Genomic DNA, 72,089 nt, shown 5'->3' on the forward strand with positions numbered 1-72,089 from the left:
GTTACAGCATTAAAACACAATCTTAAAAAAAGTTTAAAACAACTCAACAAGTAGCATGCATTGCTTAGAACTTATCAGCAGTATGGAAGGTTTTTGGGATTTAGACACTTTCATGAAGTTGAACTGGAAGACAACATGCAATTTATGCTATGTAAATTATGGTTTTAATGTTGTACGCTGCCCTGGGAGGTTCAGATAAAGGGTGGTGCACTCTGTCCCAAGAGACCAGGGCCTCTTTCCGCAGGACCTGCAAGACGGAGCTGTTCTGCCTGGCCTTTGCTTTGGACTCAGTCTGACCCTTATGTTTCCCTCCCCTTATGGTTTTGATCTATGGGCTATTATTAAAATGGGGCTGCATTTTAAATTGTATTTTTAACCTGTATTTTAAATTGTGCCCCCCCTATTATGTTTTTATTGTAATTTTACTGGTGTTAGCTGCCCTGAGCCCGGCTCTGGCCGGGGAGGGTGGGGTATAAATAAATTGTTGATGTTGTTGTTATTATTATTATTATTAAGAATCTCCTTTCTTGCAACTTGAAGCCATTGAGTCCTCCCCTCCACAGCAGCAGAAAACAAAATTGCTCCCTCTTCCATGTGACAACCCTTGCGATATTTGAAGATGGCTCTCATATCTCGTCTCAGTCTCTTTTCCAGTCTGTGTAAGCATGTGTTGAAAGCTCTATCAGACTCTCCAGACACTGCCCAGAAATGCATTACTGAATAAAGTCTGACTGATTGGGGATGTGGTACATGCCACCCCCCTGGGGAAATTTGAACCTGAATTTCTCCCCACGGTCCACCCTCCCTCTCCCGTGGAATCTCTGCCTGCAACTGCCAACCTCCCTCTTAGCAGCCTGGAAAGTCTGCATCTCCCACTCAGGCTTTTGTGTGCCCATTTCGTTAAGTCCCCTCTATAAAAGTCTTCATCTTCGATCTTTAGCTTGAGATCCAGCAGTTGTTCACATGGAACTACCTTATGCAATTGCCGGCTGCCTCCGCTCCGCTGCCCGTCTCCTTAAACTTCTGAGGCCTTTCTGGTGACATTCACTTGAAGAGCCCTGTGTGTGAAGTTTGAAGTTCAGAGGAAGATGCAATCTTTCTAAGCCACTGGCTCATGAAGTGATAACGAAGGCAAAGAGGGGAAGTTGACTAGATTATCAAAATCCCATCTAGGCGACAGAATATTAACACCCAAATATCTGTAGTTTGTTTAATGTTTGGCGTCGGTCCTCTTTTTTCTCCAAAGAAGTCTTTGCACAGATCATTAGCATCTGCAGTTCAGAAAATAATGGCCTCAGATATCTACTTGTGTTTCTAAGGATGCAACGTGGATGAAAAATAGGTTTGCTTTGGGTCTAATAAGCTGTTGGTCGCTGTAGGCGGTCTCAAAGCATCTTTCAGATGAATTCATTAATATCTCTCTCTCTCTCTCTCTCTCTCACACACACACACACATGCACACATGCACACACGTCTCCTTCAGATGCTATCTGCAATATCCGTGCACAAACACTGATAATATTTGCACTTCCTATGGAGCTGTTTTCCAGAACGTTAATGGAGGCACAGGGCTGCTTCAGGAAAGGCACTGCTGGCAAGACGTCTTGCCAGAGAAGAAATCAAGGACTGGAGGAGAAGGTCCTCAGCAAAGCCACTCGGGGGGTTGTGAGAAAAAAACTTCCTTTGGAGTTTCACTACGGAGCCTTACACCAAACTCCCAGAGTTTATTCAGGAACGCTTTACAGTGTCCAGACAGTCTATGAAAGTAAAATATATTCAGAGTTGAGTGTTGATTTCATGCTCTTTATTTCAGCTCAGGGTAAACAGTGAGCGAGTGATTTCCCGAAAAACCTCTGGCTTTATATATATTATTTACACAAAAGCTCCCGCGTGATTGGCTGATTCAACTTCCCTCCTGGAGCCTGATTGGGCGGCTCCTGCAGGCCAATCTGGTTGCTGATGCACTTCCTCCTGGAGCCTGATTGGGCAGCTCCTGCAGACCAATCAGGTTGCTGTCTTCTAGGATCCTAGGATCCTACCTGCCTATTGTTCTAGGATCCAAGCTTAGTACATAACAGAAACCATTCCCATTGCTGCACACACTAGATAAGAAAAAAAATAGAATCTAGAAATTTCTTTGCAACGGAGTTGGAGACCAGAAGATGCTAGTGCCTCAGGAGAAGGAAGGAAATATGAAGTGGGCTCCATATGGATCCTTCTGTCCCTCTGGGGCATCTGTTTGGCCACTGTGAGAACAGGATGCAGGACTAGATCTGGCCTGATCCTGCTGGGCTCTTCTTAGCATCTTATGGTGGTTGATATTGGGGAAGGTGTTCTTTTAGGTAACTGGGTGCTAAGCTATTTAGGGCTTTATATCCTACCATGAACACCTTGATTTGGGCAAGGTGGGAGCCCACTGGCCGCACTGGCACATATTGTTGGGGTGTGTACTTGTGTGTGTGTTGCATTCACTCATTGTGTTGGATTCTGCCCCCGTGATTCCAGGAATGTTTCAGCTGTGCTCGCTCCCCACCAGCACTTAAGTATTTGCATTCTCAAAAAGATCCAGTGAACGGAACAGAACGGCGACTGTCCTGTTCAGATGGCTGTGCTGCAACTGCTACCACGCCAAGCGAGGTGTTTGGTGTGTTTTTCTACCCCAAGAGTATATCCATCACTCCTGAAGGTCAGGCACAGACTAAAGGTTTGCAAAACATGCAGCATTTATCAACACACATCAATATAACTCAGGCAAGTAGATCGAGCACTTGACCTTCTCGTGAGCTGAGGAATGTCAGTCTTGTTCTGCTCCCAACAAAGAGCACGAGGGACGGGGAGGCTGAGGGGTCAGAGAAACATAGAATTGTCAAGTTGGAAGAGAAGCCAATGGTCATCTTTTCCAACCCCCTGCAGGAATCACGACAAAAGTGTCCATGATGGAGGCAGCACCATGGACAGCTGTCAGTGTTGTAAACAAAAATCTGCCCTTTTCCCTTATGGGGTATCCCAGAGCCCATATAGAGTCCTTATGTAGGTTCCCTATTGGTAGGAGAAAATAACAGAGGCCAACCAGAGAATATTGGGAAGCAAAGCAGCTAGTAAGCTTGATCTTTATTGATCGGTTGCAACAGGGTCCTCATTCACCACATGCAGGAGGGAGAAGGAACCCAGAACAATAGTGTGCAAGCCTTTATATAGACTTTTGAAATTGCCACCCTGTAGATCAAGACCAGAGGAAATCAACCCTGAGTGCTCACTGGAAGGACAGATCCTGAAGCTGAGGCTCCAAGACTTTGGCCACCTCATGAGAAGACTCCCTGGAAAAGACCCTGATGTTGGGAAAGATGGAGGGCACAAGGAGAAGGGGACGACAGAGGATGAGATGGTTGGATGGTGTTCTTGAAACTACCAGCATGAGTTTGATCAAACTGCGGGAGGCAGTGGAGGACAGAAGTGGCTGGCGTGCTCTGGTCCATGGGGTCACGAAGAGTCAGACACGACTAAACGACTAAACAACAACAGATCAAGACCACCACCATAAACATCATACATACATCACAGAAGGGGCGTAGCTCAAGACCACCCCCCAGGTACATCATACCTACATCACAGAAAAGGTGGTCTACAGCAGAAATCTGAGTGCTTTGTTTACCTCCTGTCTGCCAGGTTACCTGTTTAATGGTCACTTGATTGGATTGCCTGGGGAGCCTGGCCAGTCTTTCGTAATGATCAATACTTAGTTCCTGAGCCAGGTTACAGGCTCACACCCTATTCATATCTTAAATGTACCCTTAAGACAGGATTTGTGAAGGAAAAGACATTGGGGAGAGTTTTCCATTTTCCTTTGACCTTGCGGAGAAAACATTCGGTCAGTTTGGAAATCAAAAATGGTTTCAGGTTGGTTTTCTTGTGCTGATCTATGTACGTGCTTGGTTGGTACACTTAGGAACATTTAACATAGCTCTCTCAAAATTGCTATGACACCAGGAAGCAGCAGCCTTCAACAAAGGCTGCAAGTGGAAGGAGACTTCTATAATGGCATAAGAACAGCCCACTGGATCAGGCCCAAGGCCTGTCTGGTCCACCATTCTGCCTGAAAAGTTCCCTGCGGGAAACCAGCAAGCAGGATTTGAGCACAAGAGCAGCTATCTCCCCTCCTGTGGTGTCCAGAAACTGGTCTTCAGAATCATTGCTGCATCTCCTCCTCCATGAATTCATCTAATCTTAATTTAAAGCCATCCAAGGGCAGCAGGTTCCATCCCTTGACTATATGGATGATGATGATGATGATGATGATGAAGAGTTTGGATTTGATATCCCGCCTTTCACTCCCTTTAAGGAGTCTCAAAGCGGCTAACATTCTCCTTTCCCTTCCTCCCCCACAACAAACACTCTGTGAGGTGAGTGGGGCTGAGAGACTTCAGAGAAGTGTGACTGGCCCAAGGTCACCCAGCAGCTGCAGGTGGAGGAGCGGAGACATGAACCCGGTTTCCCAGATTACGAGACTACCGCTCTTAACCACTACACCACGCTGGCTCTCACACCACACTTGCCTATAATATAGGCAAACAGTCAAGCCATGCAGTGCTGGATTACATCACAGGCGAAAGCTACGCCCCGGTCCTGATGGGGCCTTTCGGTTTGTCAGCCTGATGCTGCAAACAGCTTTCTGGAGCTCTCCTCCACGTGTCCACGAAGTCTCTTTCCCCCGAAGTGCCACTGTGCATAATTGCCACGTAACTGCTGCAAATGGCTCCCTGCCTACAGGAAATTTCCGTGAATTGACAGCATTGTTTGCAGGGAACCTGATAAATGAGGCTCGAGAAATGGAAGGCAACTGCTCATAATATGTTCCAATTGCCGCTCCTGCTTTGCCTCCACAAAAGAGGCCTTTTGATAGTCAAGATGGGGGAGGGGCAGGAACGGGAGGCAGAGGCTCCTGGGGGGAACCTGCATTAAGAGAAATAGGCCTGGAATCAGAGGAGAGGGGACTTGACAGGCATCCAGCATTCTGAGATGCAGGGAGATTAACACTGAGACGGGCGCTGGGCCAAAGGCATGCAAAGCCTTTCAGGTGGACTTTGCCTTGCAGAGGCTGAGAAAAGACTCCGAGGGATTGAGAGCCTTCTGCGCGCATCTGGCTGGGCTGCAGGAATGGGGGATTTTGCAATGCTCACAGCAGACGCAATGCTGGGGGCTATTACGTGCGCATTTGCAACAACGTCCGTGACCCCCGCCTCGTGGGGACAAAGGCAGCTTCCATTGAAAATGATGCAACAGTGGAAACCGGGATGGATTGGGAAGGGAGGGTAAGATAAGGTTACCAGATTTTTTTCAAAGAATCCGGGGACACTTTTTTTTTTTGAAAAGAGAAAAAAAGTTATTTTTTAAAAAATCATTTTTTAAAAAATAATAATTAAGAAGTAATATATCCTCTTCTGGGTCTCCTCTGTCACACGGCCTTCCTCTGGACCCTGGCCTGATCTCTTGGAGCGCTATCTGCCATGGAGCAGGCTCAGGTTGGGCCTGGGCTTGGCCACGTGTCCTTGCCCTCCCAGGGCTCTCCTACCTCTCTTCCTCAGCGGCAGTGGCGGCAGCAGTGTGGCAAGGTCAGGGCTCCCCTCTTTTTTCTCCTTCCTCTTTCTCTCTCTTCCTTCTCCTTTCCTCCTCCTCCCTGCATCGGCTCCGGGGTTTTTACTGGCCCTGCAGCACTACTGGGCAGTTGGCCAGGTGGCCGGGCTCTCTTGCTCCTGGCTCAATTTGGGTCATGGGGGGGTCAGCAGTTCCCCCAGTTGACGCGCCGGGCGTCCCCGGTTCCCCCTTGGCAGTGGCAGCGGCAGCACAGTTGGCTCTGGCTGGCTTCAGGAGCTGCTCACTGCCGTGGCACCTGCCATTTTGCCTCGCCAGAAGGCCCCATATGATGTGTCTTGTGCCGTTGAACCAATCACGCAACATTCATTCCCTACTAATAAATCTACAACACTTAAAATATAAATCCGGGGACATTAAATGAAATCCGGGAATGCATTTTGTCCGGGGACAGATTTGTAAATCCAGGGACTGTCCCCAGGAAACAGGGATATCTGGTAACCATTGGGTAAGAACTGGGGGCGGGGAGGGGAGGAAACAGGTAGAAAAGTTGGGGTGAGGATAAAGAAGAGACAATCTGAATCAGAAAATGCCACCAACAAACTCACTGTAATGTTCAGAGAACTAGACAAAGAGCGTGTTAAATAGGTTTGGGGGGGGAGAAGTGGTGCAGAATTGTCTCCCCTCCCCAGTACAGTGATTGGAGAGGAGGGAGGGGTGGGAAGAGGTTCTAGCCTTTGATTGGAAGCTAGAGCTGTCCATGAGCAAACTCCAGATCGCCTCCTCCCCACACTGCCATTTCCCTCATATGCTGCTATTCACATCTCCCCTATCACGCTGAAGATGCACCATCTGGCTTAGAGAAAGCAACCTCTGAAGAATCTGGAAGGAGGAGGCAAGAAAGGAGATTCCGACTCAACATCAGGAAGAACTTTCTGGCGGTAAGAGCTGTTCAGCAGCGGATCGGATTCCCTCGGGAAGTTGTGGATTCTCCTTCCTTGGAGGTTTCTAAGCAGATGTTGGATGGCCATCTGTCCTGGATGCTTTAGTTGGGATTCCAAAACAACAACAACAAACCTATGGTTACGTGAAACATACTCAATCAACACACAAGACGTAACCGGCTGTACTTTTTAATAAATACGGTATACTATTCATTGTATCAAATTGCAGATTTCAACGGAAGTCTCATAAAGTTCAACGGAAAAAGCAGAAGAACCAGTGGATCAGTTCGTTCTATATCCCGTTCATGCATAAGCTCCATACATGTATAAGTGTCTATTCCACCTGTCTGTCCATAGAGTCCAATAATCCACATGAAGGGTTTTTACAGTTCCACAGAATCCTTTCACAGGGTCTGACAAGGATTTCCAGAATATTAGTACTATGCTATAAGATCCACTGTCCTGTAATATTACATATGAGCCTGTTCTACTGATGAAGCTTAGGATGGCGAAACAAGGATAATATTCCAGAAATCCTTGTCTTAGACTCCGTGAAAGGATTCTGTGGAACTGTAACAACCCTTCATGTGGATTATTGAACTCTATGGACAGACAGGTGGAATAGACACTTATACATGTATGTACCTTATGTATCAACTGACTAGAGAATGAACTGATCCACTGGGTCTTCTGCTTTTTCCATTGAACTTTATGAGACTTCCGTCGAAATCTACAATTTGATGCAATATATAGTATACCTTAGTTATTCAAAAGTTCAGCCGGTTACATCTTGTGTGTTTATTTAGTTGAGATTCCTGCATTGCAGGGGGTTGGGCGAGATGACTTTTAGAATCCCTTCCAACTCCACGATTCTGTGATTCTTATGTCAGTGGCTCCAAGGGGCATCTAATGGAGACATTGTCAACACCAACAGAAATCACTGAGGTTCACCTCTTCCTCAAAACATTCCGGTTCTGTTTTTATTTGGTAAAGTGCATGCATGAAATAATTCGCCCGCTTGGCTTTGAGCAACTGTCCCAGAAAACCACAGAGGGAGGCTGCTAAATATACAGGCTCTCAGCAGTCCAGCTTTGCCAGAAAATACGGCCCCATTTCCCTCTGATAATACCCTCTGGACTGGCTAAGAGCAGGGGGTTCAGCAGCAGAGCACCCCCCAAATGGCCAGGAATCGTGAGTATTTGCAATGTGGGAAGGGACCCTGAGTTTGGCTGTGAGCAACAGAGTCACCTTTGAAAGGGGAAGGAGTCAGAGGAGAAAGGGAGGGGGGAGTCCTGGGAGGGTCTTGGAAGCACCCGGGCGATAAAATAAATACAAATCTGCCAGCAGTTTACAGAGCAAACAATAAAAATGCAACAACATTCCATAAAAATTCTTGAAAACGAGATTGAAAATGATAAAGAGAAAATGAAACTATATGTCACGAATAAAACGGAGCAGTATACAAAATAAAAATGAAGAGTCAGAATTCAGAAAAGCTGGGGCAAACATGCCGTTTTTTAAGGGGCATGGAAAGGTCAGTGCTGTCTCCGCCGAAGAAATCTCCCAAGGGAGGGATTTCTGGAAGGTGGGTGTTGTGGCCAAGAAGACCCAGCGCTGCCTGGTCACCAAGTGAGAATCTGCTAAGAAGAAGTTAGGACTGATGTTTTGGAAGAGGAAGAAGGTGGAGTCAAAGAGAGGTAGGGGAGAAAGAGAGGTAGGGGAGGAAGAGGAGGAATGAGGAAGGATAGAGGAGGAGGAGGAGGTAGAGGTAGAGGTAGAGGTGGTGGTGGTGGAGGAGGAGGAGGAGGAAGAAGAAGAAGAAGAAGAAGAAGAAGAAGAGGAGGAGGAGGAGGAGGAGGAGGAGGAGGAGGAGGAGGGAAGAGGAAGAAAGAAAGATGAGGAAGGAGCTGGAAGGAGAACAAAGCAGAAAAGGGGAAGAGCAAGGCATCGTTACCGGCATTCTCATTGAAATATTTTATGTTCCTCCGAGCCCTGTAAATTTAACAATGGGGAAACACCCACACAAGTTAGAGGCAACCCAGGCTATATGGTGGAGCCAATTCCATTCACAAATATTATCCTCTCTCTTGATTAATTACTGCTGTGTGAGAGAGAAATGGCCTCTGCGATCCGATTTCCCACCGCCTTTTCCCGACGCCATTCTGCAAGCGAGGATGCCAGCATCTCTGCTCCCAGGCTTCTCACAGACTCTGCTGATTAGGGACCGCCATATATTTGATGCTGAGAAGAGAGATTGCTCTCTCTGACCTTCAGAAAACAGCTCACCTCCTTTCATGGCTGACTGTAAAAGCGAATCATTATTTCTGGTAAATATGAATGGGGTTTAGTGGCACCCAGACTTCTGGAATCCCGCACTTAAGAGATAAAATGCAATCTAGGGAAAAGTGAAGTGCGCATCTCACAAATTAATGGGTCTGTCAGGAGAAATTTGCAGGGAAAGAACAGCAAAATAATAACCCAAAGCAGATTTCTAACAGTAAAATTGAGTTTTCCCTCCTAAGGCATTTGGAACCTGCCTTTTGGACTGTGGCTACTAATTCCTAAACAAGCAAAACTGCAAACAACCCCAGGAATATATCGCCATCATCACGTTCAGTTTATATGCAACCCATCCTGCCAAGGGAGTCCACGACAGAAAACACATAATTAAAACAATACAATTAAAAGCATCACTTTAAAAGAAGCAGCTTATAAACATTCTAAATACAGCTTAAAAGTGAATCAATGATGTTGGGATTGCCAGGAACACCACCGTTGGGCTGTCAAAAGCTCTGGGGGAAGCAGGAATGCTTTGAAATGCCAATAAGAAGCCAAGGAGAGAATCTGCTCAAGGGCCCACCTGGTCCAGCCTCCTCTTCTCACAGGGGCCAAACAGCTGCTCCAATAGGAGACCAGCAAGCAGGATTGGAGCACCAGAGCAGCCCTCTGCCCTTCTGCAGTTTCCAGCAACTGATATCTAGAGAAGTGAGTCAAAGATGGAAGGGAGTTTCAGGACTTCCGGGTTAGCGCCTCTGGTAATGGCTGAATTCCTCTGATCGGGAGGAATTTACTTCGTGGAAATTAGGGTCTGGCCGCCACAGCGAAGGCGGGGACCCACAAAAAATCACAGGCGGGAGAAGCCTGTGAACGTGGGATTCGGCTGGCACCTTTTGTGCCTCCCCTACTCATGGGGAAACCCGGTTTCGGGGATCCGGAGCGACGTGGGGTGAGTGGTGCGGTGCTTCGAATTGACTGCTTCTTTCACGGAGTGAAGCTGCATTGCTGTTGCCGGAGAGCGCCGACTTTTTCCTGTGGACAATTTGATCTACCCGTGAGTAGAACAGAAAATTGGATTTTTAAACGTCTTAATTTGGCACCGAAACGGGGAGGTTTCAAACAGGAAGTCCGCCTTCCCCTTTTGTAAATAGACTGAAGCAAAGAGGCTGCAAGCTAAAGTCTTGGAAAGCCTTCCGTAAAGGATTAAACTTCCATCGGCTAAAATCATCAAACCCCCCTTGGAAGCAGGAGAAGAGGGGGGAAATTTTGGATCGTGTAAGCCTGCAGGAGAGAGTGAAGAAAGTCAAATTACCACCGCTCTGAACCTGGAAACGGGCTGCTAGTAAGACTGACGTTTTGGAAATGCTCATAGACTGTGAATAGATCGTTTGTTGACAGCTAGTTAAATAAGAGAAATACATTGTTTCCATTGTCTCCTTCTGTGTTTAAAAAGGAGTAAAAGTAACTGAAAATTGAAACTAACTTTATTGCTTGAACTGTGCTTAAAAGGATTGATACAAATAGAAATTGTTTCCCCCTAGAGGAAGCCTTTGAAATTGTTACATGAGCTGAGCTGGGGGAATTTCCAGCTGCAAGATAAAAAACTGTGAGAATCTGGGACTGACCTTGGAGCGTTAAGAATGTTGACAGAAGAAGCCTTAGTGGTTGCATTATGTAAGATAAATGATTCACTGGAACAGCTCCATAAGAAGACGGATGCGATGACTATAAAAATTGATAACTTGGAACAAAAAGTGACTAATTTGGGACAAAAAGTGAATATTAGTACAGAAACTATTCAGGAATCGATACAGGGATCTACTTTGACATGGCAAATTGCGGAGAAGGCGGGGGAGAAAGTTGTGGTTGTTGAACCTAAAGTAGCACAAGTGGAGAGGGAGAGAGCCCCAGCCTTACAGATGCAATTTGATGACTATAAGTTGATGCTTTTTATGATTGAATTTAGAGAAAGTCAGATTTTGAGGATTGGAGCCCCGCTTGGACTGGAGAAGGAAAGTTGGATAGATCCCTTCATGCAGGGATTTACTGACCTTTGGGACCTGGACTTGGGTCAGGAGGAGACTGGAGTTGTGGGAACTGCCAGATTTGGAGGAACTTTGAAATACGTCCTGAAATATCTCTTGAATCTTAGTTTTAACTATGGAGATTTGGCTGACTTGTTGAGAAGGAATAAAAACATTGCTAGGTGGGAATTTCCCCGAGATCTACTCTTCAGCATCAAAGGAAGGAAAATAAGAACAAGATCAGGAGAAGACAAAGCAAAGTGCATGTATAAATATGAAGAAGACTTGCAGAAGGGACTTGGAAAAGAGTTAAGAGCCTCGGACAGAAGATCACCAAGTTGATGGACTATATGGAATTGACGGAAATGACTGGCAGAATCCGAGACCAGGGAGAAGAGACGGTGGAAGAATATTGGAAAAAGTTTAAAGTCTATATATGGAAATAATGTAAAATTAATGAGTGTTAGAAAAATGTTGGAATGGAATTATATGGCTTTAGTAGAAATGTTATAAGGAATTAAGCATAAATAAGTACTATAGTATTAATGGAAAATAAGGTTAAAATATGTTTAGATAACCATATGACAGAAAATAGAGAAAGATGGAAAGGATTGCTGAAATAATTAATAGAAATGGAATACAAAAAGGGAGGTGAGAGGAGGTCGATGAAACAAGGGAATGAAAGAGTGGGTATTGAGATGGTATGATGTGTGTTTTTTGAATTGTTTTTGCTCTCGTTTTGTTTAATGTGTTAATGTTGTGTTGTGTATTGTTTATATATTGTACTGTATTGTTTTTTCTTTCTTTTTCTTTTTCTTTTTTTCTTTTCTTTTCTCCTTTTTGTAAGGTTTAAAAGTAATAAATATTATTTTTTAAAAAAATGATATCTAGACGCATGGCTGCCTCTGAGGATGGAGGGCGAAGCACAGCCCTCCTGGCTCACGGGCATCAATGCCACCCAGAAGACAGGGCCAGCTTGCTTCCTGCAGCTCCGCAGGGGAGGACCGGAACCAGTGCATTCGAATGGCAAGAAGTCAACATTTCAGACTGGAAGGGTTGTTAGAAAGTGGAGCAGACTTCCGAGGCTGGATGGCCACCTGTCCTGCTCGAGTTGAGATTCTTGCACTGCTAGATGACCCCAGGGGGTCCCGTCCAAATCTACAATTCTACGATTCTGTCATTCATTTGAGGTTTGTATGCAACAGCGGTTGGATGGCCGTCTCTCAGGGATACTTGAGTTACGATTCCTGCAATTTCATAAGGTTGGACTAGACGAGTCTTGGGATTCTATCACTCTATCATTCATTGGAAGTCTCTCTCTCTCTCTCTCTCTCTCTCTCTCTCTCTCTCACACACACACACACACACACACGCACACACACACATTTATTTTCCATTTTATAATACTCGTTCACACCATCACACTCCACTTGACATCCCTGGCTCTTTAGAGCCTGTCAACTTCCTTCCCTCCCGCCTCATGGCTTTCAAAATTAACCTTTATATCATTGCATTTTGTTCTAATGACACTCATTACAAAAGAACTCAACATTTAAATAAATGTAGAAAGGTAGAATACTTCTCCTTACAAGTCTTCAGACAACCCTGCTAGTGATGTTAATTGCTTACAATAATCTTTCATATATCGTACAAATTTACTCCAGTCCATTTGGAATACTTGATCTTGCTGGTTCTGGATTTTTCCCGTCAGCTTCGCCAGTTCTGCAAAGTCCATCATTTTCACCTGGCACTCTTCTTTCCTTGGTACTTCTTGTTTCCATTTTTGGGCTAAAAGAATTCTTGCTGCAGTTGTTGCATACATAAACAGTCTTTTATCTTCCCTTGGTATCTCTTAACCCGCTATACCCAGTAAAAAGGCTTCTGGTTTTTTAACAAAAGTATTTTTAAACATTTTCTTTAACTCATTATATATCATCTCCCAGAAAGCCTTTACCTCTCTACAAGTCCACCACATACGGTAGAAGATATCTTCATTTTCTTTACATTTCCAGCACTCACTGGTTCTTGTCTTGTACATTTCGGCAAGTTTAGCTGGTGTTAAATACCATCTATACATCATTTTCATAATATTTTCTTTAAGTGTACTGCATGCAGTGAAATCAATACCTTCCTTCCATAACCTTTCCCATGATTCTAATTGAATATTATATCCAAAATCTTTAGCCCAGTGTATCATTACAGATTTAACCTCTTCATCTTTGGTCTGCCATTCCAGTAATAATTGATAAATTTTCGAAAGTATTTTTTCATGGGAAGTTTTTCAACAGGGCTTGGATGGTCGGGGGGTTAGACTGCAGAGACATCACCTTGCCGACAAAGGTCCGCATAGTTAAAGCCATGGTTTTCCCAGTAGTGATGTATGGAAGTGAGAGCTGGACCATCAAGAAGGCTGATTGCCAAATAATTGATGCTTTTGAATTATGGTGCTGGAGGAGACTCTTGAGAGTCCCATGGACTGCAAGAAGATCAAACCTATCCATTCTGAAGGAAATCAGCCCTGAGTGCTCACTGGAAGGACAGATCGTGAAGCTGAGGCTCCAATACTTTGGCCACCTCATGAGAAGAGAAGACTCCCTGGAAAAGACCCTGATGTTGGGAAAGATGGAGGGCACAAGGAGAAGGGGACGATGGAGGACGAGAGGGTTGGACAGTGTTCTCGAAGCTTCCAGCATGAGTTTGACCAAACTGCAGGAGGCAGTGGAGGACAGAGGTGCCTGGCGTGCTCTGGTCCAGGGGGTCACGAAGAGGCGGACACGACTAAACAATGAAACAACAACAACAACAGACTGGGTGACCCTTGAGGTCCCTCCCTCCTCTGCCATCCCATGATTCTAAGATACTCTTATCTTTTCTCTGCTTGCAGGTGAATCCAGCCCAAGGCCAGCCTTTGGTTCGTGCTGCCCCACGGTGGTGTGGGCTGCACAGTCATCCAGACCGATGGATGGCCTCTTCTTTCATGGGTTTCCAACCCACAGCTGAGCCGCTGCAGCCTGGGCTTGTGTGTGTGTGTGTGTGTGTGTGTGTGTTTGGTACCAGCCTGGCCGTGGGAGGAGGAAGCCTTTGATGCGGGAGGGATTGTTCTGCAATGCTGCTCCCTTTAATGAGCAGGCTGCCTCGAGGATTCCCGCCAGTCGGCAGGCCTCTTTCGGAGCCCCTGCCCACCCCCTCATCCCTCCCCCAGCCTCCTCCGCAAAAAACAGCCCTGGTCCCTGGCCGACAGCAGCAAATCAACTTCAAATAGTGAGGGGAAGTAATAAAGGCTGCTTACAGGTGGCTGGGAGAAAACATCACAGATGGTTTCCAAAGCTCCTCGGGGATCACAGGATTGTTTATCGGGTTGATTTGCATTAACTTAAAAAGGCCTTATTAAATTCAAAGTTTTCGGCTCCACAGAAGCAGGGAAGGAGTGTCAGTCTGCAGAAGGAGCTCTTGTTAAGAAGGTGCCAGGAGCAGATTTCTCAGAGCCAGCCTTCCCCCAGCCAGGCTGCCTTCTCTGGTAGCCAACTGAACCTTTCACCTTGAAGAGCAGCGGAGGCAACTCCATCTTCTTAACGAGGATCTGGACGAGCTGGAGGGGGGCCAGAGGAGGGAGAACCAACGGGATCAGAGGATTGCAGAGTTGGATAGGATCCCAACCCCCTGCAGTGCATCCCTCAGACATCCCTCACGCCTCTGAGAAACAGTTGAAGGAGTTGGGCATGTTTCGTGTTGTTGTTGTTTAGACTCCCGCAGAAAGTGGTGGACTCTCCTTCATTGGACATTTTTTAACGGAGGTTGGATGGACATCTGTCAGCAATTCTTGAGCTGAGATTGCTGCATTGCAGGGGGTTGGACTAGATGACCCTTGGGTCCCTTCCAACTCTATAATTGTATGATTTTATGATCCCAGCACATCAGAGGCATTAACTTTCTCCAATTTACTGCAGCTTCAACACCCATCCTTTTCTTAATGAAAATTATTTTATTTTTTTTAAATGATATTTATTCAAAGTTTCATGAATACAAATATGAAAAAAGAGAAAAAAGAAAGAAAAATACAGAAAAATACAGCAAAAATAAGATAAAAAGAAAAACCCAAAAGAAGAAAAATGCAAATCTCAAATAGCATCTTTTCATTTGCTTATTTCTTGAACCTCCTCACACCTCCCTTTTTGTATACTAATTTAATTCATTATTCCAGCAAATTCTTCCCATATTTCTCAATTTTAATTCAAATAATTTATCTTAACAATCTATCTTATTTATTAATTCAACATATCTTTTCCGTCTTTTAATAAGTTCTGTTATTCAGTTTACCTTAATTTCTTTAACCTTATCTTATCTTAAAAACCTTAAATTTTCAAAATTTCAAAATTTAAACCGTATTCATACATAACTCCTTAAATCTTTTTTTTACTAGAGCCAAATTAGTTCCTTTCCAGCATGTTCCCTGATATTTCACTAATTCCACTAATTCCAAAAATAAAAAGAAATTTTTCTTGATATCTCTAATTTTTATCCAACGTCCCTTCTTCCTGGTCTCGGGTTATGTCAGTCCTTTCTAACCATTACATCCAGTCCATCAATCTGGTGATCTTATGTCCAAGGCCCTTAAGTCTCTTCTAGGCCCCTTCTGCAGATTTTCTTGTTCTTGTTTGTGCTTACGCGTTTCTTTGTCTTTTGTTGGTTTCTTTCGTAGTTTCTCCCCTTTCTCCTTGGGGAGTGGGTCTCCGGAGGATTCCATCCGGTAATAATTTCCATTTTCCTTCATCAGACTAGCCCATTCCCCACAGTCCCACTCCCCGTCATCATCTTTGTAATCCAAAAAATAGTTATCCAGAAGATAGTTGTCCACCTGTTTCATAGTCCCACTAGAGTTAAGAGCTTCCTTGACTCCAAAAACTTCCAGACACTCTCCAAGTTCAATCTTCCAGTGCAATGGCTTTTGCTCCTGCAGGACTTTGGATCTCTCCACTTGTGTTGTTTGAGGTGTAATCGCAGCCTCTTCGTTCCTCATCTGCCCTTGGACTTGCCCTGTCAAACCAAATTCCTGAATTGGTCGCTGTATAGCTTCTTTATCCTTATTTCCTGTTAAATCATATTCACTGGCTACAGCATTCATCAGGTCCAACTTTTCATTCATCAAGTTCATTTTCTCATGCAGCTGCTCCAGCAAAGCATTTGTTATGCCAAGGGCAGATACCAAACCTTCCTTCCAACACATTTCTGTTCAAGGTCAAATTGCTGGTCCCATGATCCCAATCTCACAGCTGTAAGGTCTCCAAGTAAGCTGCAACAACAAACTGACAGGCTCCCTCTAGGGGACACAATTTCTATTTGTATCCATTTTTAAAATGTATCCAACAAAGGAGATTACTTTCGGTTTTCAAATACTTTGTTTCTTTAAAATGCAGAGATGCAGAAAGTAGCGTTGAAGTTAATTTATTTCTCTTCTTTTTTTTTAACTATCTGTCAAAATGCTCCACTTTCAATCAATGGACGTCTCAAACAATTTCTGTCCAGACACCCCGTCCCCAGGTTTGGGACGATGGAAACTTAAATTCCTTTACTCTCCTCCTGCCGGGTTAAACAGTCAAATTCCCCCCCCCCTTTTCTCCTGCTTCCAAGGGGGTTTTATTGGTTGTGGATGCAGGAAATTTCCAACTTTAAAACAGTTTTCCAGGCTATTAGATTGTAAAGTCTTTGCTTCAGTCTATATACAAAAAGCGGAAGGCGGACTTCCTATTTAAACCTTCCCGCTTCGTTGCCTAATTCACAAATTTTGCAGATTTCTTAATCCAATTTTCCGTTTTTACTCACGGGTACTTGATTTAGAGTCCAATTGTCATCAGGAAAAAGTCAGCGCTCTCCGGCGATGGCTGTGCGGCTTCCGTCCGTGGAAATAGCAATCGGATCGCAGCACCGCGCTGCTCACCCCACTTCACTCCGGAGCCCCGAAAAGGGGTTTCCTCTCGAGTAGGGGAGGCGCTCTTGGTGCTCTGCCGAACCCCACGTTCCCAGGCTTCTCCGCCTGGGATTTCTAGCGGGTCCCCGCCTTCGCCGCAACGGGAAGACCCAATTTCCACAGAGCCCGTTCCTCGGTCGGAGGAACTCCGCCATTCATCGTTGGCGCTAACCCAGAAGTCCCCTTAATGAAAATTATTATCTCCATCTGCAAACGAGTGTGCTTTGCTAATAGAACTCAGGATGCAATGCAATGCTGCTGGAAATTCAGAACCAAAATTGCCGAACTGCATCGAATGACTGAACTTCATCTGAACTTCTTGTCATCCAGCCCAACTTTGGGTACAAAATTCTTCCACCTAATTGCTTGTTCACACTTTCTTGCTGGATCTCTAGACAAAGAATTGGGGGCATGGAACAATCCCTGATTAAGGATCTGCGTTCTCTCTAGAGTTGTTTTTTGCAAAGTCTCTTCCTTGTGGCGTGAGAGAACAAACTCAACAAAATTGCTCAGGATTCATGCTGGTGTTTCTGCCACCCCTACAGGCAAAGATGCCCCTTCCACACATCCCATCAGGACACTCTTCTCAACATTTTAGTCATTTATTTCTTGCATGTACACCCCACCTGTTCCTCCAAAGAGCTCAGTATAATTGCAGAGCTGGAACGAACCACCAGGGTCATCGAGTCCAACCAACTGCAAGGCAGAAATCTTTTGCCCAACGCGGGGCTTGCTTGAACCCACAACTCTTTCCGCAGCACAGAGTTAAACTGTGGAACTATTGGTGTTTCGCAACTTTGACCTGTTGCAGGACCTTAGCCAGACCTTAGCAGAGCATACTCAGAGTTCCAGAAAGCAATCGGTTGCTGGCAGGATGGACGAAGCAGGAATAAGACGCTGCTACCAGTAACTTGGTTACTTAGAGGTGTTTATTATTTACAGCAGACTTCCACAAGTTACTATATACATGAACAGAAACGGATCTTAACTAACTCTCTCTTAACCAACGCCAAATGACTCTCAGAACTCAGAACACCACACTGACCAACAAACTATCCAGCCACTAAGGTCATAAGTCATCATGCCTGTGTGAGACCTCAACTAATGGTAGAGCTGTATCCAAGGTCCCATATCTCCAGGCAGAAGAACTTCTTTGCTCAGTCATCCTTGGCTTTCGGCCAACTTCTAATTGCTTTGTGTGAAGCTGCACAGAATGGCACGTAGTCAAAAATTCCAACAGGAACACCTTCCCGCAGGAGACAGGGATGGCCACCAATCTAGATGGCTTTGAAAGAAGATTGGAGAAATTCATGGAGGAGGAGAGGGCTGTTGATGGCTCCTAGCCAGGATGGCTGCACTCTGCCTGCACAGTCGGAGGCAGAACCGCTCCCGATTATGGGATGCTGGAAGCCACAGGAGAGGAGAATTGCTCTTGCGCTCAAATCCCACTTTCTGGTTTCTCACTGGTGCATCTGGTTGGTTGTGGAAATCCATGAGGGGTTTATATTCAAGGATGTGGATTCTTCTGTGATTTTTCTCCTGATCCACAAGCACATGATGGAAGAAACAGGCCATTATTTCCCGTCTCAAAAGTTTTAAGTGAGTTAGCCGCCGAAGTGAGACCTGGACCATAAAGAAGGCTGATTACCGAAGACTTGATGCTTTTGAATTCTGGTGCTGGAGGAGACTCTTGAGAGTCCCATGGACTGCAAGAAGATCAAACCTCTCCATTCTTAAGGAAATCAGCCCTGAGTGTTCACTGGAAGGACAGATCCTGAAGCTGAGGCTCCAATACTTTGGCCACCTCATGAGAAGAGAAGACTCCCTGGAAAAGACCCTGATGATGGGAAAGATGGAGGGCACAAGGAGAAGGGGACATCAGAGGATGAGATGGTTGGACAGTGTCCTCGAAGTTACCAGCATGAGTTTGACCAAACTGCGGGAGGCAGTGGAAGACAGGAGTGCCTGGCGTGCTCTGGTCCATGGGGTCACTAAGAGTCGGACACGACTAAACGACTAAACAACAACAACAACATATTTCCCTTCTGAATTCATTTCTATTCTCCGTTTTCCCTGAATCCAAATTGAACATTCTTTGCAAGCAAGGAGTCATGTCTGTGCTCAAGAGCAGCTAGTGAGCCAGACACAATGGGAAGCCCCACCCAGGACCCTGAAGAGAGATGCTGCTCTGACCCAGAGGAAGGCAGTTCCCAGCCTTGCCAGCAGAAACTGGTGTTCTCCGTGTGAACCTGACAAGCTAACAAGTTAATTATTGCTAGGATACCGTAATGAGGAGAGGAGAGCGCAAGGCCTCCAAACAGAGCTAAGTAGTTTGCTGAGACGAGGAAAGGACACGTTGCAAAAGGAACTAATTAACCTGCACAGACAGAAACGAGCGCAGCTGGGAGGACAAAGGGAAGGGAGACATCGAGGAATTCTTCGAAATGTGTTCCTGACCTGAGGCCGCTCGTAAGAACATAAGAAGCTCTTGGTGGTTCAGGCCGGTGGACACCTAGTTCAGCATCCTCTTCTCACAGGAGCCAGCCCGATGCTTGTGGGAAACCTGCAAGATTCAAGCACAAGGGCAACAATCTCCCCTCCTGCCATTTCCAGCAGCTGAGATTCAGAAGCTATTGGCAAAACCTATTTGGTGTTTCGCAACTTTCTGACTAGTTGCAGGACCTTAGCCAGACCTAGCAGAGCACACGCAGAATCCACGGAAGCAATTGGCGACTTGGCTGCAGGCAGGATAGACGAAGCAGGAACCAGGAACTTCTAGTTAGGCGTTTGTTATATACAGTGGACTATTTACAGGAACAGAAGACGGATCTTTCGCTAGCACTCTCTGACACGACTCACAACTCCTACACTCACTGACACACTGAACCACTGAACACTGAAATACTGAACTAACACATTCCAGTTAGTAGGCCATTAATTATCACTCCTTTGAGAGAGCTTGACCAATCAGGGAGCTGTCTCCATGTCTCTGTTATCACCAGGCAGACTTACTCCTTCACAAGACCTTCTGGCTGTCTGCCAAACCTTAACTGACTCTGTGTGAGTAGCTGCATGTACACAGTTTCCCAACAGAAGCATGGCTGTCTCCAACTGTGGTGGTAGAGCAGGGCCATTGGGGTCCATGACCATCATCTCCTTCTCTATATATTTTTCTAATCCTCTTTCAAGCTCATCTAAGTCCGCTCCACATTCTTTAGGCACAGCTCTAGACTTTCCAGACCACTCTCCCAATGAAAACCTGGTCTTTGCAGCTGAATTGTGTGGGATGTGATATGTAAGTAGCAGTCAAATACAACATTCCTTATTTTCCTAGAGTGGACATGCAGGGGAATGTTTGGTCCAGCCAGGGGAAGACTTCCTGTTTCCTCCTGGCTGGGGCATACTTCCTTTGCATGTGACTAGAGGTGGGTGTGACCTTACCTGTCCAGGTAACAAAAGGGACAAGGCACACAGCACTCCCTCCCTCCCTCTCTCTCTCTCTCTCTCTCTCTCTCTCTCTTTGACTTCCTCCATCATTGGATCAGCTTTTTAGCTAGAAATGCTCTGTTGGTTTCCAACCAACAGAGGCACTGGGATTCTCCCCATATGGGGTAGATCCACATGCATATACTTTGTAACTAAGTCTGCCTTCAGGGATCCAACTGTGAACTGAATGTGAGTAAACTTCTTTTCTATACTTTACACAAGATTGTGGCATGTTTATTCTTTTAAGAGGGAACTTACCAGGAACCTAATAGCGAGAGGGTTAAGCAAGTCTGCAACCAGCTACCCGCTGTGAGTTTAAAAGGGGAATGTCAAACTCTGCTAAGTTATAGTACTTGCTAGCGCAAGTTAGGAAGGATATTAATAAACAATATATCCTCTCCTGGGCAAAGGGGGGGAAAGTTCTCTGACACAGAGCAAGAAAGCTCAGACCTGTGCCTAGAGAGCATGGGGCAAAAGGTAAGTGGGGATAAGCCCTTCTTCACTCTTTTTAAAGCCAAGAAGGCCAACATTTTGCATCCTTTCTTCCTCTGGGAGTCTCTCCTTCCCCTTCATCCTTGGGAGGGCCATCTGCCAGCAACTCCTTAGCTGTGATTCTGGCATTGCAGGGGGTTGGACAACATGACTCTTGGGGGTCCCTGTCAGCTCTGTGATGAAGCAAGAGGTCTGGGAAGGCTCTTAGGCTGGTGTTCTTAGCAGGCTCCCGCACCACCCCACAAAAATTAGCATGAGCCTTTCCCAAACCTGGCCTTTTTGCTTGAGCTGCTGCTGCCAAGCCCTCGGTTGTTATGCGGGTGTTATGTGCGCATGAGCGCACTGCCTTGCTCCGGAGGAATCCATCTGAGATAATGATCAGCCTGGCTCTGCGCTCATAACCAGGAACCCAGGCGCCACCCAGAAATGTTATTTCGAATGCCTGCAAGCGCAAACCACTCACAGAGGTCAAGAAGACAAAAGGGCACTCCCAGGAACTTCTCGCTCTTATTCATCCCTCTGTATGGATTTCCTTTGTAAGTGGAAATGTTGCTGCAGACCAAGTTTATTTTTCTCAGTGACAGCAGAGGTGCAAAGAGGCAAGCTGGGAGGAGTGCAAGTTTGAACCTGTGGCTTAGGGGCGGGTTGGCCCTCCGGCACCTCTCACGGTACAACACAAGAGGTTTCCTCAAGAAATCACCAAGAGTAAAAAACAGATCATCAAATTTGCAGATGCTGCCAAACTGGGAGGGAGAATCAGGAGCCAAGCTGACCCTAACAGATTGGAAAACTGGGCCAAAATTAACAAAAGGAATCTCAGTAGGGACAAATGAAAGTTTCTACACTGTGGCAGGAAGAACCAGCTGCACAAATACAAGTTGGGGGACACCTGGCTTGCTGGTAGTACATGTGAAAAGGATCTAGGGATCTTGGTGGACCACAGGCTTAACAGGAGTCAACAGTGTGATGCAGCAGGGGAAAAAAGCTAATGCTATTCTAGGCTGCATCAACAGAAGTCTAGTGTCCAGATCAAGGGAAGCCATAGTGCTGCTCTGTTCTGCCTTGGTTCAGTGGTGGAGGAAGGGGGTGGGGGTGGCCCACCCCAGGTGCCATCTCTGTGGGGGCGGGTGACAAGGCACCCCACGGAATGCTTGCACCACTGTCTCCAGGCACAGCGGCACAAGTTGCCGCCATCGCGCTGCTGTAGCCACGTGTGGAGGATCCTCTGCTTGTGGTTGCAGTGACGGTGGAGGGATCCCATCACCGTCCCGTCAGCAAACCGCCCGGTGGCGCATGCAGATGCGCCGTACATATGGCGCATGTGTGTGCACCGTACATACGGCACATGTGCGGCTGTGCTTGAGTGCTGTATGAATAGTGGCGGGATCCCACTGCCACTGCTGCAGCCACAAGCAGAGGATCCCGCCACCGGCTGTATGGCAATTGAGCGGCGCTGTCGGCAAACTGCCCGGTGGCGCATTCGCTGCACCGCTACGTACATACGGTACATGCATATGAGTCGTATGTACAGCACCACGCATGCGTCATTGTACAGCGCATGCGCCGAACATAGCAGTGCAGCACATGCAGTGTACCTAGCAGTGCCGCACATGTGCCGTACATACAGTGCACGTGAATGCGCCGCTGGGCAGTTTGCCTTTGCCCCTGCCTTGGTCAGGCCACACCTACAATACTGTGTCCAGTTCTGGACACCACAATTTAAGCAGGATGATGACAAGCTGGAAGGTGGGCAGAGGAGGGTCTGGATCCAGGGTCTGGAAACCAAGCCTGATGAGGAACAGTCAAAGGAGGTGGGTATGTTTAGTCTGGAAAAGAGGGGATATGAGAGTCATCTTCAAATATCTCAAGGGCTGTCCCACAGAAGAGGAACCATCTTGTTTTCTCCTGCTCTTGAGGGGAGGACCAAAACCATGACAAGAAAGGAGACTCCAACTGAACACCGGGAAGAACTTTCTGAGGTTAAGAGCAGAGGTTAAATGGCCATCTGTGGTGAATGCTTTCATAACATTCTGCTTACGTATGAAGAAAATCTGGAATCCTTGGCAGATGGCCCTCCAACCTCTGCTTTAAAACCTCCTAGGAGGGAGAGGCCACCACCTTTTGAGGGAGACCGTTCCACTGTCCAACAGCTCACATCACCAGAAATTTCCTCCTAATGCTTAGTGGAATCTCATTTCTTGGAATTTGGAAATTTCTTAAAAACAACGCCCCCTGGCCCCCATCCCTTCCCACTCTGCACCTCGGCATCCTCTAGAGATGCCTAGGGGTCAGCCGTGGAATTCCTGCCGGGGTGAGGGCAGAGGGCAAAGCCACGCTGTCCTTTCAGGAGTCCTTTCCCTGTGGATTCTTTGCAAGAGTCTTTGTCTCTTGTCCCCAGTCTCATCCCTCTCTCCTTTTGCAACACACCCACCCACATCCCTTTTTGCCTTCCTCACTTCAACAGCCCTGTTTTAATTGGAGAGTCTGGATTCAAAGAGCTGCCTCAGTGGTTCCGTGACTAAGCCTCACTCCGACGTCCTCACTGAAGAGCCTGGGAAGAAGAGCTCGCAATCCGGATGAAAGACGAAGTTGATCATCCCACCGCCGTGCCTTTGTCCCCTTGTTATTCAACATTTCACGGCGGAGAATAGTTAGACGGCGCACGATCCGGAGAAGACGCCTATAAATCAATCAGAGCTGCCATCTCCCCAAAAGGAGTATTTCAAGGTCTAGTTGACATTTTATTCTGCCTTTCATGCGCCTTGCATAATGGATGTATCTATCCGGCAGTTTCCCAACTCATAGCGGGAGTGGAGTGCTCAAACATCTCCCGCGGCATTCTGGGAACAACTCAAAAGGGTGCTTTTTCGGGTGTGGAGGGAGGGGCGCATGCCACCTGGCATGCCGGGGGGGGATGAAGGATACTGGGGGTGGGGTGGGAAGGCAAGGGTGTGCGCGGGGGGGGGGAGCAGGGGCAAGAGAAAATCCCAGTAGAGCGATGTGAGAGTGGAAACAGTGAGGACTAGAACTTTGAAAGGGATATGAAGCACACCAGGAAGTCTGGGACACCACAGGGGTGGAGAGAGCAATGGTGGACTTGGGGCAAGGCGGGCGATTCCACCCCACTGGGCACCGAGCTGAGGAGGAACAAAACTGAGAAGAGCTATAGCTGAGAAGATGCCTTTGGGGCCACCAAATTTTGGCCTCGCATTATGAAAGATTACAAAGGTTCGCCCTGTTGTGGGAAATGTGGAAGGATGTTGCTCTTGAGAACTTTCTTCAAATAAGCAAACAACCATCCATACAATTCGTCATTTCAACAGATGGGAGATGCCAAGGAACTGAGATCAGGAGACTCTCAGCTAAATGAAAAAGGGCTGCATCATGCCCACCAATGACCACTGCTTGGCCATCTGGGTTTGGGTGATGCCAGAGGGGTTTGCTCCAAGAAGACAGGGCAGCCATCCTGCTCTTTGCCAAGCGAAGCCCGGCAAAGGTGGCCGAGTCTTCCTAGACATGGCTGGCCGGCCGACCCATGAGGCAAGGGGAGGCAGTGGCCTCTGGGTGGCAGGCTCTGGCCTCTTCTTCCGCTGTGAGTCTGCCATGTTTGTGTGCCCAGTGGCAGCGGGCAGCAGTTGGAGGGTGCCTGGGTGCTGGTGGTGGGTGGATGCACAGTGGTCAGCATGTAGCAGAGGAAGAGATGGAGTTGGCAGAGGTGGGGGCACTTTCTGTTTTGTCTCCCGCTGTTCGATGCCCTGGGCCAGCCCTGATCCTGCACACCCAGCTGAGGACCACCTCCTTAGTCTGTGACACTTTGATCCACACGCCCAAAGTGGCCCTTCCCCTTCTCTTGCCAAGGGCCTTGGGAAGAAAGGAAGACAAGCAGGATTTAGCCAAGAATGCCCCACACCCCGCCAGCAAGGGGAGCACAGCTCTTTCGCAGAAAACTTTGCCTACACTCCCAGAGCAGCGCCTTTTGTTTTGCAAAAGGAATTCCTAATACAGTGGTGCCTCGCAAGACGAAATTAATTCGTTCCGCAAGTTTTTTCTTCTTGCGAGTTTTTCGTCTTGCAAAGCACGGTTTCCCATAGGAATGCATTGAAAATCAATCAATGCGTTCCTAGGGAAACCGCCTTCAGACCAGGTCCGGGGACAGTCTGTCCCCCAACCTCTTCTGAAGGCTGGGGGGGGGCCAAGGACTTCTCCGCTGTCCCGGGGCGATCTGAAAATGCTGGCGGGCGGCAGCGAACACTTCGCTGCCGCCTGCCAGCATTTTAAAAGCTCCCGGGACAGCTGCGCTGCCGCCCGCCAGCATTTTCAGATTGCCCGGGACAGCGGAGAAGTCTCCGCTGTCCCGGGAAGGCAGGCGGGGGAGCAAAGACTTTTGCCCCCCGCCGGCCTTCAGAAGAGGTCCAGGACCTCTTCTGAAGGCCGGCGGTGGGCCAAAGTCTTTGCTCCCCCCCCCGCCTGCCTTCAAAAGCCATCGGGATAGCGGAGGAACGCGCTGCGCTTCTCCGCTATCCCGGGAAGGCAGGCGGGGGGGAGCAAAGACTTTTGCCCCCTGCTGGCCTTCAGAAGAGGTCCAGGACCTCTTCTGAAGGCTGGCGGAGATTTCCCTATGGGCTTTCTTCTTGCGAAGCAAGCCCATAGGGAAATTCGTTTTGCGAAGCACCTCCAAAACGGAAAACTCTTTCGTCTTGCGAGTTTTTCGTTTTGCGAGGCGTTCGTCTTGCGGGGCACCACTGTAACAGCGCTGGCCTACTTTGCAGGTTGTTGAGTGGATGGATGCGATGTGGTGATGGCTACTCTTCCTTCAGTTTGCATCCAAAGGTGAACCTTGATTTGCCTTTTCCAAAGTGATGCCAGGAGCAAAACACAGCCCACTCTAGAAATTCACACTTCTCGGGATGCAGTTCTCCCATCAACTAATGTGTACAAAAATGCATATACCAAAGTCAAGTGTGCATGATACATTAATAATAACAATAATACTACGGAAAAAATACAAAATGCTTTATATTGCAGAGAACCGATCAGCAAACGTGTATAAAATTGAACTACAGTGGTGCCCCGCAAGACGAACGCCTCGCAAAACGAAAAACTCGCCCGCCAGCATTTTAAAAGCTCCCGGGACAGCGGAGAAGTCCTTGCCCCCCCCCAGCCTTCAGAAGAGGTCGGGGGACACACTGTCCCCAGACCTGGTCTGAAGGCGGTTTCCCTAGGAACGCATTGATTGATTTTCAATGCATTCCTATGGGAAACAGTGCTTCGCAAGACGAAAAACTCGCAAGAAGAAAAAACTTGCGGAACGAATTAATTTCGTCTTGCGAGGCACCACTGTAAAATGCTGATGACTTTTCATGTGACTTTAGTTGAAGCACCTTAAGTTTCATATAAATTGTTCTTATTGCTTCACAGTGATGTGGAGGCATCCCAATTTAGCCAATAGCGTAAGAAGATAAGAAACGTCTGCTGGGTCAGGCCAGTGGCCTATCGAGTCCAGCATCCTCTTCTCACAGTGGCCAACCAGCTGCCCCAATGGGAACCCCACAAGCAGGATACAAGCACAAGCGCAACTCTGCCCTCCTGTATCTTTTTTGCAGATAAAGTTTTTTGCAGATAAAGTCGCTCAGATTCGGGAAGAGGTAGACGCCACCGTGGGAGCAGGGCCGAGGCGAGAGAGTGCCAGAGTCCTGTCTAGTCAAGTTGTGTGGGATCAGTTCCAATCTGTTACCTCCGAGGATATGGACAGGCTGCTTGGACGAGTGAAGCCAACCACCTGTCTCCTGGATCCTTGCCCATCCTGGCTCATAAAAGCTAGCCGGGAAGGGCTGGGTGATGGGCTCTGTGGGGTGGTGAATGCTTCCCTCAGTGAGGGAGCCTTCCCAAACCCGCTGAAAGAGGCGGTTATTAAACCGCTTCTTAAAAAACCATCTTTAGATGCGGCCACGATGGCCAACTATCGCCCAGTCTCAAATCTTCCATTCTTGGGCAAGGTGATTGAGCGAGTGGTTGCTGAACAACTCCAGGCACGCCTGGAAGAAGCGGACCATTTGGATCCCTTCCAGTCGGGATTCAGGCCTCATCATGGGACTGAAACTTCCTTGGTCGCACTGGTTGATGGATCTCCGGCAGGCTAGGGACAAAGGTGAGAGCTGTTTCCTAGTTCTGCTGGATCTCTCAGCAGCCTTTGATACCATCGACCATAACATCCTTCTGGACCGTCTTGAGGGGCTGGGAGCTGGGGGCACTGTTATACGGTGGTTCCGCTCCTTCCTCCTGGGCCGTGTTCAGAAAGTGGTGGTGGGGGATGAGTGTTCAGACCCCTGGGCTCTCACTTGTGGGGTGCCTCAGGGTTCTGTCCTCTCCCCCATGCTTTTCAACATCTATATGCAGCCGCTGGGAGAGATCATCAGGGGGTTTGGGCTGGGTGTTCATCAGTATGCGGATGATACCCAGCTCTACCTCTCTTTCAAATCAGAACCAGTGAAGGCGGTGAAGGTCCTGTGTGAGTGTCTGGAGGCGGTTGGAGGTTGGATGGCAGCTAACAGATTGAGGTTGAATCCTGACAAGACAGAAGTACTGTTCTTGGGGGACAGGAGGCGGGCAGGTGTGGAGGATTCCCTGGTCCTGAATGGGGTAACTGTGCCCCTGAAGGACCAGGTGTGCAGCCTGGGAGTCATTTTGGACTCGCAGCTCTCCATGGAGGCACAGGTTAAATCTGTGTCCAGGGCAGCTGTTTACCAGCTCCATCTGGTACGCAGGCTGAGACCCTATCTGCCTGCAGACTGTCTCGCCAGAGTGGTGCATGCTCTGGTTATCTCCCGCTTGGACTACTGCAATGCGCTCTACGTGGGGCTACCTTTGAAGGTGACCCGGAAACTACAACTAATCCAGAACGCGGCAGCTAGACTGGTGACTGGGAGCGGCCGCCGAGACCACATAACACCGGTTCTGAGAGATCTGCATTGGCTCCCAGTACGTTTCTGAGCACGATTCAAAGTGTTGGTGCTGACCTTTAAAGCCCTAAACGGCCTCGGCCCAGTATACCTAAAGGAGCGTCTCCACCCCCATCGTTCTGCCCGCACACTGAGATCCAGCGCCGAGGGCCTTCTGGCGGTTCCCTCACTGCGACAAGCCAAGTTACAGGGAACCAGGCGGAGGGCCTTCTCGGTAGTGGCGCCCTCCCTGTGGAACGCCCTCCCACCAGATGTCAAAGAGAACAACAACTATCAGACTTTTAGAAGACATCTGAAGGCAGCCCTATTTAGGGAAGCTTTTAATGTTTGATGTATTAGAGGATTTTAATATTTTTTGGAAGCCACCCAGAGTGGCTGGGGAAGCCCAGTCAGATGGGCGGGGTACAAATAATAAATTATTATTATTATTATTATTATTATTATTATTATTATTATTATCTTCCAGCACCTGACATTCGGAAGCAGGGCTGTATCCAGCTGGTCTCCCTGGCTAGCCCTCTCCTACAGGAGTGTGAAAATCCTCTTCTCAAGCCATGCCTGCCTCTTGTGGGAGGGAGTTCCACAGTTTAACAAACTGCTGGGTGAAGAAGTACATTATTTTATCTGTCTGGAACCCACCAACATTCAGATTCCATGAGTTCTAGTGTTATGAATGAGGAAGAAAGACTTTTTATAAACTTCTATCATGTCACCTCTGATTTGCTTTTTCTCTAAAGCGAATAGTCCCAAGCTTTCCTCTTGGGGGAGCCCCTCTACGGCAGCTTTTGCCATTCCATGCCCCCTGCTGAGTTGCAAGAAATTTCTGGGGCGCTGCACACACACCCCAACCTCAGGCTCCCTGCCAAAGAGAAACCCCAGGAAACATGGTCAAGTTGTTTTCTCCCGCAGCGTCTCGAGCTTCTCTGCCCGCCTTCGCCTTCCGCCTTCCACAAACATGATAAATAGAGGCCTCCTGATACCAGTGCGGCTAATTACAGAACATGCAATGACAGGCCGCCAAAGAGAGAGAAGATGCATATTCCCTTTCATTAACTTTTCAAAGCTTACTGATTCTGCGGAATTGTTGCAGCAAATTGAGCAAATTGTAAATGATGTATGAAGTTAAAAATTCATGCCTCCTCCTTGCATGGGGAGAGAGACAACACGGCTCTGCAATCGGGGCAGGCCGGATGGGAAGGAGGGCTCAACCCTGGCTGCACCCAAGGAACTCTCCCCCAAACTCACTCCAACAGAAGAGGCAACGTCTGGTCCAGACTGGCAGGCTGGCATCATCAAGTGAAACACCCGTTTCTGATTCAGCTCTGGGCCAGTGGGGTTAATGGGCATTGCACCTCCCCAGGGGGCTGTGGTTTTGGAAGGGGTGAAGGGGAGCTTTAAGGCAGAATATTTGGCACCCTCCCCAAACTACAGCTCCCAGACTCTTTGGGGACAGCCAGGACAGGTGCGCTAGTATCAGAAAACCAAGGTGAGTTTGCAGCGTTGATTGTTGTTGTTGAATCATTTAGTCGTGTCCGCCTCTTTGTGACCCCCTGGACCAGAGCACGCCAGGCACTCCTGTCTTCCACTGCCTCCCGCAGTTTGGTCAAACTCATGCTGGTAGCTTCAAGAACACTATCCAACCATCTCGTCCTCCATCGTCCCCTTCTCCTTGTGCCCTCCATCTTTCCCAACATCAGGGTCTTTTCCAGGGAGTCTTCTCTTCTCATGAGGTGGCCAAAGCACTGGAGCCTCAGCTTCAGGATCTGTCCATCCAGTGAGCACTCAGGGCTGATTTCCTTCAGAATGGAGAGGTTGGATCTTCTTGCAGTCCATGGGACTCTCAAGAGTCTCCTCCAGCACCAGAATTCAAAAGCATCAATTCTTTGGCGATCAGCTTTCTTTATGGTCCAGCTTTCACTTCCATACATCACTACTGGGAAAACCAGAGCTTGAACTATATGGACCTTTGTTGGCAAGGTGAGCAGCATTGATAACCTGCCCAAAAAGTGTGTGTCTGTTTGTCTGGTGTTGATGCCAACAGCAACAACAGTTTGAATCCATACCCCAACCAGTCCCAATGGTCTTGGGCTGGATAACATTAAAATCAATTTTGTATTTTTACATATAATAATAATTTTAGAATGGTTGGGTTGGAAGTGACCCCATGGACCATCTCGACCAGCCCCTGCCATGAAGGAATCTTGGTTAAAGCATCCCTGACAGATGGCCATCCAACTTCTGTTCAAAAACCTCCAAGGAAGGAGAGCCCACCACTTTTTGAGGAAGTCTCTACCGCTGTCAAATCTCCTTTCTTGGAACTTGAAGCCATTGGTGCGAGTCCTACCCTCTAGAGCAGGAGAATGGAAGTTTGATGGTGCTGGTAAAAGGTGGAACGATTGGGCCACCAAGAGGCAAGATGGTGCCAGCATTTCCTCTCCACAGTCATGCTTGTGCTCTTAGAACAGAAGCAGCAGTCTCTGACCTGCAGGAAGCTGCAAAATGATATAACAAGGAGCAGGGTGGGTTGGGGTGGTAATTTGAAGTGCCAGCAGTTGTTTTTTTTTTTTTCCTATTAAAAAATGCCCCTTCCATGTGTCATGGCAAAACATTCAAGACAGGAATATAAATTATTGGAGCTCTTTTTAAAAAAATGGTTTTTAAAATTGCATTTCCAATATAAAGGTGCTGGGGATGGCGAATATTTAAAGGATTTCTTTTCTCCCTTTCTTTATATAATTGGGAAAGAAAAGCAAGTAGGTGATGCAATAAAGGGACACAAGCCAAGCAATAAAGCAGAGCTGTCTTACCTTCTGTCCACACTTCCCAGGCACAGCTCTGCGCTTCAAAGCGCTGCGTCCGAGTGCTTTTCCTTTTCTTTTTGGCCCTGTGCTTTCACTCTTTCCTGCTGCACCAGAGCAAACAGCAGTCCGTGGAAACCCTCAATTGTTGTTCGTTCCAATTCAGCATTATAGAGCAGGTTTTTTGGGGGGAATACTCCAGGACTAAAGGGGGGAAAGAAAAACTTTGGGATGGAGTGTTTTAAATTGCAGAAATTGTGGGTGAGCCCTAAGAGGAGGTTCTGCTACAGATTTGAGGTTATCCAGCAGGAAGCAAGCATTGCCCCTTCTTTCTTTTTTTTTCTTTTTTCTTTTTTTTGCAAAGTGAATTAATTTTTATTCAAATTTCCAATAACCATTCCAATTATAATTTAACATCCAATTTAACTTATACATCTTTTAGACTTCCATCAGCCTATCTGACAATTTTCATATTTATCACAACTTCTCACATTCCTTAAATTTATGTTGCACTTTAACAATCCTTATTTTATCTTCTCCTTTAAGCGACATTCCTATCTATTCTTTTCACAGAGCTTCCTGAAATCCAACAAGCGTTATTTCCTGATCACACACAGTTTTGATATACTCTGTAAATTTATTCCAGTCCTCGGTGAATCTCTGATCACGTTGGTTTCGAATTTTTCCCGTTAATTTGTCCATTTCTGCATATTCCATCAGTTTCATTCTCCATTCTTCCCTCGTTGGCATTTCTTCCTGTTTCCATTTTTGGGCCAACAAGATTCTGGCTGCTGTAACTGCATATCTAAATAACTTCACATCTTTCTTTTCAACATCATTCCCTAATATGCCTAGTAACAATGCTTCTGGTTTCTTAACAAAGGTATATCTCAACATTTTTTTCATCTCATTATAAATCATTTCCCAAAAGCATTTCACTTTGCAAGCATTGCCCCTTCTGGAGAGGCTGCCCCCCCTGCAGTCTCCGCTGGATCAGGCCGGTGGCCCATCTAGTCCAGCCTCCTCATCCCACAGCGGCCAACCAGATGCCCCGATAGGAAACCCACAAGCAGGGGCTGAGCACAAGAGCAACTCTCCCCTCCTGACGTTTCCAGAAACTGGTAGTCAAAACATTGCTGCCTGTGACCACAGTCCCCTCGGTAGTCCTTTCCTCCTCCTCCTCCATGACCTTCTCCAACCCTCTTTCAAAGCTATCCCAATTGGTGGCCACCTCCGCCTCCTGTGGAAGGGAGTTCCGCAGTTTAATTGTGCGCAGAATGAAGAAGGATTTTCTTTTCTCCGTCCAGAATCTTCCAAAGTTCAGCCCAAGCAATCAATAGGTAATGATAGGAGCCTTCTCAGCATCATTTTCACCGGTAAGCTTCCAGTTCATCAGAGTTGTCAAGAAAGGCATAATGTTCATGCTGAAACACCAGGCATTCCTGAAAGCACATGGAAATGAGTCTCATGGCATTCAATGCACACGAGCATCAGCCATGCTCCACCAACTGCTGCATCTGCACTATTTCCCCCTACATAATCTCAGCGTTGCTTTGCAGGGCTCGCAAATAGCCGTGTAATATTTCTGTACCTTGCTTTTGACTGGAGACCTGATATACAATGCAGTATTTGCCTGGTTGCATCTTATAGAATCACAGAATGGAAGATTTGTAAGGGACCTTGAGGGTGATCCAGTCCAACCCCCTGCAAGGCAGGAATCTCAGCTGAAGCACCCAGGACAGATGGCCATCCAACCTCTGCTTAAAACCCTTCAGGGAAGGAGAGTCCACCATCTCTTGTGGGAGTCTGTTCCACTGCCGAACAGCTCTTACTGTCAGAAAGCTGGTATTTAACTCCTCGCAAATTCGCGAAAATGTATAAAACAGGCTCAAATGTGTGCTGGGAATGTAAGGAAAAAGAGGCACCTTTAATCATATGTGGTGGAAGTGGAAGGCAGTAAAAGGATTTTGGGAAATGATATATAATGAGTTGAAAAAAATGTTTAAAATAACCTTTGCTTTAAAAAACGGAAGCAGCCTTTTTTGGAATTTTGGTGCCAAAATGCCATGGGAGCAGAAAAGACTTTTTATGTATGCAACCACAGCTGTGTGGATGTTATTGGCCCAGAGATGGAAAGAATATAAAGTCTTCACCAGAGAAGAATGGCAGGTGAAGTTGATGGACTAAGTCGAAGTGGCTAAAGTGACTGGAAGAATCAGAAATCAGGTAGATCAAAATTTTAATAAAGAATGGGGGGAATTTAAAACTTATCTTAAAGACCATTGTAAACATTTAAAATTGTTAGTAGAATTGGAATATCACTTGCAGTTTAATGGTGAATTTTGGATATAATGGAGATGTAAAAGATTTGGATCATCATAAAAGATGCAGGAGAAAATGATTAACAATAGGACCCACAAAGGGGAAGATGGAAGACCAGGAGATTCCTTGGAATCTTGTTTTTATGATCTATGTGTGATATATGATTGTAAAATTTTAATCAGAAAAAAGGTTCCACTGTCAAACAGCTCTTAACCAGAGCCAGAGTTACATTTCTTGGTTTCTTCTTGTTTTTGTTATTGTGATTGGTTTGATTTATATTTCATAGGGATGCGGGTGGCACTGTTGGTTAAACCACAGAGCCTAGGACTTGCCGATCAGAAGGTTGGCGGTTCGAATCCCCGTGATGGGGTGAGCTCCCATTGCTCGGTCCCTGCTCCTGCCAACCTAGCAGTTCAAAAGCACGTCAAAGTGCAAGTAGATAAATAGGTACTGCTCCGGCAGGAAGGTAAACGGTGTTTCTGTGTGCTGCTCTGGTTCGCCAGAAGCGGCTCAGTCCTGCTGGCCACATGACCCGGAAGCTGTACACCGGCTCCCTCGGCCCATAAAGCGAGATGAGCGCCGCAACCCCAGAGTCGGTCACAACTGGACCTAATGGTCAGGGGTCCCTTTACCTTTACCTATATTTCATTTTTAAATCTTTCAATAGAAATACTTACTGAAATTGGGAAGCCGAGGAAAAGAGAAGTGAAAAATTGCCCATTTGGGTTTCTCTCGCCTCCTGTTAATTCTGCATTGGGCAGGATGGATCCCTGCCTTTTGTGCCCCCTCCACATGCTGCCAATTAGCTGCCAGTGGACCCATAATTAAAGTGCCTCTCGGGGAGCCGATCAGGCCCCGTTTGGTGCCAGGGAGAGGAAGGAGGCGAGGCGTCTCCAGAGAGAATGCCGTCCAAAGCCCAAAGTCCCCTTCCTGGCTCCTGTGCTTCCAGGAACACCCGGATAGCCTGGGATTTGCTTTCAATATAGCTAAAGCGTCTTGATTGCGGCTCCATCCTTCAGACATGTCTCGAGAAGCTGAAAGCCTAACATTAAAGATTTCCTGATGAATATATTAATTATTGTTCTCCCGAGCCGAGGCGGGCTTGGAGGAGAAGAGCGCGGCAATGTCACACTTGAATTAGAGTCTTTTGCAACTTAATTACACCCCGGTTGACTCTCTCTGGGGCAGGCGCTCCTGGCCGGTGTCAGGACGGAAGGACGCGAGCACTTCAAGCGCAAGAATTAGACCCCAGCAGCCCATCAATCCACTCCATAATCTACCCAAATGCTGGCGGCAGATGCGAAAGCAGAGTCCAAGGGGAAGCAGGAGGGGAACTGCTTATCAAGCGTCAGATGTCTTAAGTATGATGGACGTGTTTTCACTCCGTTGTTGCCTTACAGATTTCCTGCAAGACAGCAGCACGCAAGATGTAATTTGCTTTAAACAAGAATATTCATTTCCCCTCTTTCTTAGCTCCCTGCCCCTCTCCTAACACTCCACAAAGGCACTGTAAAGAGCGTGGAATCATGTAGACCTGGAAGGGAAGCCCAAAGGCCATCCAGTCCATCTCTCTGCAATGCAGGGATCACAGCTGAAGAATCCCCGGCAGGGATTATTTTGGGGGTTGATTTTCAAGGTTTAAATTGGGGCTGGGGAACCTTCAGCTCAGGGGCCAGAGGCAACCCTCCAAGGCTCAGTTTTAATGCAGAATGCGGGAATAACTTTCTGATGGGAGAGCTGTTTAGCTGAGATTCCTGCATTTCAAGGGGTTGGGCTAAATGGCCCCAGTGGCGTAGCAAGGTCAGGTGGTACCCGGTGGAGGGAATTTCTTGTCACCCCCCCCATTGATTTTTATTTATTTTTTTGGCCTGCAAAAATGGTTTGACTTTATTTCATATATTTTTTTTGGGGGGGGAGATTGCATGCCTTGTGGTGAGGAGTCTGCCTGCCGCCGTACAGCTGAGCGAGGAGCCAGCGGGTGGACTTCTTTTATACTTTTACACAAGATTGTGTCATGTCTATTCTTTTTAAGAGGGATATAAGGGAATTACCAGGAATCTTATACTAAGAGGCTAAAACTAGCCTGCAACAAGCTAACTGCTGGGCATTTAAAAGGTGAATGTTAAAACTTTGCTAAGTTATAGAACCTGCTAGCGCAAGTCAGGAAGGATATTATTCAACAAGATATCCTCTCCTGTCTCCCTGAACATTCCCACAAATAGGAGCAAAACTCCACAGAAAACCCAAATTTCTGTTTTTCATGCTGTGTTAAAGAGTGGGTTTTCCTGGCAAGGCAAAGGGGGGGGGAAAGTTCTCTGACACAGGGGCTGGATGATCATCAGGGATGTTATAGATTTCTTGCATCAGCAGGGAACTGGATGAGACGATGCCTTCTGAAGGTCCCTTGACAGTTAGGGATGGTGAAGAAATTTGGTTTGGCTGACATTTTAATGCAAGCCTAGGTAATGCACATTACCTGAAACAAGGCAAGAACTGGCTCCAAAGGCAGCCTGGATGATTCCCCTGAGACCAGCTCCAGTCAACAGTCTGGCTGCAGTCCTTTGGGATAGTCAAGGAGTCCCAGCACTTTTTAAAAGCAGCCCCACATAGAGCATGTTAAAGGTAAAGGTAAAGGGACTCCTGACCATTAGGTCCAGTCGTGGCCGACTCATTGCAGCGCTCATCTCGCTTTATTGGCCGAGGGAGCTGGCATACAGCTTCTGGGTCATGTGGCTAGCAGGACTAAGCCACTTCTGGCGAACCAGTGCAGCGCACGGAAACGCTGTTTACCTTCCCACCGGAGTGGTACCTATTTATCTACTTGCACTTTAATGTGCTTTCATACTGCTATGTTGGCAGGAACAGGGACCGAGCAATGGGAGCTCACCCCGTCGCTGGGATTCGAGCCGCTGACCTTCTGATCGGCAAGTCCTAGGCTCTGTGGTTTAACCCACAGTGCCACCCGCATGTTACAGTGGTCCAAATGGGATGTAACAGACTTGCACTTGTCCCGTGTCTAGAAAGCATGAATCTGAGCAGTTTCCCCTTTGTCCCTGTTTAGGGAAGTTTTAAATGTTTGATCTTTTATTGTGTTTTTAATATCCTGTTGGAAGCTGCCCAGAGTGGCTGGGGAGACCCGGCCAGATGGGCTGGGTATAAGTAATAAATTATTATTATATTTATTATTCTAGATGCTGGTCCAATCAGTTTTGGTCTTGCCCCACTGCATTCCTCCAGAAAACTCACTCTTTCACAATAAATCAGAGCAAATGTCAATCCGGAGAAAACCTGACAGACATTTCCTCCGATTCAGCAGCCAGGATCGGGTTCCCCTGGGGGGGAGAGGTGGGGCAAGGGCACATCTCAATGGCCCTGAGGTGTGTCTCACATTTCTGAATCTTGGGATGTAGTTCTCCATATAAAAACATAGAAAGTGGGGGAGTGTGTGGAAGGTGAGGGGAGAGTGGGCATAATTGGCTTAGTGAAAATTGTGTACAAAAATGTGCTGCATTAGAGGAAGCTGATTGCAGAAAATGTGGCAAGACAAACTGCTTCCATGAAAGAGTGTCTAGGGCTCCACCTCTAGAGACCAACTGGGATTAAGGAACACAGCAAACTCTTCACTGGAATGAAGGAATTTAAGTCTGAAATCCTTCTGCATGTTTTGTTTTTCGCCTCCAAACGACAACAAAAAATGAGTGAGCTGGAAGAGAAGCTTAATGAACTGAAAAACAAGTCAGACAAAAATAATATTTGTGTCTTAGGGCACCCTGGGGACTTGTTGGGTGGAGATGCGACACAATTTCTCCAGAAAACTCTGCCAGAGGGCCTTATCTGTCCCATCATGACCTCTACCCTTAACTCTGGGGGGAACCAGGAAACTGCTCCACAGCTATGGAAAACCAGGCAGTGCCTGAGCATGTGAAGAAGGAGGGGAGTTTTAAGGCGGAAAGAAGTTTGGTGACAAGGACTTTTTCATGCAGCACTTATTTAATCCATGGCACTCGCTACCAGAGGAGGCAGTGGGGGCCACCAACTTGGATGGCTTTGAAGAGGATTGGAGAAATTCATGGAGCAGGAAAGGTCTATCAATAGCTATGATCTGCATCCCTGGTCAGATGCAGCAATGCTCCTGAATGCCAGTTCCTGGAAAGCACAGGAGAGGGGAGTTGATGTAGTGATCAGATCCTGTTCATGGGTTTCTCACTGGCATCTGGTTGGCCACTGGACTAGATGGGCCTGATCCAGGAGGCTCTTCATACATCCTTATGTTCTTATTACCACTCTTAGAAGCGAACCAATTTGATTTGAAAGATCACATGTCTGGGTGTTCTGGAAATTTCATAGGGCTGCTTTGCAAAGGTGAATTATGTCCATGCAAATTTTCTCTTCCCAAGAGGTCCCGTGGAGAAGTAAGAACTCACATCCTGTGGTGTTTTCTCATTGGCACGATGACCAGCCAATGAGAATGCAGAGAATTGAAGATGGGGAAAAATGAGAAACTGAGAAAGATCAGTCTGGGCAGATTCCACTCTATCTATTCGTTCTTCCTTCCTTTAAGAATAGTGGGACAAAACCACACATTGATAAACAATGGGACCTATCCTCGCAGGAGGCAGTGCTGAGCCCCAACCTTGATGGCTTTAAAATGGAATGGCAAAAATTCCTGGAGGAGGAGAGGGCTACTGATGGCTCCTAGCCACAGCCTCTTCCCACCTTGGATCAAATCTGCACTTCCAGGTGCCATAAGAAAGCTGCAGAGATAGCGCAAGATAGTGCGCACCCCGGAAATGATCTCTTTCAGCTTCTGCCTTCTGGAAGAAGGTCCAGGGTTATAAAGACTAGGACTAGCCGCCTGAGAAACACTTTCTATCCAAATCCGATTTTGGTTCTTAACGCAGTGTAAGGTAGTCTCTGTGGGAGTATATTGTATTTAATTATGGGGTATCAGAGTTTTTAGGGGGCTAACCAGGCTGGGATAGCTGGGATAGCAGGCTTGTTGGTTTTTGAATGTCCAATGTAATTTTTTTTCAATTTTGTTGTTCTGTATGGGACAATGACAATAAAGATTATCGTATCGTATGGATGAGGAGAGGAACCGGGAGGGCTTCCAATTTCTTGGATATCTCTACAAAGAAAGCCAAAGAGAGGGAGGGAGAGAGAGAGAGAACGCCTGCTGTCGAAGATGGGAGCAAGCTTGTTTTCTGCTGCTCCAGAGGGGAGGACCTAAATCAATGGAATCAAATTACAAGAAAGGAGAGTCCAATTAAACCTTAGGAAGAACTTTCTGTGGGTAGAAGCAGAATGGACTCCCTTGGAAGGTAGTGGACTCTCCTGCCTTGGAGGTTCTTAAACAGAGGATGTATGGGTTATCTAGTCATGACTCCTTCGTCACAGGGGTTGGACTTTCCAACTTGACAATTCTAAGATCTGTGCAAACCACAGATTTGACAGCCACCAACTCTGCCTTCTTCTCACAGCTGAACCCTGAGGAGCTCCTGTTGCCAGTGTCGCCAGGGACTCTTGTTCTTCTCCTTGCAAGCAAATGAGTGATCTCCTGCCCCACATATTCAATAAGCTCCAGGCCCCAGGCCCCCGCCTATCTGCTCCTGCTCCTGCTCCTGGTAAACAAAGGCATTTGTCAGGGAGCAGGAGTTGGAGTCCTCCTCTTCATCGGCGGACAACGGAGGTGAAGCGAAGAGCTAGCCAGGGTCTTTTACAGTGGACAAATGTCAGAAATGTGGGTTGCCACACCCAGCTGCCACTTCCAGGTGTGATCCCTCCATTGCAGGGGGTTGGACTAGATGACCCTTTGGTCCAATTCAGCTCTCCTCTGCATGCACCATGTACTGTGGCCTGGCTCGTGTGAACCCTGCATGGATGGAGGTGGGGACCTCTAGCCTCTGGAGAAGGAAGCAGACCTGCCGTCTTCCTCGTTTCCTCTCGCTTAGCGGCTTAAAGTATCTGCATAGAGGGAGATGGGTGGATATTGCTTCTGTAGTGCTCATTAGCCTCTAATTTGGACCATTAAATGCAGAGTCTTGTTCTGATCAGTTCTATGGAGAAATTAGAAAATAAAATAAAAAATGATGGAGCCCTTTTGCACAAGATAATCTGTCTTACTGGCAGCTTCCATCAACTTTATTTAATCACGGCTTTTTAACAACTAAAAGATAACGAGGCATGAATGTACCTCCTTCCGCTCTTTTAATTACCTCTATCTTTCTGGATCTCCAAAGGAGATGGCTGCCGATCTTATTGAAGGCCTTTTATTTACTGTAAAGAGAGGCACGTGTGTGAGCTGCAAATTTAAATCAAACTTTAGCAGGCTACCAGCAGACTCCAGATGTTGCCAAGATTTGGGCTGCGCATGACTCTTGGGAGCCTCTCGGGGAGGCTCATTCACTTAGAGAATCACAGAACCATAGAGCTGGAAGGGACCCGAGGGTCATCTAGTCCAACCCCCTGCAAGGAAGGAATTACAGCTTCTCTGAGCTGCTCCTGAGTTCTTGTTCCAGGCTGGTCCTGAAAGGAATCCATTGCTGCGTTTCACATTTCCCCTAACTTGGCCCTCCAGATGTTCTGGGATTACAATTCCCATCATCCCGGACCACTGGTCCTGTTAGCTAGGGATGATGGGAGCTGTAGTCCCGAAACATCTGGAGGGCCAAGTTTGGCCATACCTGCCTTAGACCTACCCAGCAAGCCTGGAGAGGAAAGAAAATGTGACCCAGAGCCCTGCAGATTTGGACAAGGCAGATTTGGATTCCTTACTTCATTTGGATTCCTTTGGATTCATTTGGATTTCGATTCTTACTTCACCAGTTTCCAGCGGTGCTACACCAGAAGGAAAATGTGTCCCCTTTCCTTTGTTTAGAAATCATTTTGCTTTTCCTGAACTATGGAGCCGACAGTTTTTGTAACAACGTAAGAGGTTACCTGATTTTGTTGTTGTTTAGTCGTTTAGTCATGTCCGACTCTTCGTGACCCCCTGGACCAGAGCACGCCAGGCACTCCTGTCTTCCACTGCCTCCTGCAGTTTGGTCAAACTCATGCTGGTAGCTTCGAGAACACTGTCCCACCATCTCGTCCTCTGTCATCCCCTTCTCCTTGTGCCCTCCATCTTTCCCAACATCAGGGTCTTTTCCAGGGAGTCTTCTCTTCTCATGAGGTGGCCAAAGTATTGGAGCCTCAGCTTCAGGATCTGTCCTTCCAGTGAGCACTCAGGGCTGATTTCCTTCAGAATGGAGAGATTGGATCTTCTTGCAGTCCATGGGACTCTCAAGAGTCTCCTCCAGCACCAGAATTCTAAAGCATCCATTCTTCGGCGATCAGCCTTCTTGATGGTCCAGCTCTCACTTCCATACATCACTACTGGGAAAACCATAGCTTTAACTATACGGACCTTTGTTGGCAAGGTGATGTCTCTGCTTTTTAAGATGCTGTCTAGGTTTGTCATTGCTTTCCTCCCAAGAAGCAGACGTCTTTTAATTTCGTGGTTGCTGTCACCATTTGCAGTGATGATAGAAATTTATAAAATCACATGTGTCGTGGAGAAAGTGGATAGAGAAAAGTGTTTCTCTCTCTCTCATTACACGAGAACTCATAGATGTCCAATGAAACTGAATATTGGAAGAGTCAGAAGAGATTTAAAAAAGTCCTTCGCCACACGGCACATAGTTGAGCCATGGAACTCCCTCCCACCAGCGGCAGAGCCAGCCGATCGGGCACCTGGGGCGGCGCACGTGCCCTGCGCCTGGGGCGGGGCCAGCCACCTGATGTCAGTATTTTCATCCCTCCCATTGCAAGGATCACCAGATCGTGTTTGTTTTACTTTCTGTCTCTGAGAAAGGAGGGGGCGGAACTACTCTTCCAGACTTCCGTCCCCAGTACTGTGTTGTTTATTCTTTGATCTGTCTAGAGACAAGATGGCAGAATGAGAGAGCTGATTCTCTTGTACATGTTGTGTTCTTTTATTTTTTTAATCAGTAGAAATAAAATTAGGTATGTAACGAAACCTCCACAGTATGGTTTCCGTTTCTCTGCTGCATTTGAGTGGCTCACAGTAGCAAATGTGGGTTCACTGCACCAGGACCTATTCCTCAGGAATGCTGCTCCGCTGTTCCTGCGTTCCTGTGATCGGAAGGTCAGAGAAGGTGCTCCCGACACCCAGCCCATGCAGGCACTGAAGATGTGGGCTGAAAATGGGTGTATGGTCACCTGTGGAGGTGGGTCCAGCCGCCCGTGGGGCAGGGAGGCCAGGGCAGAACATTCTGTGAGGCCTCTGAGGAGTCCACCTGCCTCCTCCCACTCAGCCACCCTACAGCTGAGGAGACGGTGGGTGGACCGTTTGGGGCAGCACGGAGCCTGAGGGCGCCCAAGCCACTGCGCCACTCCCAGGAGAGACGCATGGCTCAGGTGCACTGCAGGCCCCACAGTGAGTGCTGCCCGGTATTTTGCCACCCCCCTCAGTGGTGACACCCGGGGTGGCCCGCCTCCACTGCCCCCCTTCCTCTGCCCCTGCTACCCACAGGAGACAGTGATGGGTACCAACTTAGATGGGTTTAGAAGAGGATTAGGCAAATTCATGGAGGAGGAAAAGGCTTTTGATGGCTTCTAGCCAAGATGGTGCTGCTCTTCCTCTGCCTCCACGGTTGGAGGCAGCAATGCTTCTGAATACAAGTTTTGGAAACAGCAGGAAGGGAGAGGGCTCTTGTGCCTGAATCCTGCCTGCAGTTTTCCCTTTGTGGCATATTCTCATTGAGAAGAGAAGGCTGGACTAGGCGGACCAATGGCTTCACCCAGCAGATGCTCTTCTTGTGTTCTTATGGGTCAAACTGAAGGGAGGAGATCTAGTCCGGCCTCCTTTCTCACCTTACAGTGGTCATGTTTTGTGGATGCTTGATGTCTTCTACAGCAACTACTCTATCCCAAATTTAAAAATGGAAAGTGTAATGCTGGTGGTCAACAAAAGAGATTCAAAGACGCTCTCAAGGCAAATCTAAAAAAAAGTAGTATAAACACTGACAACTGGGAAACACTGGCCTGCGAGCGCTCCAGTTGGAGAACAGCCTTGACCAAAGGTGTCATGGGCTTTGAAGACACCCGAACTCAGGACGCAAGGGAGAAACGTGCTAAGAGGAAGGCACACTTGGCAAATCCACACCGTGATCAACTCCCGCCCGGAAACCGATGTCGCCACTGTGGAAGGACGTGTGGGTCCAGAATTGGCCTCCACAGTCACTTACAGACTCAGTGTTAAAACCGTGTTCATGGAAGACAATCTTACTCAGCTACGAGGGATCGAAGGAGGAGGAGGAGGTTTCAGAACTAGAATGGGTCATTCTTACCCTACCAAAAAAAAAACAACATTCAGGAGAGAGGAGTGCTGGATTGTCTAAGGGAAATGGACCCCTAGAACCTTCTCCCTTTCTTCTTTCTGTAGGCATTCCTGCTTGTGGGAAAGTGGGTTTTTGGTTTTCCTTGCGCTGCAGAGTCCAATCAGTGTTGCACATCCCTTCCAGATCGTTGTCTATAAACGGCTCCAAATCGTGCACCATGTACTCCAATAAAGAAAGCCATATAATTCAGATCATAGAATCATAGAATCATAGAATCATAGAATCATAGAGTTGGAAGAGACCACAAGGGCCATCGAGTCCAACCCCCTGCCAAGCAGGAAACACCATCAGAGCACTCCTGACATATGGTTGTCAAGCCTCTGCTTAAAGACCTCCAAAGAAGGAGACTCCACCACACTCCTTGGCAGCAAATTCCACTGTCGAACAGCTCTTACTGTCAGGAAGTTCTTCCTAATGCTTAGGTGGAATCTTCTTTCTTGTAGTTTGGATCCATTGCTCCGTGTCCGCTTCTCTGGAGCAGCAGAAAACAACCTTTCTCCCTCCTCTATGTGACATCCTTTTATATATTTGAACATGGCTATCATATCACCCCTTAACCTCCTCTTCTCCAGGCTAAACATGCCCAGCTCCCTTAGCCGTTCCTCATAAGGCATCGTTTCCAGGCCTTTGACCATTTTGGTTGCCCTCCTCTGGACACGTTCCAGTTTGTCAATGTCCTTCTTGAACTGTGGTGCCCAGAACTGGACACAGTACTCCAGGTGAGGTCTGACCAGAGCAGAATACAGTGGCACTATTACTTCCCTTGATCTAGATGCTATACTCCTATTGATGCAGCCCAGAATTGCATTGGCTTTTTTAGCTGCCGCGTCACACTGTTGGCTCATGTCAAGTTTGTGGTCAACCAAGACTCCTAGATCCTTTTCACATGTACTGCTCTCAAGCCAGGTGTCACCCATCTTGTATTTGTGCCTCTCATTTTTTTTGCCCAAGTGCAATACTTTACATTTCTCCCTGTTAAAATTCATCTTGTTTGTTTTGGCCCAGTTCTCTAATCTGTCAAGGTCGTTTTGAAGTGTGATCCTGTCCTCTGGGGTGTTAGCCACCCCTCCCAGTTTGGTGTCATCTGCAAATTTGATCAGGATGCCCCTGACTCCATCATCCAAGTCGTTGATAAAGATGTTGAATAAGACCGGGCCCAAGACAGAACCCTGTGGCACCCCACTAGTCACTCTTCTCCAGGATGAAGAGGAACCATTGATGAGCACCCTTTGGGTTCGGTCAGTCAGCCAGTTACAAATCCACTGAGTGGTAGCATAGTCAAGACCGCATTTTACCAGCTTCTTTACAAGAATATCATGGGGCACCTTGTCAAATGCCTTGCTGAAATCAAGGTAGGCTACATCCACTGCGTTCCCTTCATCTACCAGGCTTGTAATTCTGTCAAAAAACGAGATCAGGTTAGTCTGACATGACTTATTTTTCAGAAATCCATGCTGACTATTGGTGATCACAGCATTCCTTTCTAGGTGCTCACAGACTGTTTGCTTAATGATCTGCTCCAGAATCTTCCCTGGTATTGATGTCAGACTGACTGGGCGGTAATTATTTGGGTCCTCTCTTTTCCCCTTTTTGAAAATAGGGACAACATTTGCCCTCCTCCAGTCTGCCGGGACTTCGCCTGTTCTCCAGGAATTCTCAAAGATGACTGCCAGTGGTTCTGAAATCACATCTGCCAGTTCTTTTAATACTCTTGGATGCAGTTCATCTGGCCCTGGAGACTTGAATACATCTAGACTAGCCAAGTATTCTTGTACTATCTCCTTAGTTATTCTGGGCTGTGTTTCCTCTGCTGAATCATTTGCTCCAAATTCTTCAGGTCGGGCATTGTTTTCTTTATCGGAGAAGACTGAGGCAAAGAAGGCATTGAGGAGTTCAGCCCTTTCTGTGTCCCCTGTTTGCATTTCACCATCTTCTCCTCTGAGTGACCCCACTGTTTCTTTGTTCTTCCTTTTGCTACGAACATACCCATAAAAGCCTTTTTTGTTGCTTTTAACCTCTCTAGCAAGCCTGAGTTCATTCTGTGCTTTAGCTTTTCTGACTTTGTGTCTACACGTGCTGGCTATTTGTTTGAATTCCTCTTTGGTGGTTTCCCCCCTTTTCCATTTTTTGTACACATCCTTTTTTAATCTTAACTCAGTTAAAAGTTCTTTAGATAGCCACCCTGGCTTCTTTAGGCACCTTCCATGTTTCCGTCTCATTGGTATTGCCTGAAGTTGTGCTTTTACTATCTCCCTCTTAACAAACTCCCAGCCATCATGAACTCCCTTTCCTTTTAGTATTACTGTCCATGGGATCTCACCAAGCACTTCCCTAAGTTTTATGAAGTCGGCTTTCTTAAAGTCGAGAAATTGAGTCCTAGTATGCTTGGCTGCTCCTTTCCGCTGTATAGTAAACTTCAGAAGAGCATGATCACTCGCGCCTAATGATCCTTCCACTTCTACCCCACTAACCAGGTCATCAACATTGGTTAGGACCAGATCTAAAATGGCTGTTCCTCTTGTTGCTTCTCCCACTTTCTGGACAATGAAGTTGTCTGCAAGGCCAGTGAGGAATCTGTTTGACCTTATGCTCTTGGCTGAGTTTGACATCCAACAAATATCCGGGTAATTGAAGTCCCCCATTACTACTATCTCCCTTCCTTTTGCATGCTTGGCCATCTGTTCCAGGAAGGCATCATCTATGTCCTCCGTTTGGCTTGGGGATCTATAGTAAACTCCCACAGTGAGGTCACTGTTATTCTTCTCTCCCTTAATTTTGACCCAAATGCTCTCACTTTGGCTTTGAGGTTCTAAATCTTGGATCTCTTCACAGGTATACACATCCCTGACATATAACGCCACTCCTCCTCCTTTCTTGTCTGGTCTGTTTCTCTGAAATAGATTGTATCCCTCCATTATTACATTCCAATCGTGGGACTTATCCCACCAGGTTTCAGTGATTCCTATTATGTCATATTTAGTTTGCTGTACCAAGAGCTCAAGCTCATCTTGTTTATTTCCCATGCTTTGCGCATTAGTGTACAGACATTGAAGTCCATTAATCATTCCCCCGTGTCTCTTATTTAAGGATTTTTTCCTCCCACCACTAGGTCTGCGTGCTGTTTGCTCAGATCAGATGAGAGCAGCCACAATAAAACAGATAATGGCACTGTGAATGTGCTGCCCATAAGCCCTTTATCTACATTAATTAATCGCAATACCACTGAGAAGTCAGTGGGATTGTGAAAGGCATACAGAGACGTGTTGGGGAATCAAAACTTCCCAGACAATGAATGCCACAAAATGAGCTGCTGTTCCCTTGGAAGTCTAAAGAGGCCTGATGGGATCACGATTGTGGAGATTCTGACTAAACATTGGGAAGAACTTTCCAATGATGGTATGAGCTGTTTGACAGACTGAGAGGAGATAGGAGAGCCATCTTCAAATATCTCAAGGGCTGTCACATGAAAGAGGGGAAAAGCTTGTTTTCTCCTGCTTTGGAGGGGAGGACACAACCAATGGCTTCAAGTTACAAGAAAGGAGATTCCGACTAGACAGCAGGGAAAACATTCTGTTAGTGAGAACTGTTAAGACAGTGGTGGACTCTCCTTCCTTGGAGGTTTCTAAACAGAGGTTGGATATTCACCTGCCATAGATGCTTTAGTTGAGATTCCTGAATTGCAGGGGCTGGACTAGATGTCCTTTGAGGTCCCTTCCAACTCTAGAATACTTGTTGTTGTTGTTTAGTCGTGTCCACCTCTTCATGACCCCCTGGACCAGAGCACACCAGGCCCTCCTGTCTTCCACTGCCTCCCACAGTTTGGTCAAACTCATGTTTGTAGCTTCGAGAACACTGTCCCACCATCTTGTCCTCTGTCGTCCCCTTCTCCTTGTGCCCTCCATCTTTCCCAACATCAGGGTCTTTTCCAGGGAATCTTCTCTTCTCATGAGGTGGCCAAAGTCTTGGAGCCTCAGCTTCACGATCTGTCCTTCCAGTGAGCACTCAGGGCTGATTTCCTTCAGAATGGAGAGGTTGGATCTTCTTGCAGTCCACGGGACTCTCAAGAGTCTCCTCCAGCACCATCATTCAAAAGCATCAATTCTATGATTCTATATGATTCTAACTCTAGATCAGTGGTTCTCAACCTTTTTTGGCCATGCCCCACCTAAGCATCTCTAAAATCCTGACCCCCCGCCCCCCGTGACATATAATTCTTATTATTCAAAAAGTGAACTCCTAAAAGGCCATTACCTGTTAATAACTCATTCTCAAATTGCCCCCCTTAAAAACTAATTTGCCCCACAGTGGGGCATGTGCCCCATGTGGGGAACCATAGCTCTAGATGTTCTCTCTGTGCAAGGGACAGCACTTCCATGAGGACACATATTTTTGGGAAGAGGCTGAACAGTTGAGACATTTTCGGCACCAACAAAAAAGTTGTGGAAATTGTGTGCAGCTTTGGTTTGGCTTTAAGCAATCTGGCGTTGCCAGCCAGAAAAGTGAAGCTGAGTATTCTGTTTGGCTTCCTGCAAAAGCGAAGGAGGGTGACATGATTAGAGCAGCAAAAGAGGCAAATGAGGGAGAGTTCTGGAGAGAGGTGAGGAGAAGGCTGAAGTCATCTGGACAAGAGATGAGCAGGACCGAGGGTTTGTCTGTTTCCTCGCCAAAGGGACATGTGTCTTTGCTTGGATAATAGCCTGCAGGTGCAAGGCAGTCCCTGTCCTGTGGGTGCCCAGAAAGCACCACTGACTGGAAGGACCAGTTCCTCAATGAAAGAGGAAACTTTGGAAGAAGCACATCATTTGCCAGTCCTCCTCGCTGCAGAGAGAGAGATGAAACAGACTTTGCTGTCCTTTGCTAGTCTGGCCTCCATCCACCGGCTGCGTCCGCTCAGGCCATGAAGAATTCATCAGAGTCCAGTTAGGTTCAAAGGCATTTTATATGAAATAATCATAATAACAAGCTTTGCAGGCAGGAAGAAAAAATATGGGCTGGAAGACCATCAGGCCGCACAGCAAATGTTCTGTCTCATCCAAGGCAGGAGCTGCACAAGCAACTTCTGAAAAGAGACCTTTTCCCCCTGAACACAGAAAAAAACATGTTGGCAGCAGGTGGGCAGAGGGACGGGGAGGTGGGGGGAGAAGTCTGTGAAGTCAGTGGCTGAGCCCCCCCCCCCCCAATGCAAAGACAGACGACCAGGTTCTTGGACACAGAAAAGGCATTGCAAGGCGGTGGCAAGGGGGGGGGGGTTAGAGGGAGGAAGCAGATGTCTGGCTTCAGGCAAAGAGTCATGTCCTGCTTGCATTGTGAACATAAAATACTAGAGCATCTTCAGGGGAAGGTGAGAGGAAATCTACATTCATGCATATAAACAGGAGCAGAATATGACTTTTTTTAAAAAAAATATTCAGAGAACAAGCACAAATAAAAAAAATGTTCAAGAAGGCAAGTGGTGGAACTTTTTAAGAGAATTGTTTTTTTTAATGCAGTCTCAAAATACAAGTTCAGTAGAATCGTGGGAAAGTGGAGTTGGAAGGGACCTTAAAGGTCTTCTAGTCCAACCCCCTGCAATGCAGGAATCACAGCTCAAGAATCGCTGACAGCCGGCCATCCAAACATTGTTTAAAAGCCTCCCATGGAGGAGAGTCCAGCCCCTTCCAAGGTGGTCCATTTTACTGCTTCACGTGTTCATGTGGTTCCCACACCAGCAGAAAGGGTGAACTGGGCTTCCACAGCCTCTGATCCTGGAGGCAGGAGATGGGCCTTGCGGCTAGGAGCCGGTGGAACTGAGTGCTGTGTGAAGAAGCCTGTTCCTTCTGTGTGTCCCAGATCTCCATGAGATGACCCTGGCTGAGTTGAGGTCAAGAGAATAGCCTGCTGGACCAGGCTGGTGGCCCCTTCAGCCCTGCCTCCTGTGCCCACAGCAGCCACCCAGGTACCTGGGGGAAACTCCCAAGCAAGTTTCAAGCAAAAGAGCCACCCTCTCCACTCTGGCAGTCTCATTCCCATCAACTGCGCTGGGATAACTGGGACATCTTGTTTCCTCCTGCCAGAGCCCAGTGGCCATTTGGGGCACCTTGCACTTGCGCTCTTTCGGGCTGAGATCCCGCCCTGAAAGGAAGCCCCTTTTCCGGGGCTACGGTCTGGTGTGGGTCTCGTAACTGATGCGGGATTCCCCCCCACCCTTTATTGGAAATTTTATTTACAACATAACATAACCCCCCCCCCAAATACAAAAATCCACCCTCATTAAATACAATCATAACATACAATAAGCACAACATACAATACAAACAACCAAATAAAAGACTTCCTTTATCCTGTATCTGGCCTCCTTATTTACTTCTTATAAGCTGTTTCCTTTATGAAGATTTTTCTAATTATAACTTAAATATCCACAAAGTCTCCTGCAGAAATTAATCAAAACAAGTCCAGGTATGCATTTTAGGGCACTGTTTTGTGAAGTACTCTCTGCATTTCCCCCAGGCTTTTTGAAACTCTTGTCTAGTGTTATCTCTAACTGCCTCTCTAAATCTAGCCAATTCAATATACTCTAACAGTTTGTCTTGCCATTCCTTTTTTGCTGGCACAGTTTCTTTTTTCCAATTTTTAGCAGTTAGGATCCTTGTGATGCGGGATTTTGGAACCGGAAGACGTTGTCTGAGATTTGGGCCACGTCACGCTGAAGGGCATGCCGATTCCGGCAACTGGACTTCAGAAGCACTATGGAAGCTCCAGCTGTGGAGCACGACCCTTGTGTCTAGAAGCCACCGGTAGTCCTCTCCTCATCCATGAATTTGTCCAACCCTCTTCTGAAGCCGCCCCAGTTGGCGGCCCTCCCTCCCTGCCTGCTGGGCAAGGGAGCTCTGTAGCTTGACTCTGCAGTCTCATATTATTCCTTGTGTTAGGAGAGAGGAAGAAAAACGGATCTGCTTTTGCCACAACATGCATAACTTTGCAACCCTCCTGTAATATCCTCGTTTAATAGTCTTCTTCCAAAATAAGGTTGTAAGGAAGATCAATATTGGTATCATCCAACACATTTCATTTGGTGTTCGGGAGGTGGCTGTTTGCAGGCGCCCAAAGCTGTGCTCATAGGAGAGGAGAGGCTGCCCCCTGAAGTCCACCTCACGTCTCTGTCCCGAATCTTCTGCAAACCTCTGTGCACTTACCTGGGAGTAAGGCCAGCTGGGGACGGGGAGCCTTTGTCCAGGACTGCACTGTCTGTAATAGTCCTGTGCCAGCTTTCAGATGGAAAGCATCAAAATTCAATAAGATCAAGGCAGCTTAAAATCATCCATCAATTGAACATTAAAATCAATAGAACAAGCTAAAACTAAAAGAGCAGCAAGAAAGAGGGTTTAGAAACTTACAGGATTTTTATTTTATTTTTTAAAATAAACTCTGAGTGTCTGAAGGTCACAACATCAACTATCCGGAGGAAATGTCTTGTGTATAAGAGCATGAGGCGAGCCTGGTGGATCAGGCCCATGGCCCATCTAGTCCAGCATCCAGTTCTCACTGTGGCTTCATCAACCATGGTCTCTTTCTGGAGCAGGGGGGAGTTAGGGGTGGGTGACTCCACTCTGTGGTGGTTTCAGTCCTTTTAAAAATAATAATATTTGTTTTGTGTAAAGATTATACCCCCTTCATGGATCACTACCTTGCCGTGGTGAAGGGGCTTGAATAACTCAGAGAAGCTATGAGATACACCGTGCAGGGCCACCCAAGATGGACAGGTCATAGTGGAGAGTTTTGACCAAACGTGATCCACCTGGAGCAGGAACCGGCAAGCCACTCCAGTATCCCTGCCAAGAAAACTCCATGGACAAAGACAACAGGCAGATAAAAGTTATGATGCTGGAAGATGAGCCCCTCAGGCCGGAAGGCGTCCAACATGCTACTAGGGAAGAGCGAAGGACAAGTACAAGTAGATTCAGAGCTGATGAAGCGGCTGGGCCAAAGCCGAAAGGTTGTTTTGATATTATGAACTGCCCTACGATCCTCAGATGAAAAGCGGTATAGAAATTGAAATTATTATTAATAATAATGGTGTCGGGTGCCCTCTTTCTGGGTGACAAAGAGGATGTTGGCAGCGCAACTCCCAGCATTCTTGGAAGAAGCCGATTATCTAGATCCTTTAGCAATAAGAGCAATGTCTGGTTCTGAGTGCACAATTTGTACCGCATTTCTTATATCAATTACTTTTTGTTGGGATTTCAAAACCACTTAGAAGTTTATTTTTGAAATATGAAGCAGTGCATAAATGGACTGAATCAATGATAATAACAGTTTATCATTTTTCAATTTCATCTGTTGCATTAGAAAATAATGTACACACCGACTCGAGACTTTAGTGAAAAGGTCGCGTAGAAATTCTTTGCATGCATAGATAATAATGGAAGTGGAGAGAATGGATGGCTGGATGGTCATCTGCCAGGACTTTTTCTAGTTGTGATGTCTGCATTGCAAGAGGATGGATTAGATCAGTGTTCCCCAACGGCCCCCCCCCCAGGATATTCCAAGGGGGCCACAGGTGGAAATCTCATAAATGAGGGGCCACAGCATGAGGTTAGGGGGGCACAGAGGGAAGTGAAAAGTGGAGGAGGGACAATTGTGTTTCTAAAAATAGCCTGATCAGCTGGTGATCCTCTTGGCCAATCCCAAGAAGGTAAGGGGGAGCCCACCAGGGCTTAATGCATGCCAGTGTACTGGAAGAAGCAGAGATCAAAAGCAATAACTCTTCAACATCAACTTTGTTGGACTGGTCATGTTGTGCAGATGCCTGATTATTGTCTAGCAAAGGTAAAAGTAAAGGGACCCCTGACCATTAGGTCCAGTCGCAGATGACTCTGGGGTTGCGGCGCTCATCTCACTTTATTGGCCGAAGGAGCCGGCGGACAGCTTCCGGGTCATGTGGCCAGCATGACTATGCCGCTTCTGGCGAACCAGAGCAGCGCATGGAAACGCCGTTTACCTTCCCGCCAGAGCGGTACCTATTTATCTACTTGCACTTTGAAGTGCCTTCGAACTGCTAGGTTGGCAGGAGCAGGGACCGAGCAATGGGAGCTCACCCCGTCACCACTGACCTTCTGATCGGCAAGTCCTAGGCTCTGTGGTTTAACCCACAGTGCCGCCCGCGTCCCTATAATATAATATATATATATATATAATATAATATAAATGTAATATTTCATTATGTTCCTATTATTTTATGTAATTGTATTTGGTATAAATTATAAAAAATATACAAATAAAACATGTTCTATTTACAAACAAAACATTTAAATAGCTACCTTTCTACCGGTAACCCAAGGATGGGGACATGCATACCGGCATCATTTTTGTTAGGGGAGCAGGCTTTTGTTGGGGTGGGCAGAACCTCATATTTGTATTGATTTTAACTTATTTGGGGGGGTGCAGCTGCCCCCTGCCCCCCTTGGCTATGCCCATGGGGAGCACAGGAAGGAAAGGGTTGGGAAACACTGGACCAGATGAGCGTTGGGGACCCCTCAACTCTCCAATTCTACGGTTGTGTGAGTCTAAGAGATGGAAATTCCAGAGGAAAATGCTGGTGGTGTTGAAGGCGCATCCCATGAGTCCTGAGAGACCCCAGATTTCCATGAAAAGGCAAGGCAGTGGGTTTAGATTTGAGGCTGGGACTCCATCCCTTGAGAGATGCCCCCACCCCTGTTAAAAGACGTCAAAAATAGCCATACACGGAGGCTTGTGGCAGAATGGAGACCGTGACAAAGGCTGGGAGTGTGACGGATCGCCTCTCCCCGAAGCCTCCCCGATCGAGGGCTGGAGGGAAAGGTGAGATTTCTCCAGAACATTCATGAGCTCTCTGAGCCTGACAAGCCTCTTCAGGATGAAGTGGTGTGAGCAGTAGAATCCCCAAATGATTTTTTGCAGTTTACAGCCCAGCCAAGCCATAAAGGACCATCACCTGTGTGATATATCACCCAAACGCTCCCATAAATCCCAGGGTCAAGGCACCTTACATGGCTCTATTGGGCAATTAAAGAGAGGGAGTGAGGGGGAGAGAGAGAGAGAGAGAGAGAGAGAGAGAGAGAGAGAGAGAGAGAATGGGAGCTCCCCCCCCATTTCAATCTCTGGGGGCAAAGGAGGGAGGAGAGCGCAAGAAATCTCTGGGCTCGGTGAGAGATGGTGCAGCTGCAGAGCCTCAGCCCAGTGGCGTCTGGGGTCTTAAATTCTGTTTCTACTGATTTATATGTCTTCTGTTGGCCCCCAAACGGCACCCCAAGGCAGCTCACAAACAACGCAAAGGCAATTTGGTAAAAATCGAACTGTACGGTTCTAGGATTTTGTTATGTACTGAGTTGAATAGGATCCAAAATGCAGCAGTCTGGTCCTAGAACAATAGGATTCAGAATGCAGCAGTCTGATTGGTCCGCAGGAGCCACCCAATCCAGCTCCAGGTGGAAGTGAATCCGCAACCCGATTGGCCTACAGGTGAATCCCGGAATTAGCCAATCACATGGGGCCCATTGTGTAAATAACGTATATAAAGCAGACATTCTGGGGGAACTTCCATTCCTCCTCACCACTATGAGCTGAATAAAGAGCATGAAATCCACTCTCGACTCCGAGTATATTTCAGATTTCAAAAGTCGATTTTCCAGGTGCCATTTAAAGCGCAGGCACTCTTTGCCCTGCCAAGCCTAGAGAGGCCACAAACTCATGTCCGCACCACAGATTTAAAGCCCTTTCACCCCTATTTAGGAGTCACAGCTCCTAAGAATCTGGGGAGCGCTTGCTTGCTAAAGGTCGCCCAACATTTCTCACAAACTCCCGTTCCTCAGATTCTTCAAGGGAAGGGACAACTCCTAAAGTGGTATGAAAGGGCTTTAAATACATGTTGTGGATGGACCCAAGTTCTCAGAGGGGTTTGTGAGTCTGAGGATGCAGAACGGCCTCCTCCAGGGCCTTCTTGCAGTGATGGAATCCCCTTTTGGCAGGGGGGGGGGTGTTTATATCTCAAAACAGTTCTTCTTTTAAAAAAGGCTTTTTAGGAGAAAATTTAACGCTGGCATATTTTGCAAAAAAAGAAAAGAAAGAAGATATTGTTGTGGTGAGACATTCTGGGAAGCGTCTCCTTGCCAATGAAGACATGAGCCCTGGTTTGTTCCCCATGACCTTCAGAAGACGCACCTCCCAGATTTATTTGATTGATGTGAAGGTGCTGAACGGGAGGTTCCCCAACCGAGCCCCCCCAATCTGAGCCTGGCTCTGCAGCAGATTCCCAAACCCTCCCCGGAAAAAAAGGGGGGGGAGGCAGAGTTTGCAGCCTTCTCCAGATTGTGATATAGAAAGATCAGGTCCTGTTTCTATGGCAACCCCAGCCCAGAAATGCACAAGCCTCTTCCCTCCCCCCAAAAACTCGCACAGAGAGGGTTTGCTTCTGCCTATTAACTGTTTCCTTTGCCACGTGTGATAAATAAGCTAATTTAGCTATTAACCGAATTAGCTATGCAGAGTGTTGGCTCATTTGAATCTCATCACCACAACAGAAACTTCCAGATGCTCAGCTGCGAGAGGAAACAGTTTGCTGACACCCACGGAGGAGACCCGGGAAACCCAGCTGCACATTTGCCAAGGCGCAGAAAGGAGGAGGCTGCCGAGCGCACCCTTACTCGGGAGTAAGCACTGTTCAGCTCACCCGGGCAGAGACAGGGAAGCACGTCAGTAAGCAAGAGATCCGGAGTCCCAGACAGGCGGACGAAGGGCTCAAGGAGTAGACTTGGGAGGGACCTCTGAGGGACATCCAGTCCAACCCCTTGCCGGGCAGGAATTACAGCTGAGAATTAGCAGAGGAGGAGCCCGCTGGATCAGGCCAGTGGCCCCTTTGGGCCTGATCCAAAAGGTTCATTTTAGGTTCTTACGTTAGAGGCCTGCTCAAATACAAAAAGAGCCAGTGTGGTGTAGTGGTTAAGAGCGGTGGACTCGTAATCTGGGGAACCGGGTTCGCTTCCCTGCTCCTCCACCTGCAGCTGCTGGGTGACCTTGGGCCAGTCACACTTCTCTGAAGTTTCTCAGCCTCACTCACCTCACAGAGTGTTTGTTGTGAGGGAGGAAGGGAAAGGAGAATGTTAGCCGCTTTGAGACTCCTTAAAGGGAGTGAAAGGCGGGATATCAAATCCAAACTCTTCTTCTTCTTCTTCTTCTTCTTCTTCTTCTTCTTCTTCTTCTTCTTCTTCTTCTTCTTCTTCTTCTTCTTCTGGGTGTTTAAGTGTGTGTGTGTGTGTGTGGGAGAGAGAGAGAGAGAGAGAGAGAGAGAGAGAGAGAGAGAGAGAGAGATGGAAAGTGCTTTCTCAGCTCCTTCAAAGCTTCTCTCAGCTGTGATGCTGTCAATCCATGTCAAGCGGCAATGCGATAATAATAATAATAATAATAATAATAATAATAATAATAATAATAAATGTTATTTATACCCCGCCCTCCTTGGCCAGAGCTGGGCTCAGGGTGGCTAACACTAGTAAAATTACAGTAAAAATATAATGGGGGGGGGGGAAACAAACCAATTTAAAATACTGGTTAAAATGCAATTTAAAATGCAGCCTCATTTTAAAAGTAGCCCATAGATCAAGACCATAAGGGGAGGGAAGCATAAGGGTCAGACTGAGTCCAAACCAAAGGCCAAGCGGAACAGCTCTGTCTTGCAGGCCCTGTGGAAAGATGTCATGTCCCGCAGGGCCCTGGTCTCTTGTGACAGAGCGTTCCACCAAGTCGGGGCCAGTGCTGAAAAGGCCCTGGCCTTAGTTGAGACCAATCTAACCATCTTCATCGCGACCTGGGAAACATTTGTCAAAGGACTGAGCAGTTCCCTAATAAGTCTTGTGGGGAGCGCAGAGGAGCAGCAGCAAACAGGGATAGAAGCTGAGTCTTCGCAGCAATAGGAGCCACAGAATAAATACAGAATAAACAGAGAGGCAGCTATTCTGGGAGGCCTAGACAGGGTGGTGTTTTTTTGCAGCACAGTTTGGTTTCATATCGTCTATGGATATGAACGCATGTTTGTTCATTTATCTGTTTGTTTCATAAAATTAGCACCCGGCTGGATTGTAAAAAAGAGAAGAACAGAGCAGTTTGCGAAAACAAGAAATCGAGAAAAAATGCAATTGTTTTTCAAAACACGCATAAAGTTAAAATGCTCAAACAGGTTAAAATTCACATCAACCTTTTAAGAATTTGGGCAGGCTTATCTAAACAGAAATGTTTTTGGCAGGTGCTGGAGAGAGTGCAGTGAAGATGCCTGCTTGTTCTCAAGAGGCAGGGAGTTCCAAAGGGTAGATGCTGGCGCATGAAAAGATTGACTTCTTCCAGACGGGGAATGAAAGTGTCAGTTTCTCCGATGGAAGCGGTTGAGCGGACACACAGGGGGTAAGCTGATCTTGTAGGTGATCTGGTACCAAGCTTTTAAGGACTTGATATGCGGGACGCGGGTGGCGCTGTGGGTTAAACCACAGAGCCTAGGACTTGCCGATCAGAAGGTCGGTGGTTCAAATCCCCGTGACGGGGTGAGCTCCCGTTACTCGGTCTCTGCTCTTGCCAACCTAGCAGTTCGAAAGCACGTCAAAGTGCAAGTAGATAAATAGGTACCACTCCGGCGGGAAGGTAAACGGCGTTTCCGTGCGCTGCTCTAGTTCGCCAGAAGCGGCTTAGTCATGTTGGCCACATGACCCGGAAGCTGTACACTGGCTCCCTCGGCCAATAAAGCGAGATGAGGGGTGCAACCCCAGAGTCGGCCACGACTGGACCTAATGGTCAGGGGTCCCTTTACCTTAACTATGCTAATGGTAACACCTTGAACTCTGCCCGGTAGCCAATCGGCAGGCAGGGCAGACCTCTGAGCAGCCCAGTTGCTGAGAAGGCCTTGGGAAGACTTGCCCTTGCTCTGTATAATGGAGTGCAGAAGCCCATTCAGAAAACAGCAGTATTAGCTTTGCACCCGCTCAGAATGGCGTCGCATCACCAAATCAGATTTGTAATGTGAAAGGGGAAAAAATCAGTTAAAGAAAGAGATGGCCCCAGAGCGGCAGTCATTCAGGGTTGCAACTGCTGAGAAGATGCCCTCATCATCGATTTGGGTGCTCCCTTTCCACAATAAAACCACTTCAGCAGTTGCCAAAATGGAACAGAATTCAAGTAGTCCAAAAGACGAAACAGAAACGCCTCAATCCACATAAAATTAAATTAAACAACCCCCCGCATAATTCATAATAAGGTGTACCAATCACAAAACACCCAAGAACGGCAAAAGCACCTCCATAATTAAATCTCCGAAAGCCTCACTTTTGTGCAGCAAAAATTTGCGGGAGGACAATGGGCTCAGTTGTTGTGGTTGTAATATTTGTTTTATCTTCTTCATCATCATCATCACTCGCTTCTTCTCAAATCCGTAGGAGCTGACAAGGAACCTGCCAGACTCGGAAACTCGCGGAACAGTTGGCCACCGCCAACAGCTTGAAACTGTTTAACAACAGCCATTTGCAACTATTGGATAAAACATTGCCTCTAGATAATTTGCATTCGGATTTTTAAAAGGCTAATTATAATAGGAACCTTCAGCTGCAGCGACGGGCGGCAGATCCGTCCTTTGCAAGCCATGTTTCCGTTGCACAGGTTCACGAGTAAACCCCGTTGGCCCCTCAAAAAGCAGAAATTCTGCGTCCGGCGTCGCACAGAGTGCGCTGGGGAGAGGAACCAAACTGTTGATGTCAGAATGCTAATTTATTTTTATGCCTGCCTTTTCCGAGTGCATTTCTCCTGCGCCCGGTACCTACTGGCAATTGTTCATGTCATGTCTGATTTCCTTCTTACAGCAGAAAGACAACAAAGGTTTTCTTTCCAGGGCCAAGGAAAGGGAGGCTGGGGAGTCAGGTGGCAGGAAACAGAGTCCTGCCAGGGCTTTTGCCACCAAAGTCCACTCTTACTTTGTTTTATTTTTATTTATTACAGTTATATTCTCCCACCCACCCTGTTCTCCAAGGGACTCAAGGCGGTGTGTAGAGGTCTCTCTCTCACACACCCCATTTTATCCTGGCAACAATCCTTTGAGGGGGTGTTAGGGGACATGTGATGCTCCTTTTGGAGTAGTTTCTCCCCCTTTGGTCCCTATCCTGCACCCAGCTCTCCCCTGTGGCTCCTAGAAGCTCTCAGCAGGTGACAGCAGCCACACTCCTGGAGCGGCTTTGACGGGCTGGCTCCGGCCAATGGGAGCAAGAGGGGATCCAATGGTCAGGAGGGTGGATCCTGCCCATTCTGTAGAGGGAAGGGGGGGCTCATCCACCTGGGAAGGGGGAAGAAGAAGAAACAACGGCCTTGGTCCAGTATATCTGAAAGAGTGTCTCTACCTCCATCATTCTGCTCGGACACTGAGATCCAGCGCCGAGGGTCTTCTGGCGGTTCCCTCATTGTGAGAAGCCAAGTTACAGGGAACAAGGAAGAGGGCCTTCTCGGTAGTGGCACCCACCCTGTGGAACGCCCTCCCACCAGATGTCAAAGAGAAGAATAACTACCAAACTTTTAGGCAGCCCTGTTTAGGGAAGCTTTTAATGTTTAATAGGTTACTGTATTTTAGTGTTTTGTTGGAAGCTGCCCAGAGTGGCTGGGGAAACCCAGCCAGAAGGGCGGGGTATAAATAATTAATAATAAATTATTATTATTATTATTATTATTATTATTATTATTATTATAGTTTTTGTGCTGGTCCCGTGGGTTACCCGAGAGGCAAGGTCCAAGTCCGGTCCATGGTCAAAAGTGCAATTTGGAGGCAGTCCGTAGCAGCTGAATCTGGGTGCAGGGCAGGGAGTCAGGTGAAGTCAGGAACAGGCATGCAAGCAGGGAGCCAGGGCGGGTCAGAAGCTCAGGCAGGAGAGCAGGACAGGGTTCAGGCAGGAACTAGCAACCAGCAATGTTGCTCCCGCAACTTGGGACTGGGGCTGGCTGCCTTTTATCTGCCCCGAGGCATAGGGCGGCCCCGATCCTCTGGTGACTTGCCTCTCCTGGCCTGGAGGTGAGCACTCCTCCTGCGGGAACTTAGTTCCCTCCGCCTCTCTGCCCTGAGCCTCTGCCTCAGGAGAGGCTGGAGGGTTACCGGACCCAGAGGCAACCTCAGCTTCCTCTGACGGGGCTGAGAGTGGAGCACCTGCAGGCAATGGGTCCTCCATCGCTTCAGGAGCCAGAGCAGATTCAGCTGGTGCCTGCACCTGAGGATCCAGCACAGGTGAGGACCCTTCAGGCTCAGGCCCCAGCCCCGGCGCAGCTGGTTCTGGAGGCGGGGACTCCTGTGCAGGCTGGGATCCCTCAGGTTCAGCATCCAAGTCCGAATCCCAGGCCATCACAGTTTGGATTTGATATCCCGCTTTATCACTACCGGAAGGAGTCTCAAAGTGGCTAACATTCTCCTTTCCCTTCCTCCCCCACAACAAACACTCTGTGAGGTGAGTGGGGCTGAGAGACTTCAAGAAGTGTGACTGGCCCAAGGTCACCCAGCAGCTGCATGTGGAGGAGCGGGGAAGCGAACCTGGTTCACCAGATTACGAGTCCACCGCTCTTAACCACTACACCACACTGGCTCGTCTAGGAGAAGGAAAACTCTGGTCCTCAACCTCCACTGCCTTGTAGGACATCTTTGGGAGAAGAAACAGCTCAGGAGTAAACCCTACATAAAGTGGAGTCCCTAAGGCAGTTGGATGGTTCCTTGCACGCCTCCTTCCAGCAACTCCTGCAGCCAAGCTGGTGCCCAATGTCTTCCTCTGCTTTCCTTTGGACCACATCATTGAGGCTGAGAGGGGGGTCTTGTCATCTGGGCAGCCCAGGACCTCCAGAAACATTGCCCAGGCTTGTGCCCCAGACAGGTCACTTTGGTGCTCCTAACACAGAGGTTTGACTTCACCCCCAGAGGTGAACCCCATTGTCTGTCGAGACCGATATGTGCCAACAACAGCCCCGTGAGGTAGGCTAGGCTGAAAGCCCAAGGTCACATCCAGTGAGCTCCACGACCAAGCAGGGCTTTGAACCCTGGCCTCTCCCAGGTCCTAGTCAAGCCCTCTAACCACTACCTTTCAGTTTGCAGCCTGTTCTCCTGAAGCTCCCCTGACACTAGGCAAATGCACCCCAAAATTAAGACTCAGGACTTGAGTGAATCCTCTTTCCTGCCTGTATCGTTGCCCTCACACCCGCCTCTCACTTCATTTCTGCAAGTTGGATGAGAAGAGAGAGGAATGTCTGCCTCAAATCATCTTCTCCAGATCCACAGCCCTCCCCTTGCCCTATGTAGGCCTGACCCCACCGTAGGCAACGTCACCCTGTCTGGGCTTGGCCACAGTCAAAAAATACAGATTGCTTGTGTCTTGCCAAGTTATAAAGGCTCCCATTGATTTATTGCTTTTACAACACTTCATATTTGCTCAAAAGGGCTGGTGCAGCTAAAATATCTCCTCCAAATGAGACCCAAAGGTCCAGGAGCTGGACAGGGAGGGAGCATATTTAATAGTGGAAAATCTTGCTGCATTTTGAGAGAGAGAGAGAGAGAGAGAGAGAGAGAGAGAGAGACCTGATAGAAGTTTATGAAATGTTGCATGGCATGGAGAGAGTGAATAAAGAAAGTTTTTTCTCCCTCTCCCGTAACACTAGAACTCAATGGGGATCTCCAATGGAGCTGAATGGTGGAAGATTCAGGAGAGATAAAAGGTAGTCATTCTTCAGGCATTGCAGAGTTAAACTGCGGAACTCCCTCCCACTTGCATGGCTGTAAAAGAGGATCGAACAAATTCGTGGAGGAGGAGAGGGCTCTCAGTGGCTCTAGCCACCGGGACTGGACTTGCCCCCACAGCCGGAGGCAGGGATGCTTCTGAAGACCCCTTGCTGGAGCCACTCTGGGAACAGAATGCAGACCTTCCAATAAGAAGTGGCCCCAAATGGGGACACCATCTCCTGGTGAGGCATCTGATCATAGCCTGCATTTTTAATCAAGGCTTATATTTTGATCAGATTCCTGTATTCTAAAAATGACCTTAAAGAAATATATATTTGTAAATGTTTGTATCTCTCATGCCAGGCAGAAACCATACTCTGGCAGCTGTTTATCTTCTTGATCAAGGGCCCCCCTGATCTATAGCAGTGTCTCAGGGTTGTAAAAGGAAATTACAGGCTGGGAACAAAAGGTCACACTGACCATACAAATTATAGAATACAATCAAGGTTGCAAAAACACAAATAGTAATAATTATTGTGCCTCCCATTAAACTTGAGCCACATCTTCCTAAGGTTAAAAGGGCAAGAGCTAATACAAACAGCAGCTGGCTAGGGAAGAGGCTTCTCTCTGAAACTGCTTTGAATCTTTAGAATTTAGAATTTAGCTTAGCTTTTACTAAGTTCCCTTTCTTCTAAAAAAACTATATATGTTATGAAATATTGGCTTAAATGTAATTATGCAAAAGATTTAGAAAGTAAGAAATCATAGAATCATAGAAGAGTTGGAATAGACCACGAGGGCCATTGAGTCCGGACCCCTGCCAGGCAGGAAAAGCACCATCGGAGCACTCCTGACGTATGGTTGTCGAGCCTTTGCTTAATGACCTCCAAAGAAGGAGATCTTTCATTGATAATGTGTGGGGAGATGAACAAAAAGATCTGTTCAGATAAAATTAGCCATCATCTGTTTTGGAGTGAATAGGGCAATAGGGCAAAAGATGAAATGTTAGTTAAGGTGCCTAGTCTAGGGCAAAAGGTTATCTGGTAATTAAGGTGCCTGGTCGAGGTAAATGTAAGATATATGACTACTTATTTGCCAATTATAAATAGAAGGAAATATAGCTCTTTGTCTCCCATAAAAGGTAATAGGAAATGGGTGTATCTTTTATGATTGGTTCTAGCAAACAGCCAATAGGAATTTTAACCAGGCTGATTGGACAGAGGCAGCCAAAGGAGGAGCAAGGGGGCTGAGCTGAGGGAATATAAGTGCTGGCCATAATGGCAGGAGGGCAGGCCAGAGCTTGGTAACCATATACCACTGTGCCTCACATTTATTTGTCTGACAAATAAATTATTATTTTAATTTCTCTATTGCTGCGTTGAATATTTCATTCCAGCTAAGCGTTAACCACAAGCAGGGTGCTACATTTTATGGTGCCGTGACTCGGATAAGTGGTCTGCTGGAACGCAGCCCCATCGCCTTACTGGGCAGGGTACAAGAGGGAGGACCACTAACTGCTTACCCAGCGCGCACTGGAACATTTTTCCAGGGGAACGCAGAAGTCTCGTCTGTCTGATACCCTGCCCACCGACGGCGACGGACCGGGGGTAACCAGAGAAATAAACTGGGAACCAGCTAAGGGTAAGTGCACAAAGGGTTTGGCCCTCCAATTAATTAGGAGGAAGAGAAGTCCTGATCAAACTTCTGCGTCTCAGTAAGGGGAAACTGAGTACGCTACATGGCTGGGTACATCAGATGGTGATCTGATGTAGGGAAAAGGGAAAGGTTGGGAGGTAGAGTGTGGTGAAGTATCCAGCGCATTGTATGTGTGAGAAAGTACAATCTGTAAGTGTGGAGTGGGTACTACTTCGTTTCCCAGTAAGGCGAGTGTGTGAGTGACTGAGTGGATACTTCACAGGCCCATATAATGGGAGTTGGAGGTTCAAAGGGGGGAAATACACCTCTTGAATGTATGTTAAATAATTTTAAGAAAGCCTTCTCAGGGGCATATGGAGTCAAAATGACGCCAGAGCGCTTGAGAACGTTATGTGAATTAGAGTGGCCGAAACAAAATACTGAATGGCCATCTCAGGGAACCTTTGATATAAATTTAGTAAGCAAACTTTGGTCTAATATCGCCAAAGAAACTGGAGGGTGCCCAGAACAATTTTCTTATATAGATTCTTGGCCGAGCACATTAAATAAAAATCCTCCATGGATAAGGGAATGCAAAGTCCAACGATGCAAATTATTGGCTGTAAAAGCCGAAGCTAGGAAAGGAATCTTGCCAAATAAACTCAAACCCATTTTTGAGGGACCAGAGGAAGAGGTGCTTCCACCTCCACCCTATGCTCCACATCGAAGGGAGCCTAATCCAAATACTCCACCAGTTGCAACCCCAAGGCAAGAAAGTGGAACGAATAATGGGGGTGGAGTCACAGAACTTGATTCCTTGATAGATTATGATAAGTATCTTCAGGAGGCCTTGGAGTCCTATAATAAAGCCCAAGCAGAAGTGGTTATTCCACCTGTGAGTCCCAGTAGAACTCCATCTACAGTCTCCTTTAGTGGAACAACCAATTGCCCACCCCAAACCCCTGTACATCCAAATCCTAGAGAACTATTACAGGAGTTACAGGGAGACCTTGATCGGTCAGCAAGCAATACAGCAAGGCGTATAAAGCTGCTAAAAGAACGCCTTGGGACAGATACCATCCCCTATGATTTGAGGCCCCTAGAGCAAAGCGAAGAGAAAGGTCACGTAGTAGCCCCTCTTAGAAGAGTATTTGATGCACTTGAGGAGCCTGTGCTGGTTAACGGGCAACCCGGACCACGGCCACCTCGAACTTCGACCCTCCAGTACATTCCATTCACAACTACGGATCTGATGAATTGGAAAACACACACCCCATCTTTCGCAGAAAAACCTCAGGCTATGATGGACTTGGTGACTTCAATAGTAAATACTCATAGTCCTACTTGGACAGATTGCCGCCAACTCTTGAATACTCTGTTCACCACTGAGGAAAGGAGAGACATAATTGAGAAGGCACAGATATATTTGCGTGAGCAGGCCAGAATGGGAAATATTTTTAATATTGACCGTCATCTCCAGGATAACTTTCCTTTGGAAGATCCTAATTGGGATCCAAACAATGCAATTCACCTGGCCAGGCTTACCACCTACCGCCAGACGCTTGTGCAAGGTATCCGCAGGGCATGCCAGAAGCCCACTAATATGTCTAAAGTCTCAGAAGTAGAACAGAAACCTAATGAGAGTCCGGGAGACTTTTTAGAGAGGCTGCAGGAAGCCTATCGTATATGGACTCCTTTTGACCCTGAAGCCCCTGAAAACAGCAGAATGATTACTGCTACATTTGTGGCCCAGTGTGCTTCTGACATTCGTAAGAAAATTCAGAAATCAGAAGGATGGGAAGGGATGCTGATGAGCCAAATTATGGCCATTGCACGCCGAGTTTATCGGAATAGGGATGAGGCTGAGAAACAAGAGAAGAAGAAGTGGCAGAAGGAAAAGATGGTAATGCTGGCCACAGCAGTGATGTGTTACCCATAACACTGTTTCGTGTTCAGTGTGCACCCACAAAAGACTTAAGTTGTCACCTTTTGCGTTCCTGTATGGCAGGCCACCCTCTTTTGTTCAGGATATTCCAGCTGACCTCAAACAAATAGGAGACCATGTGACACAGGGACAAGTGCAATTTCTCTCCCGTGTTTTTGTCTCTCTCCCGTGTTTTTTGTTGTTGTTGTTTATCTTAACAGGTGGGCCCTCAAGCACACGCCGTGCAGCATTGCCGAGCCGATTCATCAGTTCCAGGCTGGCGATAGCGTATGGGTGAAAGAGTGGAAACGCGATCCACTTGCACCTAAGTGGCGTGGACCTTACACCATCTTGCTCTCTACTCCAACAGCGGTGAAGGTAGCTGAGGTGACCCCCTGGATTCATCACTCCCGTTTGAAGAAGTCCGAAGGCAGTTGGACGTGCAAAGGTGACCCCTCTAATCCTTTTTTAAACTGACTCTCTCCAAAAAACCCCTGTATCTAGCCCTACGGGGAACGGGCTAGGTCACGGGCAACATTAGACGACTGGCCTGCTGCAGCCACAACCTGGAAGCTGGCTGACCTGCGCACGCCTGAAGCTTGAGGAGCGTCTGAACCAGCGATTGTGAACGGGAAGATTCTCTTATACAATTGATTGACTGCCCCCCCCCTGTGGAACAATTATCAGAGATATTACTCATTGGGGATCCTTGGGATATATGTTTTGGTCTTGGTGGTTCCCCATTTCTGTCACTGGGGGAATTATATTGGGGCTAATATTTTTTTGTTATCACAATAAGGTAATCTTTTGTGGAAGGAACGCATATACTAGATATCAACATGATTTTATTATTAATCCTGATCCCTTGGGAAGGGGAAGGGTCCTTGAATTTGAGCAAATTTGCTAAATATGGATTCCGCCATGACCACAATATGTGGGTAGGCTTAGCTGAGATGGTAGCCAATGTTACAAATAGGACCAATTGCCTTGTTTGCTCTCTTGGGCCAGATGATTCAGAGGGAGGTATGCCCTTATTACCAATACCATTAAATGCCATTGGTATGGTAAGCGAAATGCCACACCAAACAGAAGTACAGAATTTCCCCGGATGGAACTCAACTAAACCAATACGAGTTATACCTGTACAAGGGGAATTCTGTGTACATAAATCATCAGAGGCAGCTGATTCTACCATGATAGGCTCTTCTCATTGCCACTATACTTGGGATTATATTAAGAATAGTCAAACCTGGGCAAACGGTACTACCTATCGAACTCGGAATACCTTGCCCTGTGCACCTCCTTTTATTCATGCATGGAAAATGGTGTGGAACATAACTGTGACAGAAAAAGGCAATCTAACATACTGCACTGTGAACTCTGTACCCCTTTTGATATTTCACCTTATGCACTCCACGTACCAAAAACCTCAGACCCGATGGTTGTGGTGGATATGTGGAGAATGGGCATACAAGAAACTCCCTTCCAAATGGAGTGGGACTTGTTTCCTGGGATGGGTATTACCACCAATGTGGATTATGCCCACTAGTTCAGCCAAGCGTACACGAAGAAACGCTGATATTTCTCATATAGCAGGAGGAAGTACCCAAAGTTGGAGCGATACTGATGATTGGCCACCAGAGCGCATTATAGCCTATTATGAACCTGCCTCCTGGAATCCTGATGAGCTCATACAAGGGGCTCGGGATCCTATTTATAATCTAAACAGAATAATTCGATTGCAAGCAGTAGTGGAACTTGTAACCAATGCAACGGCCCAGAGTTTGAGACTTATTGCACAACAGTTGGATGAAAGTAGAGCCGCCATTTTGCAGCTGAAAATGGGAATGGATTATGTACTTGCCAGGCAGGGAGGCCTATGTGGAGTCTTGAACTTGACAGGGAATGCCTGTTGTTTAACATTTCTGATAATGGTGAGGCAATCCGTGTGTTGGCCACAAAGATGGAGAATATAGCACATGTCCCAGTACAAACATGGGAAGGATGGGATATGGGATGGCTTACCAACTGGTTACCAAATGTCGCAGGACTCAAAGGGATACTATTGTCTTGCTTGTTTTTCTTGACGGTAGTAGTAATGGTTTTGTGTATGGTGCCATGTATCATTTCATGTTTTAGAAGTACAATTAGCAAGATGATTTCAAATGAAACTCTACCTCATATCATGGCCCTATACAGAGCTTTACCTCAGGAATATGATGAAGGTCAAGCTATCAAGGACACTTGGGAAGGTCCTTGAGCTTGAAAGGGGGGAATGAGGCATCTGATCATAGCCTGCATTTTTAATCAAGGCTTATATTTTGATCAGATTCCTGTATTCTAAAAATGACCTTAAAGAAATATATATTTGTAAATGTTTGTATCTCTCATGCCAGGCAGAAACCATACTCTGGCAGCTGTTTATCTTCTTGATCAAGGGCCCCCCTGATCTATAGCAGTGTCTCAGGGTTGTAAAAGGAAATTACAGGCTGGGAACAAAAGGTCACACTGACCATACAAATTATAGAATACAATCAAGGTTGCAAAAACACAAATAGTAATAATTATTGTGCCTCCCATTAAACTTGAGCCACATCTTCCTAAGGTTAAAAGGGCAAGAGCTAATACAAACAGCAGCTGGCTAGGGAAGAGGCTTCTCTCTGAAACTGCTTTGAATCTTTAGAATTTAGAATTTAGCTTAGCTTTTACTAAGTTCCCTTTCTTCTAAAAAAACTATATATGTTATGAAATATTGGCTTAAATGTAATTATGCAAAAGATTTAGAAAGTAAGAAATCATAGAATCATAGAAGAGTTGGAATAGACCACGAGGGCCATTGAGTCCGGACCCCTGCCAGGCAGGAAAAGCACCATCGGAGCACTCCTGACGTATGGTTGTCGAGCCTTTGCTTAATGACCTCCAAAGAAGGAGATCTTTCATTGATAATGTGTGGGGAGATGAACAAAAAGATCTGTTCAGATAAAATTAGCCATCATCTGTTTTGGAGTGAATAGGGCAATAGGGCAAAAGATGAAATGTTAGTTAAGGTGCCTAGTCTAGGGCAAAAGGTTATCTGGTAATTAAGGTGCCTGGTCGAGGTAAATGTAAGATATATGACTACTTATTTGCCAATTATAAATAGAAGGAAATATAGCTCTTTGTCTCCCATAAAAGGTAATAGGAAATGGGTGTATCTTTTATGATTGGTTCTAGCAAACAGCCAATAGGAATTTTAACCAGGCTGATTGGACAGAGGCAGCCAAAGGAGGAGCAAGGGGGCTGAGCTGAGGGAATATAAGTGCTGGCCATAATGGCAGGAGGGCAGGCCAGAGCTTGGTAACCATATACCACTGTGCCTCACATTTATTTGTCTGACAAATAAATTATTATTTTAATTTCTCTATTGCTGCGTTGAATATTTCATTCCAGCTAAGCGTTAACCACAAGCAGGGTGCTACACTGGGACACCATCTCCTGCACAAATCATACAGCCTGCATGGAATTGTGGCCTCCACAAACAATCCTTTTTTCGGATGCAGGGCTAAAAAAACACATATTCAGGGACACACCGTGCAAGATCACTGCTCCCCAAAAAGCACTTTTCAGGGGCAGCAATCTTGTGCGGTGCCCCAAATGCATGTTTTTGGTTTCATGCCCCAAAAAAAGTTCAGCCCCAAAACACACGAGATCGCGGCGGCTGTTTTGGCCACTGTCCTCTGCCTTCCAGGGCAATTGACAGGTATGTCGACGGGCACCTGGCCTGATCCGGCTCTTTTTGAGTTCTTAGCCAGAAGAAGTTTCCCCCACAGCAGAGAAGCAACTATCTCAGCGGGGGTCCCTTTGGAACCAAAGTAAGGCCCGTCCCAGGCTGGTTGGATGCTAAGCATTCGCAAAACTGCAACTAGGGCCAGGGCCTTTTCAGCACTGGCCCCGACTTGGTGGAACGCTCTGTCCCAAGAGACTAGGGCCCTGTGGGACTTGACATCTTTCCGCAGGGCCTGCAAGACAGAGCTGTTCCACCAGGCCTTTGGCCGAGGCACAGCCTGACCCTTCTGTTTCCCTCCCCTAACAGTTTTGATCTATGGGCTACTTTTAAAATGAGGCTGCATATTTAATTGCATTTTAACCTGTATTTTAAATTGGGGTCCCCCCCATTATGTTTTTACTGTAATTTTACTGGTGTTAGCTGCCCTGAGCCCGGCTCTGCCTGGGGAGGTGGGGTATAAATAAACTTTATTATTATTATTATTATTATTAATGCTTATGTGTCCACAGGTATTTGCAAGGGGGGAGGGGGCAGAGAAGGGCAGACCCACCTGGCCAGGCCCCTGTGACTTCTGAGTAGCCCCGTCAGGTTCAGTGGACACCGGTTGCCACTGGTCAGGGGCCTGTTATAAGAATTTAAGGTCTCAAATATATAAATTAAATGTCACAAATTTACAAGGCAAACACATACATCAGTATGTAAACCACGGCTCTGAAATGGTGCAGGAGAGCAATCCTGAAACCATTCGGACTCTCCCAAATGGACCTCAAATCTTTCTCTGCAAGGAGGAAGGAAATGGGAAAACCTCTCCATTGTCTTCTGCTTACCTGTCTTTAGGGCATCTTTGTGCATGAATAGGGTGAGCCTGTGACCTGGATTCAGGAATTAAAATATTTACCATCACGAAAGAATGGCCAGGCTGCCCAAGTAAGCAACCACTGGCCCTTGTCAGGTATCCTGGACAACAGGATTTCTGCTGTAGAAATGTGATGGATGTATGATGTTTTGGGGGGTGGTCTTGGGCTACAGGGTGTGCAATTTCAAAAGTCTATATAAGATCTTGCACACCAATGTTCTAGGTTCCTCCTCCCTCCTGTGTGTGGTGAGTGAGGAACCTGTTGCAACAGTTCAATAAAGATCAGGCTTACTAGCAGCTTTGCTTCTCAATAGTCTCTGGTTGGCCTCTGTTACTTTCTCCTACGGAGCAGATTTTGTTTGCATCAGGCATAAGAAGTTAGAAGAGGCTTGGGCATCCCTGGATCTCTGAGAGGCCCTCCCCACCCCACGCCACCCCCAGTGGAAAGCAGACTAGGTAGAAACTCCCAGAAAGAGATTTTGGAATCAGCCACACTTTCACCAATATTTTGATCGTATCATGCACCAATTAATTCCCCAGGTCCAAGAACTTTTCTGCAATTGTGCCTTGCAAAAATCCAGCCCTACGCTCCAAAACCCAGTTTAGCAAAACCTCCCTTCATTATGGTTTTGTGTGTTTTTTTGCAAGTCTGATAATGATGATGATGTCTGATGTCTGATGATGGTAGTGGGCAGAAGGCTTTCGCAAGATGCAGCCTCAGAACAACAAGAAAATTTCTCAGAACTGGGGGGATTTATCGGTACACAATACAATCAAAATACAGGTCAGGCGAGAGTGTGGATGAGGCCCTTGTGCACCTGTGAAACTGACATTTCTGTTTTTGGAAATCAGAAATTATCGCAGCCTCCCCATAAATAAGCCGGCCCTCAATGAACGAGCGAGCAGCCTGTTCAGACCCATCTGCATAAATTGCTTTCCGAGAAATGCCTGGTTGTGACGCTAAGCTTAAAAAAAGAGAGAACCCACTCGTAATGGTTCTTCTGGAGAGAAAAACCTCAGCTTGATTTCTAGTGGGTCCTCTCCCTCCCTCCCCCCTCCACTTTTTTCTGGCAATAAGCAAAGTGTATAATTAACACATCTCTGCTCTGAATATCTTCAAGGAACAGCTCGAGTTGTAACACTCTGGCCTGTTTTGTAGGATGAGGATCATAACAAGTCATCTCAAACTGTGAGGCTTAATCCTCCACCTCTTCAAGATGTTTTTCCTTGGCTGGTCAAGGGCTGAGGCTGATGTAGGAAGCGCAGAAATGTTTCCTGGGATGAAGGTGCTGCAGGTTCATTTTGCTATTCCTTTGTGGTCGGTGAGCACAGAATGAAGGCGTCTGCGTTTAATGCGAGGGAACATCAGCATCATCAAAGGAGAGCAGGGCTCTGCGCTCGGTGATGGATTCCTCTAGTGCCTGTGAGCCCCCCAGACATTAGGAAAATGTTAGTTACACTCAGTCATACCATGAGGACATCTGGCAGAGTATTGTGGTGGGTTTTTTGGGGGGAGGGGTCAGTTTGGATGATGCCCTAAGTCCCTTCCCATTCTTGGGTGCCTAGTGAGGGCTAACATCTAACAGAGGAGGTTGCTGCAATGAATGAGTTGCTCATCCTCGCTTTCCTTGTCCCACATTTAGAATGTGGGAAGTAATCCACTGGGAGCAGTCAAGTACAACATTCCTTGTTTTCCTAGAGCGGACATGCAAGGGGATGTTTGGTCCAGCCAGTCAAAACTTCCTGTTCCTCCTGGCCTGGAACATCCTTCATTGCATGGGACTAGTGGGTGGGCATGACCTTGCCAGACCTGGTCAAAGGCCAAGGCATGCTGCCACTCTCCCTCTTTTCCTCTTTTCCCACCTTCCTTTCGTCCTTTGAACTTCCTGGAATGGACTGCTGGCTGCCAGCCAAGCAGTCCCCCAGGTCGTCTCCCTTACGGGGTAAACCTGTTCTTATACACTTGTAACTTTAAGCCTTAATCCTGCCTTCAGGGATCACACTCTGCTCTGCCTGATCCTGAGTAAACTTCCTTTTTATTGCTTATGAATAAGACTGGGGAGTCTTTATTCTTTTAGGAGGGATTGAAGGGGTCTTACCCGGAAAATATTAGAACACATCTCAATCTGGACAAGCCAGATGGAATTGCGTATTGTCTTAAGAAACTCACACAAGTTTGCAACTGCTTTTCGGCTGTGTAAAGGGGAATGCAAACTCTGCCAAGTAAAGGAACTTGCTAGCGCAGGTTAGGAAGGGTATTAATAAACAATATAGCCTCTCCTGCCACCCTCAACATTTCCGCAAAGAAAGCAGGGGTCTGAGCCATCTTCTGCTTGCTTTCTAGGCCTGGGCATAAGCCGTTTTCCATTTGCCTTCTGCTTTCCCCAGGAAAACACACTCTACTGCTCCAATCAGATGTGAATATACAGAAAATCCAATTGACATTTGCTGCCATTTAGCGGTAGGGAGCAGGCTTTCCTAGGGGAAAGTGGCAGGACAAGCAGAAGTGTAGACGGCACCCAAATGATGGGGGCCTCCTGGTTAATGGGTGGGCTTTTCCTCCTCCTCCTCCGCCCTCACCTAGATGCTAGGCAGGAGAACAAGAGCCAGAGTGTGTGCGCGAGAGATGAGCCGGAAGGAGGCTGGAAGCTGGAGACGCAGAGTGGTGCATGCTCTAGTTATCTCCTGCTTGGACTACTGCCATGTGCTCTACGTGGGGCTACCTTTGAAGGTGACCCAGAAACTGGAATTAATCCAGAATGCGGCAGCTAGACTGGGGACTGGGAGCGGCTGCCGAGACCACATAACACCGGTCCTGAAAGACCTACATTTGCTCCTAGTACATTTCCGGGCACAATTCCGGGTGTTGACCTTTAAAGCCCTAAACGGCCCAGTATACCTGAAGGAGCGTCTCCACCCCCATCGTTCAGCCCGGACACTGAGGTCCAGCGCCGAGGGTCTTCTGGCAGTTCCCTCACTGTGAGAAGCCAAGTTACAGGGAACCAGGCAGAGGGCCTTCTCGGTGGTGGCACCTGCCCTGTGGAACACCCTCCCCTTCAGATGTGAAGGAAATAAGCAGCTATCTTATCTTTAAAAGACATCTGTAGGCAGCCCTGTTTAGAGAAGTTTTTGATATTTAATGCTGTTTTGTTTTTAACGCTCCATTGGGAGCTGCCCGGAGTGGCTGGGAAAACTCAGCCAGATGGGTGGGGTATAAATAATAAGTTATTATTATTTATTATTATTAGAGAAGCGAGATCTGCTGGGATGTTGATGCCGTGAGGCCCTCCATCGTATGCTCAGGGTTGCATCCATGTATAAATAAAGCCATATCTCTTGAATATGCCACTCAGTTTCATTCTAATGAAACCAAACTCTGGGTAAGTGCCTGGGAGCCCTGCAATCTCTCACTTGGGGTGCTGTGCGTTACAAAATTGTCTAAGCCGCCCAGAGTGGTTGGGGCAACCCAGTCGGATGGGTGGGGTACCAATAATAAAATTATTAGTAATTATGATGATGATGCAAAGTAGGTGCTTTACCTCTGCATATCGATGGCCCTCCCCCAAAATCCAGAGCTCTGAAGGGGAAGGGAAATGCCCCTAAACTAGGGCCGGGGCCTTTTCAGCACTGGCCCTGACCTGTTGGAATGCTCTGTCCCAAGAGACTAGGGCCCTGAGGGACTGGACCTCTTTCCACAGGGCCAGCAAGACAGAGCTGTTCCACCTGGCCTTTGGTTTGGACTCAGTCTCATCCGTATGTTTCCCTCCCCTTATGGTTTTGATCTATGGGCTACTACTAAAATGAGGCTGCATTTTAAATTGTATTTTTACCTGTATTTTAAATCGTCGTCCCCGCCCCCCCGTTATGTTTTTACTGTAATTTTACTGGTGTTAGCCGCCCTGAGCCCGGCTCTGGCTGGGGAGGGCAGG

The sequence above is a fragment of the Podarcis raffonei genome, chromosome 1, assembly GCF_027172205.1.
Source record: "Podarcis raffonei isolate rPodRaf1 chromosome 1, rPodRaf1.pri, whole genome shotgun sequence".
Classification (NCBI taxonomy): Eukaryota; Metazoa; Chordata; class Lepidosauria; order Squamata; family Lacertidae; genus Podarcis; species Podarcis raffonei.